Raw genomic sequence first — 72,089 nt, 5'->3', positions numbered from 1 at the left:
AGTAGAAGTCAAAGTCAAAAAGTTTATCTGGGATCCAGTTTTTGTAAGCTCTTAAAACATTATAAGATCATTTGCTTTAGTAAGTCATTTAGGAAGATGTTAACAAGTTTTGAGCATGCACTAATTGATGACATGCACTAAATTGTATCCTATCAGAATCATTATGGATTGTGAACTCTAATGTGGGTAAACTGTAAACCAATTAGAATATTGCTTTAAGAGATGGCGGTAACCCAAGTGAGATGATAGTGGCTTTTAGTATAGAGGTGATGAGAAATGATTGAATTCTTATCAGTTTTGAAAGATTTGCTAACAGATTTGATGTGGGATGTGAAAATAAGAGGTATCAAAGATGAATAAGAATTTTGGCCTGATCAACTAGAAGAATGATATTGCCGTTTGTGTAAGAGGGAAGGCTGTAAGAGCAGGTTGCATCTGCTAAAGGTTAGAAGTTCAGTTTTGAACATATTAAATTTAATTTGCCTATTAGTTAACTATAAAAATATGTAGGTATAAATGTTGGCATATATATATTTATATTTGTGTATATATATATTTATATATGTATATATACATACACCTATATTGTATATATATTTATATTTGTATATATATTTATATATGTATATATACATATATTGTATATATATATAAGTATATATATGTATACATATTTCTGGAATTCAGGGAAAAAGTCGGCTAGAGTTATAACTTTTGAAGTTATCTGCATAGAAATGCTATTTCCTGGAGCTGAATGAGATCACTCAAGGAGACAGTGTATATAGAAAAAAAGAGAGAGAGAGTGTGTGTGTGTATGTCTGTAAGAATTAAGTCTGAAACATTCCAATATTACACGGTAGGAAAGACTAGAGACCAAAAGGAGTGGTTGGTGATGTTGGAGGAAACTAAGGACAGTACCGTGATCAGAGATAACCAAAAACAGTTAAGTCAAGGAAGTGTTTAAAGGAAATGCAGTAGGGGCACCTGGGTGGCTCAGTCAGTTAAGCATCTGCCTTCAGCTCAGGTCATGATCCCAGGGTCCTGGGATCGAGCCCCACGCTGGGCTCCCTGCTCAGCGGGAGTCTGCTTCCCCCTCTCCCTCTGCCTCTCTCTCTCTCTCTCCCATAAATAAATAAATAAATAAATAAATAAATAAATAAATAAATAAAATCTTTAAAGAAAAATGGAGTAATCTCTGGGGTGAAATAATGTATACACACCAAGTAGGCTGGTGACAGAAAATAAACTATTGTTAGGCTTAGTAATATTGATAGTCTCTGATGATTCGTAAAAAAAGTTACACACACACACAAAAGAATTTTGGTGAAAATATGGCTGATTGAATCTATTAGAAAGAAAATGGGAGAAGAACAAGTCAACTAGAGATAGTATAAGTGATGCTTCATAGGAAGTTGACATAAAGGGAAAGGAGAGGGTTTTTTTTTTCCTAATCTATAAGAGAAATAATAAATAATAATGACATGTCTGAACATTCATGGGAATCACTATAGAGAGGTAAAAAAGAAACATGAATCACTGGGGCAATGTTCTTACATAGCAAGGTAGGATGAAATCTAGAGGACAGAAGAGTTGTAAGAGCACAGAGTTCATCCATATCCACAGGACAGTGATCAGAATTTTGTGGACACTACTTCTGGAAGATAGATATATAATGTGATGGGATTTCATGGCATTTTTTTCATCTGCTTTCATATTATCAATACATGAAAAAGTGTGTATTCCTATACATTAGGAATGCACAATGTATAAAATATGTATATATTGCATATATAATGAATATCTGGAAAGAGTTTAAACTCATTTAAAAATAAAGGCAATTAAAAATAAATACACCCGGTAAACAAGGAGCTCCTGCATCTGTGTTGCTGACCAAGATAGCTGGTATGGGGTAGACTCACAGTGAAGCTAATAAAGTTTGAACTTCAAGGCTGCTTTCTTGTTGTGAGCCTTATTGTGGGAGTGGCCCTATTAATGTTATATCCATGGTTTTATTTATTTATCTTAAAGAGGAGTTTACTTAGAAGAAGTTTTGTACTCCATCTGCCCATTCATCTTCCTTTAACTGACTTGGGAAGACAATGGTCTTTTTGTGCCTTATAAATCTTGAGAAAGCACCTCTTGACAGATTCCAACCTGAAACCTGGAACTTTACAGAAAAAGAGATTCTGGGAAATGTAGTTCCCTTGCCTTTGAAGAGGCTATGGATAATGTTGAGTTGACAAGAGACTATCTATCCAAGCCTATCACTCTAAGGAAGAAAATGCAATTAATTGACTAAGGAGATAAAGGAGACTTTAAGTCAGCCGTTCAAGGGACTAAAGCTTAACATAAGGAAGCATTTATGTATTAGCACATCTGAAAGTGAAAAACAGTGAAGTATTAATCAAAACCTGGTTGATGCTAAAACGATACAGAAGGGTAATGGTTAGTTTGGAATAAAAAAGTAGAGGGAAAAGAGAACAAAGGATTTTCAGGATGTCTCCAGGAATGTTCAGAGAAGAAGGTACCTGATTATAAGGTCTGTTTGGCATTCACTAATAATGCATTCAACACATTTATCAATCATTCATTTTAGGTACTAAGGATATTATTTAAAATAAGACAGGAATGGCCCCCCTTTTCACAGGGCTTATATCTAGACCATCACTGTCCAGTTGAAATAAAAGTCCAGCCCTAAATGTGAGCCACATATGTAATTTTAAATTTTCTAGCAGCCATAATTAAAAATTTAAAAAACCCATGAAATTAATTTTAATAATTTTAGTTAACCTAATATATCTAAAATATGTATTATCATTTCAATCAATGTAAAAATTTTTAATAATACATTTTACATTCTATTTCTTTTTTGGTACTGTCTTCAAATTCTGTCATGTATTTTACACCTGCAGCACATCCCAATTTGGATTTGCCATTTTGGAAGTGCTTGTGTGATTGGTGGCTACAGCATTGACCAGCACAAATCTAGACAGCTAGAAGTTTAGCCTAGATAATACTTCAGGAGCCCATTGTGAAAAAGTCCAGTACTTGTAATCTGGACCACATATCAATCTGTGGTTATCCATCAAGATAATGCTACCTGTTAGGCTGACTTGAGCTTCCTTTATGACATATAGTATCCAAAGAATTCACATGAACCTTGACTTCTTAATTCCAAAAACTATATGATAAATTGCGTATGTAAATAGGGTTAACTTACAATATCCATTCCATGCCACCATTGCCTCTGCAAACATATACTCTTCTTTAATTTTAATATATATTGGCATACCAAACTTTTGGGCCTTCTTCCTTTTCATTAAAACAAATACAAGTTGGGTGGGAGATTGACTATAACTTAGCCTTTCCTTACGGTAAGCTGGATCTGGGGTTCAAAAAATGCTGCACTTTTTAAAAAATTTTTTTAAATTTTTTTTTGACAGAGCGAGAGAGTGCAAGCAGGGGGAACAGTAGAGGGAGAAGCAGGCTCCTGGCTGAGCAGGGAGCTCAATGAAGGGCTTGATCCCAGGACCCCAGATCATGACCTAAGCCGAAGGCAGACCCTTAACTAACTGAGCCACCCAGGCGCCCCAGATGCTGCACTTATACACCTAAAATTATTAAGGGGAAGGGAAAAGCAATTACTGAGAAGTTTAAAAAACATACTTAAAAACCCTAAAATATTACAGCATATGTTAATTTAAAGGAAAGTTCTACCTTCTAAAAGAAAAAAGTTATAAATATACCATAAACTTGGTTATAATGAAACAATTAGAGATTTTAAAATGGCTAAATCTATCATATATTTATAAAATTAATTTCTAAAATTGCTAAAAATTGCTTTAAATCTCAAAATATGCAAAATATCTGTGCATTATTTCCTTTAATTCTCTAATTTATTGTGATAATTGTGGACAGGGTGCTTATCAAAATCTGTGGAATACTGGTATTTGTTGTTCTAACATCATCAGTTAAATATGCCCCAATTGGAAATAATGTGAAAGCTATTTTCAAAAAATATCTGTTATGTCAAACACAGAAGAAAATGGGGTGAATACATATAAAAAGAAGCTAAACCTAAATGTAATTCATTTTTATTTTACCTATCTAGTTGTCTGTCTACATATCCACCTATCATTTATCTATTTACTAATCCCTTCCCCACCCTCAACTCTTGCTCTTACTCTTGTTAGAAATTTAAAACCCTGGGAAATTTCAACTAGCATAATTTATGCACATATGACCGTGTACATAATTAGTCTTTTCCAAATCATATAGTTCCTGTAGTAAACTGGAGAAATTGTGTTTAAATTTCTTTGTGGGTTTGTATTCATAAAGATTGTAAGATTACAGCTACCTGACTCTTGCATTTCCTTAGTAATGCTCACGATTTAGGATAGAAACTCCATCTATTTTAGTATGTCAAAGACATAGAAAAATGCAAGTGTTTATAAATTAAAGAAAGAAATGAGAGCCAAAAGACTGGGAAATTGTAGAAAGATTAATAATATCATTGGAAATCCAATTTGCCTGAACAGAAAATCATATTTTCTGGGAGAAATATTAATACCAGAGATGTCTAAGTGGGTTATTTAAAGATTAGATTTCAAAGGATGGAGGAGTAAGAACAAAAACAAGGTCAAGCAAATAAGGACTAGTATTGTAGAAACTTGAAATCTTACTAAGGATTGATTGTCACCTATTTAAATACATTTTGATGGTGGCAAAATATAAAATTTTGAAAGTATTTGTGGAGATCATTAAGTATATTTTGTTCAAATTAGGCCAGAGATATTTAAGATACCCTATGGTGCCAGATAATGGGCAAGTATTAGAATAGAAAAGGATGTGAACTTCATATACAGGTTCTCAAATCCTGGCTGTACAAGAATGACAGTGGTGGAGTTCATTTCTAAAGAAAAGATTAATGAATACGACCATCTACCACTTCATGTGATATCATTCCTTTACAAATGTTAGCATATTTTCAGGAAAATGTATGCAGATACTAGATGAAATCTGTCTCAATGTTTCCAAGTATTGTAAATATGTAAATATGGTATCAACAGTCATGTTATGACAACTCTGCAGCAATTTTTAGGCAGTGGACAGATTATGTTTTTCTTTTTGCAATTTCTAAATTGTTAAAGAGACTCCGTCTCTCCCCAAATGTATTTTTAGGGACTTTGTTCATGATCAGCTTATTTTAAATGTCTGGTGGAATTTCATTTTATAAGTATTAGTGTGATCTTTCATTTTTCTAATCAGTTTCATTGAAGAATGCCAAGACAACTCATGAGACCTTATTTAAAGATTACCCAGAAGTTCCTCAGTTTCCAAATCTGCTCAAAAATAGAATGGTAAAGGTACTTTTCCATAGCTAAGCAGCATGCAGGGCTGCTTTTTCTACCATATCTGAGTTCACGTGGAATTCTTTTCCAGTAAAGTTTTTGATCTTCAGTTATACCTATGCAGCTTCTATCTATATTTTAAGGCCAACATCAAAGACTTTGCTAATTGCTTCAGATTTAATTAGCGTGAGCCTCCACTCAGTAGTTTCAATGAAGATTTTTCTTAGTTCACTCTTTTTCTGTTTTGTTTTGTTTTTAGAATTCTATTTGTAGTTTAATATATTTGTACTTTTTGTCTCTTTACCTCGAATTTAAACCCCTTGTATCCAAGAACTAAATTTTTACACTGTATTTTCCTTTATAGTTTCCAATAGCTAGAGTCAATTGACTAGATATCAGGTCTTTAATATTTGTTAATCAATTAAGGCATTATTTCAACTAGTATATGTGAGGGGATAATGGACTGTATGTGAGTAATTTTGTTAGTATAGAGAAAATGAGGAAATAAAATAAGACATTTCAAATAACAAATAACAATTTTTAGTATATTTGATGCACAGTGTTACATTGGTTTCAGATATACAACAAAATGATTCACCAACTCTATACTTAATCTGTCACCATACACCATTAAAATAATTAAAATATTAAAATAAAATAAAACAATTAACTATATTCCCTATGCTGTACTTTTTATTCCCATGACTTATTCATTCCACAACCAGAAGCCTGTATCTCCCACTCTTCTTACCCCATTGTGCCCACCCCCCCCACTCCTCTTCCCTCTGGCAACCGTAAGTTTGTTCTCTGTATTTTTACATCTGATTCCGGTTTTTGTTTGTTTATTCATTTGTTTTCTAGATTCCACATATAAGTGAAATCATATGGTATTTGTCCTTTGCCTGACTTATTTCACTTAGCATAATACCCTCTAGGTCCATCCATGTTGTTGCAAATGGCAAGATCTCATTCTTTTTCTTGACTGAGTAATGCTCCTGTGTGTGTGGTGTGTGTGTGTGTGTGTGTATGTGTGTGTGTGTGTATGTGTGTGTGTGTGTGTGTGTGTGTGTTTGTGTACTGTATCTTCTTTATCCACTTACCTATAGATGGACATTTGGGTAATATCTTGAGTATTCTAAAAGTGCAATAAACATAGGGGTGCATCTGTCTGTTAGAATTAGTGTTTTTGTTTTCTTTGGGTAAATACCCAGTAGTGGAATTACTTGATCATATGGTAGTTCTATTTTTAACTTTTTGAGGAATCTCCATACCATTTTCCACAATGACTGCACCAATTTACATTCCTACCAACAGTGCATGGCGGTTCCTTTTTCTCCACATCCTTGCCAACATTTGTTATATCTTGTCTTTTTGATTCTAGCCATTCTGAAAGGTGTAAGGTGATATCTCATTGTGGTTTTGATTTGAAAAAAATAAAAACAAAAGCACAATTTTATGAGGACTTTAATGTAATTAAGGAGAGTTACCAGTCAAATGATTTTCAGAGTGTTTCTAGGTCTGAAGCCTGGAAGAATAGTGATATTGCTAACTTAAATGATTTGGGATGAAAATTATTTTCTTTATTTTTGTCTTTTGAGTTTTTGGTGCATCAGACAGATCAGAATTAATTTTAAGTTTAGTACTTATCAGCAAGAAGGGCGTGTTAAGCTTCATACTAACTTATAGCAGGATGTGAAGAGAAATGAGGGGCAAAAACTACTGTAGAGCATTATGGGCCTTGCCTATGGTATGAGGCAATGTTCCAACCCCTTGTTTGAGATCTCAATCTTTTTATTAAAATACGTTTTAAAGTCATCTCCTGAGAATCAACAATAACATCATGGGAATAGGAAGGAATGAGAGATTGTGGCAATCATTTATATGACAAATACTAAGCTTAATTATAAATACTAGTTATAAGACACCACCATCACAGCATTATTAAAATGAACATTTATTGCCTCCCATTCTGCTAAGATTTTATTTTATTTCATTCTCACAGTGTAATCAAGTAAGTATTTTATTCTCCTCATTTTATTTATTTATTTTTTAAGATTTTATTTATTTTCTTGACAGAGAGAGACATAGCTAGAGCAGGAACACAAGCAGGGGGAGTGGGAGAGGGAGAAGCAGGCTTCCCGCAGAGCAGGGAGCCCGATGTGGGACTCGATCCCAGGACCCTGGGACCATGACCTGAGCCGAAGGCAGACGCTTAACGACTGAGCCACCCAGGCGCCCTATTCTCCTCATTTTATAGATGAGACTAGGAATCAGACTACTAGAAAAGTTGCCAAAGATCTTACAAAAAACAAGGGATAAGTTTTTTTATGTGAAATTTGGCTAAACCATGTCTTTACTTTTAATGTCCATAAAATATTGATATACCACAGTGTACAACTATTATCAGTTTTGTCCTCATTTTAACTGTTTTTTGCTCTGTACCCTAAATTGTGAATGTTGATTATTTCCTGTAACCAAAAATAAATAAATAATAATAAGTTAAATAAGTATAGACGTTCCACCTCCCTCTCCCTCTCTCTAAATCTTTCTCTCATATTTCGTAGAAGGTAAGGTGTTTCTGTGACATGTCTTCTTGACTAAGAAGTAAAGATGTAAGAAGTAAATGAATACCATTTTAATATTTATCTCTAGGCAGAGAAAAGTCTATATTTATCCATACAGTGTAATATAGCCATTCTGTCAGAGATGTTAGTGATGTAGAAAGCTTCTCAAATAAGGGGTTTTTTTTTGTGGGTTTTTTTGCTGTTTTTGTTTGTTTGTTTTGCTCTAGTCTCAACAAATGAACTTGGAAAAATACTTCCTTTGGATGATACAACTGGTTAATCCACTTCTTCCCTCTTGTAGCTTGTGGTACTGTATCTACTTGAAAGATTATCATTCCTAAGCGTTAAGAGTCCAGGTTGTGAAGACAGACTGAATGGGTTGGGATTCCAGCTGCATCATTAACTTAGACAACCTTAAGAAAATTTCTTAGTTTCTTCTGCTTTAGTTTCCTCTCTTTTAAAATGGAGTGATTAATAATACCACTTACACTGCAGGTTGTTACAAGGATTAAATGAGCTACTATATTTATTATTTGTAGTGTCTGGCACATACTAAGCTTTAAATAATCAAGGGAACATTTGGTCATAAATATTGAATGTGATCAAAATAGAAAATAATGCTAGAGTAAAGGTCATGAATAGCATTTGTCAATAAGACAGCCCTTTGTCCCAGCCCTGGGAAACCTCCTATGGACTGAGATTCATTCTTATTACTACATCGAAATGTTGTTTGCTTCCTCCTGGCATGCATGCCCAAGTGATAGATATGCTCTGCTTTGCAAGTCACACAAAGCGGTGTAACCTTCCTCATAAACCAGATTCCTAAAGAGGAGGGGTGATTCATCTTCATATATGTTAAAGAGACTAAGCAAAATGAAATTTAGGCCTTAAAGATGGGTCTCTATTTTTCTCAGGATTTTAGCTACACTTGAAAATGCTAATTTATATACAAGTCTTATTTTCTGATGCCATGAAATTTTATTTTAGTTAAGATGTGTGTTGAAAGATTAGATCATCTTTAAGTGTGGGAATCAGCATCCATGTTGCATTCTGTGAATTGTATGCAGGAATATAGTATTTATTTGTCTTTCCCATCTTAAAGCACTTCATAGGATAAAAAAAATGTATTTGTTGAATTGAATTAGCCTTTGTATACTGTATATAATATTAAAAAGAACAACAAAATATTATATATACTTTTAGAAACAATTAAGTTAGTGGAAACAATTTCAGACTAGGGACTCCTGAAATAATTATAGGAAGGGAAGATCTTTCTTAAATAGATTAAAAAATAATTAGGCATAAAAATATTTTTCTTCTTGAATCTTTTGGGCTTTTCTCGCATTCTTGTTATTTATTTTATACTATATGAGGATGAGGCAAGACCATGAGTGAAGAATTTGTCTGAGTTCATTAGAGAGCTGCAGTTCTGTCTACACACTGTTGAAGTGCTTGTTTTAGAAAAGTTGATGGGATGCAAGGATGCAGTGAGTGAAAAAGTGATGTGCAGAGACCTCTAGAGACTGGAAAGCTTAACTACACTTAATACTCTGCAGATATGGTTCAATGCTATACAGTAATTGAATTACTCGGGGAGCTATAACACAGCTATAAAGAGAACAAGGTACAATTCTATTCCTAGTGATGTGGTTAAAATCATTGTTCTCAAAAGCCTTATGCTTTTGGCTATTTTCCCCTTAATTAGTTAATTAAGGTAAAATATGCTTTACATTTGCTCTACCGCAAAAACAATGATTAAACAACAGATGTTCAAACCAAAAAAATATAAATTATCAATGTGTGCAGAATATTTATTTTTAGAAAAACATAGTAAGCATTTACCTGCTGCCATGACATAAGGATATTCTATTAACATTACCATTTATTTGTTTTTTAAAAAAAAAAAAGCTGGTGTTACATTTATTTTCCTTTTATGGTATATTGGACTCCACCTTTTGATATCTTTGTGCCTGGAAAACTTACTTAAATGCCTATTACTAGTCCTATAAGAATTTATTAAAATGAAAATGCCAGTTTACAATATTGTAAACACATTTTATAATCAGTTGTGTACTCATATTAACTGCTTTTCCTCTGTACAGTAAGTTGTGAATGGTGGCTATTTCCTGCTACAAAGAAGCAGATCAATTAAACAAGTATAGCTTCTCCATCATTCATTCCCATTCTCCCTCCATCTCTCCAGCACAGAAATCACAATGCTAGTCCCATGCTTTTGGAATAATGGCATGCCATTTGCAGTAGAGAATTATACATCTTTTGAAGACAATTTCTTTTTTTTATTATTATTATGTTATGTTAATCACCATACATTACATCATTAGTTTTTGATGTAGTGTTCCATGATTCATTGTTTGCGTATAACACCCAGTGCTCCATGCAGAACGTGCCCTCTTTAATACCCATCACCAGGCTAACCCACCCCCCACCCCCTTCCCTCTAGAACTCTCAGTTTGTTTTTCAGAGTCCATAGTCTCTCATGGTTCATCTCCCCCTCCGATTTCCCCCCCTTCATTCTTCCCCTCCTGCTATCTTCTTCTTCTTTTTTTTAACATATAATGTATTATTTGTTTCAGAGGTACAGATCTGTGATTCAACAGTCTTGCACAATTCACAGCGCTCACCATAGCACATACCCTCCCCAATGTCTATCACCCAGCCACCCCATCCCTCCCACCCCCCACCACTCCAGCAACCCTCAGTTTGTTCCCTGAGATCAAGAATTCCTCATATCAGTGAGGTCATATGATACATGTCTTTCTCTGATTGAAGACAACTTCTGCTTTTCTACTAGGTTTCTTGAAATTTAGAACACCTGATCATGGGATACAGATTTACCCTGATTCTGGGATTGTCCATCATCAGATGGGTTCTCTCAGCTCCATCAAGTTTTGGTAGGCCCAAGAATAATATATTGTAAAGTGGGAAATCTACATGCAAGACTGAGTATGAGCAAGACCAGAAGGCCCAGGCAAACTGCATGTATAGGAAGACCAGACCCTGTATGTAATCTATCACTATTTCCTCAGTTTACACCTACCTATGGTCAAATGAGAGGTATATCAGGAGGAAAATGGCCTATCTTGTTATACAGATGGGTCAGCTCAAATGTGGGAGCAAGGTAAAACTAATCAGCAACTGCACTACATTCAGGGCTGGCCTTGAAAGACAGAGACAAGGGAACTATCTCTCAATGGGTAGAGCTTTAGGCTGTACACCCAGTCATTCATTTAGTGTGGAAAAAGAAGTGCTTCAAGGTTAGAAAATATATATTGACTCACTCTTAGTGACGAATATTCTGGCAGGGACCTGAAAGGAGAACAATTAGATAAGGGACAGAGTTGTTTAAGGTAGAGTCATGTAGATGGACATATGGGGGTAGATAAGAAATGAGAAGATGCTTGTATATTATAGTCTCATCAGAGATCACCCATGGGAGAGGCACTGAATAACCAACCAAACAAAATGCCTTAAATGGAGCCAATTAGCTTTTGTTATCAGTGATACCAGGGCTGACATGGTAGACACATTTTTAAAAGGTGGTCACAATGACAGATAGGGAGCTGGTGCTCAAACTGAACAACATGGGTGTTCACTTACCAAGGCTGTTCTAGCTACTGCCATCCTAAATGTTCAACATGTCAGCAACAGAGAGCAATACTAAAATCCTATAATGGCGGGGCGCCTGGATGGCTTAGTCAATAAGCTTCTGCCTTCGGCTCAAGTCATGATCCCTGGGTCCTGGGATCGAGCCCCACGTCGAGCCCCACGTCGGGCCCTGCTTGGTAGGAAGCCTGCTTCTCCCTCTCTCTCTCCCCCTGCTTGTGTTCCCTCTCTCACTGTCTCTTTCTCTCTGTCAAATAAATAAATAAAATCTTTAAAAAAATAAAAAAAATACATAAAATCCTATAATGGCATCATCCTTTGAAGAGATCAACGTATTACTTTATGACAAATTGACATTTGGTATTCCTTCCAACCTGGAAGACCAGAAAATTTACTGTGATAGGAATAGATACAAATTCCAGGTATGATTTTGCCTTTTCTGTACTCAAGTTTCTCAACCATCCCCAGTATTTGAAGGCTCATGAAGTATTTGATTCATTGGCATGGGATCCCTCATACCACTGAGTTTGTCCAAAGAAGACACTTTATAGTGAAGAATATAGTGAATTAGACCATGACAATGGAATTCCATACCTCATCATATACCACACCAGCCAAAAGTTGCCACTTTGATAGAGCATTGGGGTAGCATGCAGAAGTTACAGTTGAATTGTCACCTCTGAAAGGATACTTTAAAAGGACAGAAAGTCATCCTCCAGGATGTAATATACTTTCTCAAAAAGACCTTTATGTGGCTCTTAGCCCCAGTAGGAAGATTACATAGACTTGCATATTAAGTAATGAAAACAGTAGTAATCTTAATTATAATCAGTATAACTAGTCCCAATAACTCCCTTGAGGAATTTGTCTTCCTGTCTTCACAGAATTAAAGGCCCTGATTTCTAAAAGAGGAACATTTCTGCCTGGAATATAGCAAAAATCCATTGAGCTGTGGTTACTACCTGGACACAGGCTCATTTCTGTTTATATCCATCAGGCACCAAGAAGAATGACCGTTTTCACAGGTGTAATTGATTGTGATAATCAGAAGAGGAAGAGGTGCTAAAAACAATGGAGTCAGGGAGAAGTATGTTTGTACCCAGACAATCCACTTCTGTACGGCTTAATATCCCTTCTCTAATTTTGATAGTAAATGTGCAACTGGCATGAAGATGGCATGGTGGCCAGAGTCCCAGACCCCTCAGGGATGAAGATCTGGTTCAGCCCATCAGCTAAGTCATCAGAGGTGCTGGTGGAAGGTAAAGGGATGGTAGAGTAGGGAGAAAATGAGTATCATCCTGGCCCTAAAATGAGCTGTCATCCTGTGGAATGTAGTTCAACCCCCTTACTTTCCTTGCCTAAGTCTTCTTCAAGAAGAGACTCAATAGAATCTCACAGAACTGCTTCCTGATTGTATATGTAAAATTGGATCTGAGTGGGGTAAATCATGGGGCACACACAGATACACTACCCAAATCCCCCTTTAAGGAAGGGCTTGTTGCCACAGCTGCAGGGTGCTGGCAGCAGAAAGCCCCTCAGCTCTAGTCCCTCCAGGAACTGCCTCAGTTGTAGAAGCCCCCGTGCCCAGTCATGATCTGAGGTGGTAACCCAGATCCATGAGTGGTCCAGGTGGAAGGACATAGTCTAGCTCAATAGGGACAACTCTCAGATGCTATTTCAACTTCATAACCCCTCCCTTGCCCCCATGGTATTGACTGAAGCTGTCAAATCTGAATCTAACTTGACCTCTTAGCCTATTTTTGGCTTCTTCTCCTTCCCTCCAAAGGCCTTCCTTAATAAATATTCTAAAGATTAAATTCTTTCAGAATCTGTTTCACATTGAACAAAACCTGCAACATATCCTATTCCTTGAGCCACATACTTTGTCTCATATATTTTGAGGTTACATTATTTGACCTGTACAATTTCATGAATAGTATACACTTAATGGGTATTGTACATTTTATCATTATTAAATGAGCATCTTTATTCTCTGTAGTGATTTTATCTTAAATTGCACTTTCCCTGAGATTAATTTTTCTACCTATGCTTTATTCTTGTTTATGCCTGTTTATCCTTTTGTTTTTAAATATACATCTCCATTCCTTTTGGTGTGTATTTTGTAGGCAGCATATATTTAAATCTTTTAAAAATCCAATTTAATAGTGCCCTTTTAATAGAGGAACTGAATTTTTTTGTTTACAGTCGTAATTTATATGCTTGGTATTATTGACTGTATAACTGTGTTTCTCTTATTTTTTCCTTTTTATGCTTGTATTTATTCTTTTTCTTTTCTTTCTTGCTATGTGGTTTATGTTTAGTTTTCCTCATATTCTGCAGTGATTTTAGTGGCATATGCCACTCTTATACTTGGCAGCGGTTAACATAAAGTTTAAGGTAGGCACCTCTGCTTTTCAAAGCCTTGCAGACAATATGTGGGGAAAATAGCTTCATAACCAAAAGAGCATAAGCAGTATATCTCTGGTGCATTTTAATTTACACTTGATCCTAAGAAACTCATTATAGGAAATGAGTTTTTAACAGTTCTTTCTTAGCAACATAAGGCAATGAGCAATTTAGATACACAAGAACATTTTACATTTTCGGATCCAAATTTTGTGATTTTAGAATTTTTTGTTTACATTTTTAAAATGACTAACACTAAACTAACTCAAATGTAGTTTGATGTTGAAAGGAATTTAGCTCAGTTTGTGAGTATTTATGCGGAATCCTTCTTGAAACCAAAATAATTTTACTGAAATCAACCATAGTTTACTTAACAACACATTTAGAAAATACTGTGTATGTTTTCCCAGCAAACAAACCATTCAGAACCCAGAAATTTGATGTTTCTGCTAACCTTTTCATCAAAAGCTGTTTCAAAGAAGATGTGAGAAGATTAGCAAATGATTAGTTTAAACTTTCTATTTTAGTGTAATCAAATAGTTCACATTTCTAGATTGCATTTTTTTAATAGACCAGTATTATTTTCTTACCCAGCCCAGCTGTTTTTGACAGACAGAATAGTGCAATTTGGGAAGAAGTGGCAAGGGAAATTTATGATCTAACTACAGAGATGGAAAATTACCTCAGTACCAAATATGTGGGGAATCTACAGAATAAAATGAAATATCACAATTCCCAGAAATGACAAAAAAGAACTGGACATGGGGAGCACTTGAGTGTTTGCTTCAAGTATATCATGCAGTACATTCTCACTCATTTTTGTATTAAGAAATTTGAAGTTCTCAGGTATATTATAGATATAACATGTATTTCTGGCTTTATCAGCTAAAAACTTGTGTTTACCTATCCATAATTCTAGTCAATATCATTTCAGTCTTTATGTACTACTCTGAACATTAGGAAAATTATTTGATATGCTCTAGTCTAAGTCATTAATAACAAAAAAAGGTTAGACATGAAAATAATTGAGGCAAAGCTGTCATCAGTTCTTATTGCTTTACATTTTTACCATGCTTTATTAAAATATATTTGATTATATAGTTTTTAATTTATTTTCATGTGGAAGTCATGCATCAAGTCATGCATAGAATTATAATATATTAAAATCTATTTTTCTATTCCATCAATAAGTAGAAATAATTGCTAATAATAATGCTCTTTTTGGAGTCATTATTGACAACTCTATCCAAATCTCATCTCCTGCTAAAATTTTTTTCAAAAGTTAGATATGGATTTCTATATTTACATAGAAATAAATATATAATTTTTCAATTATTTTATTGTGATAAAATACATTCACATAAAATTTATGATCTTACCATTTTTACCTCTGCAGCTATCACCACTGTCCATCTCCAGAACTATTTTTTCTTACAAACCTGACGCTATACCCATTGAACAACTCCCTGTTCCCCCATTGCCCCAGCTTATGGAGACCACCACCTACTTTCTATCTCTAATGATTTTGACTACTCTAAGTACATCAGGTAAGTATTTAAATCATGCCATATTTGTCTTTTTGTGACTGGCTTTTTTAACTTAGCATAATGTTGTCAAGGTCCGCCCGTATTGCAGTTGAACATGAGTGCACAAATATCTCTTTTGAGACCCAACTTTCAATTCTTTGGGGTATATAACTGGAAGTGGAATTGCTGGATCATATAGTAATTCTATTTTTAATTTTTTGAGGAACTGCCACACTGTTTCCTTGCAGAGGTTTTGCCATTTTACATTCCCACCAACAGTGCACAGGGATTCCAGTTTCTTCATATCCAATTTCTCCACATCATAACCAGCAGATTTAATTCTGGTTATGTTGAAAATACCGTCCAATACTCAATGAATGGTCTTGACACCCTTGTCAAAAATCATTCGACTGTATATGCAAGGGTTTATTTCTGGGCTTTCTATTCTATTCCATTAGTCTATATGTCTATCTTTATGACAGTGCATTGTTTTGATTATTGTAACTTTGTGCTTATTGGCAATTTGAATATCATCTTTACAGAAATGTCTTTTCAAGTCCTTTTCCTATTTTTGAATTAGGTTATTTTTTATTTTTTATTTTTTTTTGCTATGGCGTTTTAGGTGTTCTCCATTCTGAATATTAATCCATTATCATATATATGATTTGCAAATATTTTCTCCCATTCCATGGTTGCCTTTCCATGCTGTTGATAGTGTCCATTAATGCACAAAAGTTTTTAGTTGTTATGAAGCCCAGTTTGTCTATTTTTCCTTTTGTTTCCATTGCCTTTGATATTGTATCTAAGAAATTACTGCCAAATCCAATATTATGAGAATTTGTCTTATGTTTTCTTCTAAGATTTTAATAATATTATGTCCTACATTTAGGTCATGGACTAATTTTGAGTTAATTACTGTATATGGTGTTAGGTAAGGGTCCAACTTCATTCTTTTCCATGTGGATATCCAGATTTCTCAGGATAATTTATTGAAAAGACTTTCCTATCCCCAATGAATGGTCTTGGCATTCTTGTCAAAAATTATTTGACCATATATGTGAGAGTTTATTTCTGGGCCCCCTATACTATCCCATTGGTCTATATGTCTATCTTTATGATAGTACTACATTGTTTTGATTATTGCAGCTTTGCAGCAAGTTTTGAAATCAGAAAGTGTGAATCTTCTAGCTTTGTTCTTTTTCAGGATTATCCAGGCAATTCAAGGTCTCTTGAGATTCCATATGAAATATAGGATGAGTTTTTCTATCTCTGCAAAAGATGTCATCAGAATTTTGACAGGTATTGTACTGGACAATATCAATATTTTAATATTCAATTGTACAATGCATAAACATAACTTTTTTTCATTTATTTATGTCTTTAATTTCTTTCAGTAATGTATTTAGTTTTAATCATACATCTTTTACCTCCTTAGTTAAATCCTATTTTATTCTTTTTTTTTTTTTTAAGTGTTCAACGATTCATTAGTTGTATGTAACACCCAGGGCTCATCACAACATGTGCTCTCCTTAATACTCATCACCTGGCTTTTTAAAAAATTCTTTTTAATACTATTGTAAATGGAATTGTTTTCTTAAATTCATTTTCAGATTGTTTATTCTTAGTGAATAGCAATACAACTGATTTTTGTGCATTAATTTTGTATCATACTACTTTACTGAATTTTTAGTTCTAAATTCTGGATGTTTGTGTGTGTGTGTATGTGTGTTCATGTGTAAATTTTAGGATTTTGTATATATAAGATATCATCCACAAACAGAGATAATTTTACTATTTCCTTTTTAATTTGGGCGACTTTATTTCTTATCTTAGACCAATTGCTCTGGCTAGAACTCTCAGCGCTATGAACAGTGGAAAAAGCTAGCATCCTTCCCTTGTTCCTGATCTTAGAGGAAATGTTTTCAATTGCTTAGCATTGTATCATGTTTGCTGTGGGTTTTTCATATTTGACTTTTATTATGTTGAGGTAGAATCCTCTTATTCCTAGTTTGTTGAGTGTTTTTATCATGAAAGTGTGTTGAATTTTATCTACTTTTTTGCATCAGTTGAGATGATCACTTTTTTTGTCTTCATTCTGTTAATATGGTATAGTTAATTGATCAGTTGTATAATGAAACACCCTTGCCTTCCAGGAATAAATCCCACTTGGTCATGGTGTAACTCCTTTTAATATGCCACTAAATTTGGTTTGCTAGTATTTTGTTGAGGATTTTCAAATCAGTGTTTAAAAGGGATATTGTCTGTATTTTTCTTTTCTTATACTGTTTTTGTCTGGCTTTGATATCAGGCTTACACTGACCTCATAAAATGAGTCGAGAAGTGTTCCTTCCTCTTCAGTTATTTGGAAAAGTTTGGGAGGAGTTGGTGTTAGTTTTTTTTAAATGTTTGGTAGAATTCAATGAAACCATCAGGTCCAAGAATTTTAATTACTGATTCAATTACTTACCTACCTCTAGGTCTATTCAGATTTTCTATTTCTTCATGGTTTATACTTTATAAGTTTTTGTTACTAGGAATTTGTCCATTTAATCTAGGTTATTCCATTTGTTGGCATGCAATTGCTCATAATACTCTTTTATGATCTTTTTTTATTTCTGTATAATTGGTAGTAATTGCCCCATTTTAATCCATGTAGCTAAAGATTTGTCTATTTTGTGGATCTTTTCAAAGACCAACTTTTGGTTTCGTTGATTTTCTTAATTTTTTTTTCTATTCTCCATTTTATTTGTCTCTTCTCTAATCTTTATTATATCCTTCTTTTTGCTAGCTTTGGGTTTGATTTGGTCCTTTGCTGCTCCCATAAGTTGTGGTACGTTGTGTTTTTATTTTCATTTATCTTAAATATTTTTGTAATTTCCCTTGTAATTTATTCTTTGATTAAGAGCATGTTATTTATTTTCCACAAATTTGTGCATTTTTCAGTTTTTCTTCTGTTATTCATTTCTAACTTCATCCTGTTGTGATCAGAGACTTTACTTTGTATGACATCTTTTAAAAAAAAATTAGTTGAGACTCAATTTGTGACCTAACATGTGATCTGTCCTGGAAAGTATCCCATATGTACTGGAAAGGAATGTGTATTCTGTTGTTGAGTGTTCTGTAAATGCCTTTTAGACCTAATTGTCTTTTTGTGTTGTTCAAGTCCTTTATAACCTTACTTATCTTTGGCTGGTTGTTCTTTCCATTATTAAGAGTGGGGTCATTAAGTCTCCAGCTATTATTATATAACTGTCTATTTCTCTCTTTAATTCTGTCAATTTTTCCACCATATATTTTAATATTATGTTATTAAGTGTGCTGATGTTAAGCATTTTTGCTGTCTTGACAATTTATTAATATATAATGACCTTTTTTGTCTCTTGTACTCTTTTTTTATTTTAAGTCTATTTTGCCTGATAGTAATATAGTCATTCCTGCTCTCTTCTAGTTACTATTTGCATGGAATATCTTTTCCCATCCTTGTGCTTTCAATGTATTTAGTCTTTTTATAGAAAGTCTCTTGTAGAGAGCATATAGCTAGATCATGTTTTTTTATCCATTCTTCCAGTTTCTATCTTTTGATTAGAGAGTTTAATACACTTATATTTGAAGTAATTACTCATAAGGAGGAGTTGCTTATGTTATTTTGCTATTTGTTTTCTATATGCCCTTATAGGTTTTGTATCCCATGTTTCTCACATGACTGTCTTCTTTTGTGTTTAGCTAATTTTTTTGTAGTGAAAGACTTAAATTCCTCTCTCATTTCCTTTTATGTATATTCTATATTTATTTTCCTTATGGTTACCATATGGATTATGTTTAACATCCTACAGTTATAGCACTTTAACTTGAATTGCCACAAGTTTAACTTCAATAACATGCAAAGACTCTGCTCTTTACAGCTCTATCTGCATTTTTTCAGTCGTTGATGTCACAAATTAGATCTTTATATATGTTTTATGGTGTGTCCAAAAACCTATGAATAATTTTTAATATATTTGTAACTTAAATTATGTAGAAAGCAAAATGTGGGAGAAAGTTACAACAATACTAGCTTTTGGACTAACAACTGTTCTTTCAATGTATTAGTCTCTTAAATCATGTATAACATAAAAAGTGTAATTACACACCATTATTACAATAATAATAGCTCTTTAGATTGCTCAAATATTTACCTTTATTGACATCTTTATTTCTTTACACTCTCTAGTGTCCTTTCATTTTGACCTACAGTCCCTTCAGTATTTCTTGGATGGCAGTCAAGTGACACCAAATCCCCTCAGCTTTTGAAGGGTGGTTTTGCTGGACCAGATTCTTAGTTGACAATTTTTTTTTCTTTTAATACTTTGAACATATCAGCCCACTGCCTTGTCTCCTCCAAAGTTTCTGAAATCTGTTCTTATATGTGACAGGTTGCTTCTCCTTTGTTCCTTTCAAGATTCTCTCTTTGTCTTTGGCTTTCAAATGTGTTTTGTATGGGTCTCTTTGGCTCATTACACTTGGAGTTCATTCAGCTTCTTGGATGTTTATATACATGCCTTTCATCAAATTTGGGAAATTTGGCCACTAATTCTTCAAATATTCCCTCTGCTTCTTCACCCTCTCTTCTTCTGGGACTCCCACAATGCATATGGTCTCCACTTCATGATGTCCCAGATTACCTAGGTTCTCGTCATTTTCTTCAACCTTTTCTTTCTGTGCCTCAAACTTGATAATTTTCATTGCCCTACCTTCAAATTAACTGATTCTTTTTCATGCCTACTCACATCTGCCTTTGAATCCTCCTAGTGAAGATTTCATTTCAGGTATTGTATTTTTCAGTTTTAGAATTTTTTTATTTTTTTAGGTTTTCTGTCTCTACCAATATTTCCATTTTGTTCATCCATTGTTTTCTTGACTTTATCAATGTCTTCCTTTAGTTTTTTAAGCATTTTTAAGACAGTTTAAAGTATTTTCTAGTAGATCCACCATCAGTCCTTTCCATGAACATTTTCTGTTGGTATGTTTTTTTCTTTGAAATGGTCATATTTTACTGTTTCATTGTGTGTTTTCTGATTTTTTTTGTTGAAAACTGGACATTTCAATCTAATAATGTGGTAACTCTGGAAATCAAATTCTCCTTCTTTCCCAGGATTTGTTGTTGCTTGTTTTTTGTTTTGTTTTGTTGATTGTTATATGTACTATGCTGATTATTAGCCTAAGGTGTAAACTTCAGGTCTTCTCAGGTCCTTTTTGAGCCTACATCTTTCCCTGGGCGTTCATGGTCACTTTCAAATTTTTGCCATACATAAGATTGCTTTTGAGTGTCCTAGGTTTTTTAAGCTTTTATTTATTTATTTGAGAGAAACAGAGAGAGAGTGAGAGTGCAAGAGCAGGGGGAGGGAGAAACAGACTCCCCGCTGAGCAGGGAGCCCAAGGTGGGGCTTGATCCCTGGATGCTGGGATTATGACCTGAGTCAAAGGCAGACATTTAACTGACTGAGCTACCCAGGCACCCTTTGAGTGTCCTAGTTTTTAATGTTTATTTCCCAAATGAGGACTTTTAAATATCCTAGAAGTCATGTCCACCAGAGGGTGAGGGGCTTGTAACAATGAGAGGAAACACAAGAATAGCTGCTGCCCCTTTGTGTGTACCTCTGTAATCAGAAAGAGCAATCCGGAATCAGAGCACAGATCTTCATTTGGGGGGTAGGGTCTTTTTGTTCACACTGGTTCCCACAAACTGTGTGCAAGCTGCTCTTGAAATGCATGCACTACTGCCTGCCATGGGGCTGGTGGATGGGGAGGATGTGTAGCTGCTACTGTGCTATAAACTGCAATGGATTAAAATTAACTATAGTTTACCCTCGGAACCTTCCCCTGGAATTTGCAAGGTTCCAATTGATTCTAGGGTTCCAAAACATTTACATCAGACATATTCTGCCAATGCAATTATTATCTCAGTGGAAAAGCATATTCCTGTTGTTTCCTCCCTTGTCATCTTCCCAGAATCCTCTGCTGTATATAATTTTATATAAAAATGCAAAGTGTGTAATTAATATAATTAAGCTAAGCTTTTTTTTTTTTTTTAAAGATTTTTTATTTATTTATTTGAGAGAGAGAGAATGAGAGAGAGCAAGCACATGAGAGGGGGAGGGTCAGAGGGAGAAGCAGACTCCCTGCCGAGCAGGGAGCCCGATGCGGGACTCGATCCAGGGACTCCAGGATCATGACCTGAGCCGAAGGCAGTCGCTTAACCAACTGAGCCACCCAGGCGCCCTAAGCTAAGCTTTTTGTAAGTGTAGTAGACTAATCAATCAGCAGGAAGAACTTATATTAGCCTATTCTATGAAGACAGTAAAGAGAGAAAGAGGATATTGAGTATATGTAGTAAAAAAAATGATTCACTGTTGACAGAATAAGAATGAAAACAAGATAACAGGACACTTTTGGGGTCTTACAATTTTTAATAAGATTTGACCCTATAAAATGTTCTTCAAACTTTATTATTTTTCTTCTTTGTTCTCGCCAATAAGTGACATGCTAATTATAGTGCTTGTCTCTCCAACTAGAACAAGAGCTCTGCAAAGGCAAGATTTTTCTCTCATTCACTATTTCATCTCTATGGATTAGGTTCTGAGAAGATATTTTCAGTGAGTAAATCTAAAACAGGTAAACTTAGTTCAGTGTGCTTAAATATGTATGTATAAAATGTAATTTCTTAAACATTCTGGTACAGAGTTAATATTTTATTGGCAGTGGGAGAGAACCAAAATTTATAAATCATTTTTTCTACTCTAGATTTCCTTTTTTTACATTTTTATTATTATAACATGTTTATTGAATATATTTGGCTTACATTTATGAAAAAAGAAACACTGTTTTCATGAGCTAGGTTTAAATACGGGAAAGGTTGTACCAATAAGACGGGTGACACAGGTAGAGAACTTACCCTAGATTTTTCTTATCCCATAAAGACTGAATGTTTAACAGTCAATTTCTCATTCAATATGGAGGATTATCACAATTTGATAAATGTCATATTCTCAGAGGTTATACTAAGGATTTTTGATAGTTTGAAAATTAATTTTTAACTTAAACTATATTAAAGATTAAGAAAATTCAGTGTTTAATTTCACTTAGAGAAGTAAGAGATTGGTTTTTTAGATCTCTCAAATCATTCAGAATTGAAATCATGTTTATTCCTTCATTAGACACCACGTTCTATAATTTCTTCTTTAGAAAAATAAAAATTATTAGTGTTATATTCAAGGTCATATTAATAGAAGCATTATTTTCCAAGTATATTGTGATAATTAATATTATTATATAGCCTACTGGAGAAGATTGGGATAGATTGCACTTTGGTGAATGTCACTGAAAGATTCACATACAGAAAAACAATTAACATAATTACTCAATCCTAAATCAAAATGAAAACATGCACTGAGAAGGTCCTTTGAAAAGAAATATGCTAAAGAATTGTGTAAGACTTACTCATATATGGTTATTATACTAGTTTTCCACTAATTGCAGAAGAATCACTATTTTATTTCATTCTCCCCTGCTGAAGCTCTATTTAATGTCTTTCAATCAAAGAAATACATAAGAGTAGAGGAATAAAGAGACACGGTACTTTCAGATTTTACATTACCCCTTACTGAGTAACATCATATTTGAACATGTTTTTATATCTCTTCATTTGTGGGAAAATTAGCTCATGCATGTATAAGTGACAGAAAGGAAGTTGTCATACTGAGAACAAATAATTTTGTGTGAGACTCACAAAAGAAATAGTTTATTTAATGAGCAATTTAAAGGTCATCTGGAAGTTTGATAATTTTGGAAACTTAAGAGAAATTGCAGTATGTAGCATTTATAATATTTATTTGATTACTTGAATAAGTAGAAAGCCTTTATGTTGACTTTACGGTACAAAATTACATCTGCTACAAGTCAGACTCCGCTTTAGAAAAAATAATGCAAATGGTAAAAATGATTTGGAGGTTAGCAAAATAAAAAGACTATGGTTCAACTTACAGTTTTTGATTTTGTGATGGTGCAAAAATGATGCACATTCAATAGAAATTGTACTTCAAATTTTGAATTTTGATCTTTTTTCTGGGCTAGTGATATGTGGTATGATACTTTCTCGTGACACTGGGTAGTGGCAATGAGCCACATTTCCCAGCCAGCCACGCGATCATGAAGGTAAGCAACCAGTACACTTAAAACCATCCTGTACCCATTCTGATTTTCACTTTCAAGACAGTATTTAATAAATTACATGAGATATTCAGCACAATTAATAAAATAAGCCTTGTGTTAGATTATTTTGCCCAGCTGTAGGTGAATGTAAGTGTTCTGAGCATAGTTAAAGTAGACCAGGTTCAGTTATGATGCTCAGTAGGTTAGGTGGATTAAATGCATTTTTGACTTAGGATGATTTCACTTACTATGTATGGGTTTATTAGGATAAATCCCCAATGTGAGTAAGGAAAATCTGTATACAACTTTATTTTTGGTTGGAACTGAAAGAAACATTAAAGGTTACCTAATTCAAAATCCTAATTTTTCAAGTAAGAATCAGAAAATTTTATATTAATACTAGAAAATGTGTTCACTGACGGAAGCCACATCTGTAATAACTTAAATGCACACAAAATTTTTTGTAAATTTCTGTAGTTTGTAAATTATCTACTAATGTGTGGGTTTTTCTGCTATATGTAATTTTTTATTTTATCAGAGTTCACATCTAGTTCTTGTTTTTAAGCCTCATGTTGTCTGCTGTATGGACATTTTCCTCTTCAGTACCCAAGCAACCCCTATTTGTCATTGGAAGACCAACTCTTATGTGTCACTCATCCCCTAACATAGGTAGTGATTGCTTCCCTCTCTGGGCTGCCATAGCACTGTGCTTAAAACCCTAGAATAGTGAATGCTACTTTTTTTTTTTTAAAGGAGTGAATAAAATTTGATTTTTGTGTTTTAGATAATACTTAAATATTAAGAAAGCTAAAATTTTAAAATTTAAAATATGTTGGTCAGATTTATCTATACATTATATTCACGTAATGATTCTGATTTTACCTTTCCAAGAGCAGTTGCCCAGGAGGAAAGAAAGGTAACCTGTAGTGGTCTTTGGGGCTTGTAGCATCTTCTCAGGCCAGGTGTCCCACAGCAAAGCAAAGAATTGAAGTGAAGAAGCAAGAGTCCCTTCCCCTCCCCTCTCCCCTGCTCCCTTTTGTTTTTATTTGAGGCATTTCCAAAAACCAAATGCAAAATTAGGTTTGGATATAAAAAGCTAGATGACTACCTCAGTTCAGAACTGTGTTTCATTAGAGGAGACCTGGCACAGGCAGGACATGAATTGCCCCTCATCTACAGGGACATAGTGACAGAAGTCCAAGTCACACTTAAAAGTCATTTGCGATCTCTGAGCAAAGGCACAGCTAGCTTAACTCTGTAAAGTGAGGGGATTTGACCAGACTGGCTATCACGTGCATCCAGTCAGGAAGGCTAGCTTCAAGGCTCAGCTGGGAAGACTCGCCCTCTCTGCTAAGGCAGATGCAGGAAGGAAAGTCTATCATACTCTGGCACTAACCTTCTGATACAAAAAAGAACTGTATTGAGAGTAAAGTAGATCAATAAAGTGAAAATTTTTACCATACTTGTGGGATAAATTAATATTCAATAGTTTAAAATTTATGTATGCTATAAAACACTGTGGCCAACTATAGTCCTAAACAAATAAACCGAAGACAGTCCTGTGAGGATATTAAATTTGAGAGTAAGCCCAGTGAATTACTAAATCCTGAGAGCCCATAATCTGCCTGTCCATTATATAGTTTTTTCCAGGTCACCTAGACAAGGGTATTTCTTGTTTCAGGGAGGCTCTGAAACACTTTTTTTAAAAAAAGGCTTTAAGAAATTATGACTCAAAGATTTTAAACTCTAATGTTACAGGCAAAGCTTCATTTTTATGGAATATAAAACACTCTGCTCTTCCACTTCTAATAGCTCATTAAGGGAAGCCACTCCTAAACCATGTCCCTGCAGCATTTCCAGATAGCGGGACACAGTTCTCTCAATCCTTGTGAATGCCATACAGGAGGGATGAGCTTCATGTCTTGCACTTCTGGCATTCCACTTATTCTAGGAATCGGGGTGATCTGTAATTTGATACCAGGATGATTATCCTGTTCTGCCTTGGTTATTTGAGGGTGTTGCTATAACCTGTTCTCTCTCTTTAAAAGACAAAACTTTTCAAATTCCGTCTTATTGGCTTCTATGGATGTTATATTCATTTCAGCAACTACAGAGGCAGAGGTCCCTCCTTCTGTGAATCTGTCTGGGTATTGCAAATATTAACAACTTCTTCCAACTCTTGTTTCGGTGTTGCCCCATTTCTAACAGCCTCTTCCTACATCCCAATAACATCAAAGGTGCCTTAACTGCCAAAAACTTTGCTTTGTGGATCCAGAATTTAGCAAATTTTTCAGCCTCAGGAACACCAGACAATATGGTAAATATTTCATTAGAAAGTACACCACCTTCAATGATCTGCAGACATTCTGTTAGAGTGTTGTTAATTTTATAGGACGGTTCAAATTGTGCTTTCTTTCTTTCTTTTTTTTTTTCAAATTGTGCTTTCTTTTATTCATCTTCTTTTTCCATATTCTTCCAGAATGAAATATTAATTTCCCCTATTATTTTTCTTTTTAAGTTCCATAGGAGACTGTTTCTAGATTTTTCCCCTTAGGTTTCTACCATTCTTCTAGTTGTCTCCCTCAATCCTCTGCTGTGATCTTCTTAATATTTGGATTAGTTTGGGTCCCATTTGGGATTCTTCTTGCATTTACAGTTTGGTCACCAGATTGAATTTTGGGAGCTGTCTTATTGAGAAAATGGTTCCAGGGAAGAGACTTTTTCAACTTGGAGTCTAAATTCTGTGCTTTTTGTTAATAGCTCTTGGTGCATTTATCCCCATTGGTGCCATTTGCTGTTAATTTAGGGGTGCTTGGAATGACTGAATTAAAATTGCCAACTGTCAAATTAGGACTTTGGCTTAAGGCTTTTGATTTTTTGCAGGGCACATGATATCTGAGATCTAAAACAGGTTTAGGGCATTTCTGATCTTGCTTAATGTTTGGGTGTCTGTTGCTATAGCTTCCCTGAAGCACACTGGGACATGTTGAGGGTTTGGTTTGCTTTACTTTTTTGTTCAGTGACAGTGTGTGACTAACTTAATTTCACTTAGTCTTTCATATTTATCCTTATTAACCTGTATATCCTTTATGTCCTTGACTACTGGTTTCTTTGATGCTTGAGTCCTACTAAGGATCTGAACATAATGAGAGGGAGCTGTCTTTGGGAGTTTTTCTCCTGGTCTTACAAGATTTGGTCCTCTCGAGAGTTGTGACTTTACTGGTGGAATCCTAATTTGTGTTTATTTAGCAAATTGCTTAATTCTTTCAGAACAGCACTATTCCCTGAACTTTTGCCCAAGGCTTGTTTAGGAGCAAATCTGCTCTTGGTTTGATTATAAGGGTTAGTCTTTGGCTTATCTATTGTCCATAATTCAGGGATTTGGCTTCCTTTCAGAGTCTGAGAACTTTTGGGGCAAGTGTCTTTTTGTTTATCTCTTTTAGAAAGCCATCCAAGAATTCATTTTCAACATGGTTATTGTCCACAGAGTTTGCACATTTAACATTTCCTTGATCTGCTACCTGCTGTTTTGCAGTTTTTAATTCCTGTATATTAAGTGACCCCACAGTTTTTCTGGACAGTTCTCCAGTAATGAATGACCCAGCTTCATGCTGTTCTTGATTATTGCTGGAAGGTTTACAGTTTAAGTTAGAAGAAATACATCCTGAAGTCAGCCTTTTGCCCAGAAGTTTTGGTGGTTCCAACTTTGGCTTCTGGATCCTGTGATACTGGCAGACCCAATGCTGTTGGGTCTTAGAGTTCTGATAGGCAAAGCAACATGATTAGTAACATCTTTTTTGGGTATAATAATAGATTTAGAAGGTAGATGATTCAGACCATTACTCTTAGCTTTTAGATAAGGCTTGGTGTTTTGGCACTTCAGTTTTTCCTTGGCTGCTAGGTACTCCTGGAGCTTTCTCTGCCACTCTTTAGCAGCTGTAATGGCCCCGGTGGCACCATGACTCCTATGTGACCGTTTTTCTTCCGCTTTTTAAAAAAATTTAATTGTTTAGTGTATCTTCCACAGTACCATCAGAAGGATCTTCCTGAAAAACATTTGATCCTTAAAGAACCAAGTTCAATGATAGAACAGAATCAAAAGTTGTTAGTTTTGATGGATAGAACAAGTTTAAAAGGGACACCTGAAATGAACCTTGATAAAAACAATGGAATATTACTCAGCCATCAGAAAGGATGAATACCCACATTTGCATCGACATGGATGGAACTGGAGGGGATTATGCTAAGTGAAATAAGTCAAGCAGAGAAAGATAATTATCATGTGATTTCACTCATATATGGAACATAATGAATAGCGTGGAGGACCACAGGGGAAGGGAAGGGAAACTGAATGGGAGGAAATCATAGAAGGAGACAAACCATGAGAGACTCTGGACTCCGGGAACCAAACTGAGGGTTACAGAAGGGGGGGGGGGGGGGGGGAGGTGGGGGTAACCGGGTGATGGGTATTAAGGAGGGCACGTGTGGTGATGAGCACTGGGTGTTATATGCAACTAATGAATCGTTGAACACTACATCAAAAACCAATAATGTACTATATGCTGGCTAATTGAACATAATAATTAAAAAAATAAAATAAAATACCTGAAAAAACAAAACAAAAGCCCTGTGTCTGGTGCCCAGTAGCCTACAAAACAAACTTGTAAATCTTTGTATGACATCAAATGTTCAATATCTATTCCATCTTGGTCTTCTGATTTTTCTTATACAGAAACCCTGTCCCTCACATGCCATATCAGCATGCCTTGATAGCTTGAACATATCATTTCCTCTCTCCTCTGCCCACATTCCTTTTTCCAGAGGTCGTGTAAATGGGTTCTTACTAACACTTCCAGGCCCAGATGAAATGTGGCTTCCTTGTTGAGTGAACTCATACACTCATGTAAAGTCACTGTTTAGTGCCTCATATTTCCTGTTACACTTTTTGTGAAAGTCAAAATCTTTATAATGGGCTGTGGGACCCTACATTATTCTTTACAGTTTTCCTGTCTTCTCCACACCTTTGACCTCATGATCTTGTCTTAAAGCTTTTTCTCCGGTTATTCCCTCTGCCTTCAGTGACCTTAATGCAGATATCTACTTGGCTATCTTCTTCACATCCTTTGACAGTTGCTTAAATGACATCTTCTCAATGAGGCCTATCATGACCACTATATTTAAAATTGCAATTGTCCTACCAATCAGCTTTATGCTATATATTTTTTCATAGTATTTATCATCTTATAAAAAACTACATAGCTTATTTATTTGACTTATTTTTAAATTACTATACCTATCCAATAGAATATAAGTCCCATGATGGCAAAGGTTTTGTCTGTTTATTTTTCCATTGATATGTACCAAACATCTAGAATAGTGTCTGTATAATAAATATTTATTAACTAAGTGAAAAATAAATCTTGAGCAAGTTACTTAGCCTCTTTAACCTCTACTTCCTTGTATTTAAAACAGAGGTCATAAGAATTCCTAAGTGAGAAAGCTATTGTGATTAATAAATGAGATAATGCATGCAAAGCAGTTAGCATAGTGTCTGACTCATCATACCTAATTAATAATGTTAACTCCCATTATTAATGATTTTACTATTTTCTGGGTTTTTAAGATTCAAAACCTTAATTCATAACTATCAAGCTTACAGAAATGAAAAAAGAAAAGTTAAGGAGAGAAACCCAGGAAGAATATTTGTAGGTAGAATTCATTATATAGTTATATATTTTTTAATTCCAGAAAAATGATAAATTACATTTTATAATATAGAAGTAATATATGAAATATAAAACATTAAAAAAGTATTTCCTAGAAATCTCAATAATTCTCTTTATGAAAGCAATATAAAGGATGAAATTTATCAATTTTTCAATTATCAGAACTGTTAGTTCAACACCGTTTTTACCAAACATCACCTTATAATAAATAAAGTGCTGTTAAAATTTAGGACATTCTTAACTTCTAAAGAATAGATCAAATTGATACACATAGTTTTTTTAAAAATAAAAGCAAATGCTGTTGATGGAGGTAAAAAGAAATTCAGCAATTTCTTGCCCTAACCTTCTGCATGGCCAACTATACTCACTGAGGCTTTAATTATATATATTTAGAGCTGTTCTGGTGCTTGCCTTTTCGTATCTAACATATATGCTTATACTGCTATTTTTTAATTCATCAAATGAAGATTATTTTGTTGTCTTTGGTCTGTGATAGCTTTACTTTATTTCTCCACCTCCAACTCTTTCACCCCTTTCTTTCTTCTAATTTTTTTAAAAATTTTCAATTGATTATCCTTGTTAGTTGCTTTTAACTACTGAAATTTCTAATTTGTTTAATCAATGTAATTATTATCTTTTGAATTTCCCTCTTGTGAGATGAGCTTGTTATTGTCTCTATGCTTCTTTACCTTGACTTTCACTTTAAAGCTGATAATATGTAGGGCGCCTGGGTGGCTCAGTTGGTTAAGCGACTGCCTTCAGCTCAGGTCATGATCCTGGAGTCCCAGGATCGAGTCCCACATCGGGCTCCCTGCTCGGCGGGGAGTCTGCTTCTCCCTCTGACCCTCCTCCCTCTCATGCTCTCTGTCTCTCATTCTCTCTCTCTCAAATAAATAAATAAAATCTTAAAAAAAAAAAAAATAAATAAAAATAAAGCTGATAATATGTATATTCTATGTGTCAAACATAATTAAATGCCTTGTGTTTTCTCTGTAGCTTGATTGACAAAGTTGAAAATTGGTGAATATTGGTTAATTAATATGATTGTGTAACTGTTGTTTAATTCAGACCCTAGGGTGTAGGTTTTTTTTTTCCTCTTTAGGTTTTTTAATGTCATAGCAGCAGTGCCATTCCAAACTGAATATTCCTAGTGTCAACAGTAAATGTATTTTTAATTTTTACATTCTTCTAACTCTTAAAATCAAGCTGATGTTGTGTTCACTTCTTTTTGGGCAATGACTATATTTTGTAACATTATAATCAACAACCGATATTTTTGGATTGAATTTGGTTTTGCTTGTTGATAAAACTATATGTTCTAATATATTTTAGATGACAAGAGAGTCATTTCCTAAAAGTTAATTTGCCATATAGTTTTAATTGACAGAATTTCAACTTGTCTCCATAGCAATTATTTTTTTTTTAAAGTTAATGGCCACTGCCACGGTTCCCTACTGCTGCTGTTGGAGAACAACTGCTGAAGGGAAGTTGAGAATTAAGACCACAAGAAACTACAGTTCTTGGTTTTTATTCTCATTTTCTGAAGTCAATATGTAGATAATTTCCTTGAGAAGACATTTGTATGCAAGGAGATGTTCAGTGATTTTCAGTTAATGAAAATTGTTTAGTAATTTTATATAATATGGAAATCTAGATTTTATTCCATTTTCTCTCTCCTGCTTTGAGACTTTGCACCAGTGTTTCTCAATATCTCCACTCACTGGTGAAAAATATGATGCTATTCTGATACTTGTTTCTTGGGGGGATCCATTTGTCTGTTGTTGTTTTAGTGTTTTCTGTCTAAAAGTGTTTAAACATTTTTTTTTGTCTTTAATGTGTAACACTCTAAATTAATTTGCCTTTGTGTGGCTTTTTTAAATTTCATTTTTCTTGGATACTTAGTGCTTAGTGAGCTTCTTGCCCTTTTATAGAATTTCCCTTCTGCTGTGGACATTTTTGTGTCAGCAGTGGTGTTTTTGTTTTTCACCAAAAGCACTTTCTTATACTCTCTTCCTCTTTCCCAATTCTCAGCCCTCCTGTTAGCAAGTTAGAACTTCTGCAATCTTGAACATATTGAGACTCTCTGAAGATTCTCAATCACACACACACGCACGCGTGCGCACACACACATACACATACACCTTATGATAACATTATTTGCCTTTGAAGATAGATTTTCTCTTTGTTTATCTTGGCCTTTCTTTCTGGACCCTCATACTTCCTTAAATCTAATTTTTTTTAAGAATGAGGTAATAGGAATTTTGACTGGAAACTGTTACTAGACAGAACTTGGCAACAGATAGCTCCTTCTCTAGTGTCAGGTGTTACAGTGTTATAATAAATCTCATAAATAATATGAGATGGGTGTATTCACATTAACTGCTTTATTTGTATCCTGAGAATGTATTTACATTCTAAGCAATATTTTGTGTTAGGATGGAGGGCCTTATTTCCATTCTTTTAGTAGATTGTTCCTGTGTGTAAGTTATGTGGGTATGTACACATGGGTTTGTAGGAGAGAACTTAATTAATCCTAAATTTCAGAACCATATTTTACCCTTGTTTTCTTTATAGGATCATAATGAATATTTTAAATTGAAAATCTCTGTTCTCATTTTTCTTCTGTAGATGTCTAGAAGAAAGAGAATTTCATTTGTGTGTGTGTGTATGTGTGTGTGAAAGAGAAAGATCTGGAGAGAAGGGGATGTCTGTGTGTTATTAACACCTCCCTTCAACAGTACCATTAGTCTTCTTTTTCTGGAACTATTAAAATAAATTGTGAATATTTTATAACAAAATTAAACACAGTAGTTTCTCATTAGATGGTACAGAAAATCTACAGTGGCATAGGAAGATTTTTGAAAATTTACTTTCCAGACAGCTCATATAATTACATTTAATGCAAAGAAGAAATTATCTGTCATTTTTTTCCTCCGATTATGTTGAATTGCCAGGAGTGTTTCTAATTAAACAAAGATCATGGAAACAGCAACACCCCAATCTATTATTTATGCAAACATTTGTAGAGCAGAAAATTATAAATTAACATATAAAGTTTTACAAATATTGTCTAACTCATGTTTACATATGAGTATTAGATTTTGTGAAAATATTGTTAGCACATATAATTAAAGATCAGATTTACTACTTGGCATCAGAAGTGAAAATAGACAAGAGTGAGTTATTCTTTGTAATTATCTTTTTTTTTTCAATTTTTCATTAAAAAAATAGTTCAGGTAAGTGCATTTCAAGTGTTAAGCCATGATAGTTAATTTTAATGACTTCTGATAAAAAGTTATTTGAGTCTGACTACTCTGAATTGCTATATTTCTTTTTGAAATGTATGTTTCAGATTTTAGTTTAACTTCTAAATTATGGAATCATGAAATTGTTTTTATATTCATTGGAGGTGTTTTTGAGACATTTTTCTTAGAAATTGCTTAAGGAGCTAGACTGAAAATTGTAACTATAACACAAGTTTATAATTTTGACAGCTGAAATATTGCTTTATTGTTAATCAAAAGGAGTATCATGGGAAAATATTCCATAATACCTTAAATATAATCTGAGTAATACCTAATCATTATATAGAGGTCTAAAGAAATTTGAAAAGATACCTAATAAACTTTTTGATAATTGAGCTAATTTGGGTGGAGAATTTTTTTGGGGGGTGGGGCCAAATATTAAGTGATACTAATTTCTCCTTTCCATGTCTTAAATTAATTAAAATATTTGAAGTAATGACCCAAAGTTTCAGAATTTCAAGAGACTAAAATAATTCATAATATTATTAAAAATAAAATTCCATTTATTTTCTCCTCAAGACAAAAAATAAGACATTATCCAATATTACTTGCACTAGTTTCTTGTTTCTCCCCTAGTGATCTTTTCCTCTTTTTTTTCAACAATCTAAATAATGGAAACTACCCCTCTGCCGACCATCTTAGTGAGGCTCTGAACTAGAAAGTTCAGTCAGAGTCACCTTGTTGCCTTTCAAGATGGAGGTGATTTGGTCCCAATGCCGTTCATGAATATAGATGCAAAATTCTCAACAAAATTTTAGCAAATCAAACGTAACTTTTATATATTTCTATAAGTATATAATTTTTAAAACTTTTAACTTTGAATAACTTAAATATATTTATGTAAATAAATTTTGAATATAAAAATACACCATGATGAGTGACACTTATTTTGGGTATGAAAGTGTGGCTTAATATTTGAAAACCAATCAATATAACACACCATAAACAGACTAAAAAGAAAAAAGCATGATATCAATTGACATAGAAAAAGCATTTGACAAAATTCATTCATGGTTTAAAAACTCTTAGTACACTAAGAATAGAGAACCTCCTTAATATCATAAAAAATATCTACAGCTAACTTCATGTTTAATGATGAAAGACTGAATGATTCCTCTCTAAAATCAGGAACAGGTCAAGGATGTCTGCTTTTGGCACTCTTATTCACATAATTCCAGAATTTCTAGCCACTGCAATAAGAAAAAAAAAAAAGAAATACAAGGAAAATAGATTGGAAAAGAGAAGAGTAAAAACTGTTTGCAGATAACATGATTGTGTATGTAGAAAACTCCAAGGAATCTACAGAAAAGAAAAAAAAAAACCTCTTAGATTTAAGTCATTGGATTCAAGATCAATGCATGAAAGTCAATTGCATTTCTGTATATTGAAAATAAACAGTGGGGAAAAAAAATAAAAAATGCAATATTATTTCCAATTGTTCCAAAGAAAATAAAATAATTGTGTAGAAATCTAACAAAATATCTACCAGAGATTGTATGCTAAAAACTATCAAATGGTGATGAAAGAAATGAGAAACAATATTTGAAGATACTACCATGTTTGTGCTACAGTAATCAAGACTGTGTGGTATTGCCAGAAGGAAAGACATATAAATCAATGGAATCAAATAGAAAACTCAAAAACAGATCCAAATATGCCTACTTAACTTTTGACAAGGAACAAAGCAATTAAATGAAGGTAGTGTTTCTTGTCAAAAAAATGGTGCTGGAGAAATTGGACATCTACAGACAAAAAAATGAATCTCAATGTAAAACTGACATTTTATATAAAAATTAACTAAAAATAGATCATGGACTTAAAGTAAAATGTAAGCCTATAAAACTTTAAGAAAAAAATACAGAAAAATATCTTTAGGGCTTAAACCAAAGTGAAGAGTTTTAGATATGATGCCAAAAGGATAATCCAGGGGCACCTGGGTGGCTCAGTTGGTTAAGCGGCTGCCTTCGGCTCAGGTCATGATCCCAGGGTCCTGGGATCGAGCCCTACATTGGGCTCCCTGCTCAGCAGAGAGCCTGCTTCTCCCTTTCCCTCTGCCTGCCACTCTGCCTACTTGTGCTATCTCTCTGTCAAATAAATAAATTAAAAAAAAAAAAAGGATAATCCATAAAAGAAAAATTGATAATTCACCTCACTAAATTCAAAAACTTTTGGTCTGTGAAAAGCTCTAAGAGGATGAAAAGTCAAGCAGCAGACTTGGAGAATACATTTGTTAGTTTTATAGTCAACAAACACCTTTTATCTCTATCATGTAAAGAATTCTCAAAAATCAACATTGAAAAAACAATACAATTAGAAAATGGGCAAAAGATATGCATAGGCATTTTACCAAAGAAGACATACAGATGGTAAATTAGCACATGAAAAGATATTAAATTCATTACCAGTAGGAAAATGCAAATTAAAACCACAATAATATATTACTATATACTAATCAGAATGGCTAAAATGAAAAACAGTGATAAAACTAAATGCTGGTGAGAGTGTGGAAAAATTGGATCACTAATACTTGAGAATTTAGAGTGGCCCAGCTCCTCAGAAAAATAATTTAGCAGTTCCTTTTAAAACTAAAAATTGCCTTAACAAATGACCCAGCAATTTCACTTCTGGGCACTTATTCCAGAGAAATGAAAATGTATTTTCACCCAGAAACTTGCCATAAATATTCATAGCAGGCTTATTTTTAATAGTTTGAAACTTGAAATTCCCCAAATGTTCTTCAATGGGTCAATGGTTCAACAACTGTGGTGTATCCACACCATGGAATTCTATTTGGCAAAAAAAGAAACAAACTATTGACATATGCAACGACTTTAATGAGCCTCAAGAAAATTATGTGGGGTGAAAAAGCCAATATCGAAAGGATACATATTGCATGATTCCATTTATGTAACACTCATGAAATAACGTGAAGAACTGGTTAGTGGTTACCAGAGTTTAGGGAAAGAAGTAGGCTGGGGATGGCTATAAAAGTGTAGCCTGAAGGAAATCTGTGATGATACAGATGAGTATCTTGATTGTGGGGGTGGTTAGAGCAAGCTAACCTTGTCATAAAATTGCATAGAGCTAAATACACACACACACACACACACACTTGAGTCCATGTATAATTGGTGAGATCTGAATAAGATCTATGGATTGTACCAACATCAATTTCCTAGTTTTGTTGCTGTCCTCAGCTTAGCAAGATGTTAAAAGAAGGAGAGCCCTGGATAAAGGGGTGCACAGGATCTTCCTCTATATTTCTTTGCAACTTTCAATGAAATCTGTTTATTTTAAAATAAAAAAGACATTATTTGAGCCACTTGGAATTCATCTTCATGTAAGGTGTGAGATAGGGATCTGACTTAGTTTCCTATAGCTGCCATAACAAATTATTATAAACTGGGTGATTTATTTTTTATTATTATTTTTAATGTATTATTTATTTATCCATGAGAGTCAGAGAGAGAGAGAGAGGCAGAGGCAGAGGGAGAACTCGATCCCAGGACCCTGGGATCATGACCTGAGCCGAAGGCAGACGCTCAACCATCTGAGCCACCCAGACGCCCCAAACTGGGTGATTTAAAGCAACAGAAATTTGTTCTCTCACAGTTATGGAGGTTAGAAGTCTGAAATCAAGGCAGTTGCAGGGTTGATTCCTTCTGGAGGCTATCAGGGAGAATCTCTTCCTTGCTTCTTTCCCAGCTTCTGGTGGTTTTGGGCAATCCTTGGTGTTCCTTTACCGCTGCCTCACTCCAGTCTCTGCTTCCATTGTCACGTGGCGTTCTCCCTATGTCTGTGTGTCTCTGTGTTCAAATAACCCTTCTGTTACGAGGACAGCAGTTATTGGAATAGAGCCTACCCTAATCCAGTGTGACCTCATCTTAACTTGATTACACTTGCAAAGACTATTTCCAACTAAGGTTGCAGTTTCAGGTACTGGAGGTAAACTGTATTCTAAGAACTGGTAATCCAGCAGAAATGACATCAAATTAGTTTCTCAACTTTTAAAATCTCTTATCACCTAGCCAATATTTTCAGTTTTTCACCTCTATCAAATGGCTATCTTGGATATATTTTTTGCCATTTGATAGCATATTCATTTTAGCCACCATTGTAAGTTACATTTTTGCTCATAGTGATGTCCCACATGACTTCTAGCTTTTCTAATTTGATAGATCTTTTAATATACAGATTATGAAACATTCTCTGAAATTTGTAACCAAACTTTATTTTCTCCAAAACACTTTTGTAATTGTAATTAGTATTTTGGTTTTGTATTCTGTTGTTCTCAAAAATGCCTCACCCTGGGGCACCTGGGAGGCTCAGTCCTTAAGCGACTGCCTTCAGCTCAGGTCATGATCCCAGGGTCCTGGGATTGAGCCCCACGTCGGGCTCCCTGCTTGGCAGGAAGCCTGCTTCTCCCTCTCCCACTCCCCCTCCTTCTGTTCCCTCTCTCGCTGTGTCTCTCTCCATCAAATAAATAAATAAAATCTTAAAAAAAATGCCTCACCCAGTTTTGCTCCATGATTAGAATATAGGCTGATGAGGTCTGTGTTCATGTTGATATCTGCATCCATGTTTATGTATGTATTTTTCCCTCCAAGGGGAAACATGGCTATACAAATAAAACAGTATTAAATAATTAATTATGAAAATGTATCTTTAAAATAGATAAATGAGATAACTGACATGTGGGCGCTGTGATCCAATTGTGCCTCAAATGTAAACTCTGAATAGATGCTTATCTTCATAAAAAGCAACAGTAAATACAATCTGAATTATAATTGCATAGTATTACCTGTTTTATTAAGATAAAAATTTTTAAAAATGTAAGAATGGAGATAGAGGATATTACTTTATTTCTTATACTGTGGTTTCCAAGTTGCAGTTGTTTGCAGAGAAATGGTAATAAAAATAGCTTTTATATAACAAAGTGGAACTAGTCAACAAAAATGAGAGACTCTGGTGCTTCGATGTCTATTCCCTCTCTTTCTTTCCTCTATGGTCTTCATAGTCATTTCCTTGGCCTGAGAAAGTGCTGCATTTTCCCTTCGGTTTTCTCATTCCTTTTACTTGGGATCTTGAGTTACCTCACTTTCTGGTAAGTTTACCCAACAGAACCTGCAGAAATACTCTGTAAGGTATTATTTTTAGAATGTTGATTATATACAATTTAATTAATTGCAATTTTAGTTGACCATTTTTGATTCTTGTGACTTTGATATTTCCCTTAATGCCATTTTAATTTCATTATATTTGTTATATTTTGGCTGTCTTTATTGCTTGTTTTATATCCTATGTTAATTACTTTGTTTCTCTTCTAAACTAATTTTCTCCTTCACTACTCAAGGGAATTTTCTCTCTTACACAGTACAGGAAAAATCAACAACTTTTCCAAAATATAAACTCTGGCTTTAAGGAAGAATAATTCAATTCACTACAAAAATATATGTGTGGTAATCATTATATATTTACAAAGCAACATGCAAGGCACTCATTCAGTTTCAAAAAACAGATAAGGGATAGTTATTGACCTTCTTTCTGGAGCTTATAGACAAATCAAATGCACAAGAAGTATACATTTAGTTGTATTAGAGAGTAAAATGAAGAAATAAGAAAGTTTTAGAGGCATAATGTTCAGAAGTGGAAGGGAGGGACTCCTGGGTAGCACAGTCAGTTAAGCATCCAACTCTGGGTTTCAGCTCAGATCATGATCTCAGGATCGTAAGATTAAGCCCCACATGGGGCTCCACACTCAGCAACGTGTTCACTTAAGACTCTCTCCCTCTCCCTTGCTTCTCCCCACAGTGCTCTTGCTCTCTCTCTAAAATAAATAAATAAAATCTAAAAAAAAAAAAAAATAAAGATGGAAAGCAGACAGAGAAAGGATCAAAAAATATTTAGGCGCATATGAATATTAGGCACATAGCCATTTCAATAGGCCTAAAACAAAAGAAGGTTCTAACACATAACATAATTGAGTTTTTCCAAAGACTGCCTCTGTCATCAATCAATTTTGGTTCCTGAGAAAGTGATTCTACCTCCTTAAACTTTAGCTAAAAGTGAGTCATAAAGACCACCTACCTTATAAAGCTGTTATGAAATTTAAGTGAAAGCCATGTAAAGAACCTTGAAAATTTTATACACTGTGTGTTCCAAAATTTGTCTTTCTTTTTCCTTTTTCACATTTTTTGGCACAAAATTTGGTGTGGTCATCATAGGGTTAATGACAGTATGAACAAAGGTAACCATCCTACAAATTTTAGCAAAATAAACCCAGCAATATATTAAATACAGTATATTGTGATTAAGTAGGATTCATCTCAGGCATGCAAGGATGGATAGACTTATTAGATAATCTACCTATATAATTTTCCTTATTCAAAATTAAAGGAGAGAAATATGTATGATTAGAGATATGTTGTGGAAAAGGCCTTTATAGACATCAATACCCATTTATCATAAAAATGTTTAGCAAACTAAAGATAGTAGAACACTTCTCAGAGCTAATGAAGAACAACATAGTATTTAATGCTGAAACCTTAGAAGCATATCCTTTAAAAGCAAAGAATGGGAACAAATGTCTCTTCCTACCACATTCAACATTACATCTGAGGCCTTAGCCAATTCAGGGAGATGAAGATAAGAAATATAGTACAGGGACCGGAGGGAAGGAACAATGATAATATACTAGCACAATAATAGAGTAGATAAGATTTTAAGGAGTTTCTTGACTGCAAAATCATTTTGCCATTAATTACATCCCTATTCACTAGATAAAAAAGAGTAAGAAAATATGATTTTAAAAGTATAACATGTATAATATGATGTATATAGAAATGCATTTGACAATAGATGTCCAAGTTCTTTATGGAGAAGAACTTTTTAAACTTTATTAATAGTATAAAAGATGATATAAGCAAATGAATAGACACAAAAAAAGATTCATTACTACAAAAATGTCGATTCTCTCCAAACTAAAGGCTCAATTCATTGCAATTCTTTCAAAATCTCAATTTTTTTTGGTGGAACTTGACAAGCTGGTAGGAAAATATGTATGAACTAGTAAAGACCCAATGACAGGTGAGACAATTGTAAGGAAGAACAAAGAGGAAGTTGATGCAGGGGCTCATGTTAAGACATCCCATAAGGCAATGGTAATTTGAGACACTGGAATTTTGCTGTGGTGAAGACAAATAATCAGCACCACAGAAGAGCCCAGATATGGAACCACGTGTCTCTGAACACTATATATGACAGAGATAGATTACAAATCAGTGAAGAAAGAACAAGTTGGGGCACTGGGTGGCTCAGTTGGCTAAGCATCTGGCTCTTGGCTTCACCTCAGGTCCTAGGATCTCAGGGTCCTAGGATTGAGCCCTGCGTTGGGCTCTGTACTCCGAGGGGAGTCTGCTTGTGATTCTCTCCCTCTCCCTCTGCCCCTCCTCCTGCACTCTCTCTCTCTCTCTCTCAAATAAATAAATGAACCTTAAAAAAAAGAAAAAATCAACAAGTAATGCTAAAGATAGTTTTCCTTTTTAAAAAGTGAATCTTTACTTCACATAATATACAAAAGTTCTGGGTATTAAATAGTTCTATGTAAGAAAACAAAAAAAATTAGTAGAGAATATGAATATTCTTCATGACTGAAGGGTATGGAATATTTATAATGTATCTGAAAACAGAAAACATATAGAAAAAAGTATGATAATTTGATTATATTAATATTGATTGTTTTGTTTGAAAAGATAGCATTAAAAAGAGTGAAAGTCAAGTTCTAGGCTGGAAGAATACATTTGAAATGCATATAACTGACAGAGAATTAGTACCTAGACTTCAAAATACCCTCCTATCAATCAAAAATAAGATGGAAAAATACTAAATTTTAAGAGTGGCAAAATGTATAAACTGATTTTATTGAGGAGGTTGTAGAACCTATAAATATATGAAAAGAATTTCAACTTCATCAGAAGTTATGTATATGTAAAATTTAACTATAATTAAATATCCATCATGTCCCTAAACTAGACAGTAATTTAAATGTTTGCCAATAATGGTGTGGTAAGGATGTAGAGAAATAGGAAATCCCATATATTGCTGCTGGTGGATGTGGAAGTTTTTACAGCCATTTTGGGGAGCAATTTGGAAATGCTTATGGAGTTAAATATGTGCATACCTTATGACCTCCATACCCTATGGCTCAATATATAACATAAAGAAACTCTTCCACAAGTGTAGAAGAAAAAAATATATAGAAATAACTTTTGTATCAGAATTTTTTGCTAGTGCAAAACAACATTAACAATAATAAAATCCCAAACCAATGCATTTGGTAAAGTCATCCAGTGGAAATCTGAAAATGGTGGACTTGATTTGCATTTATTAAGTTCGATAAACCTGAAGCATAGGAAGTTGAAATAAGGAAATTTTCAGGAAGGCATATACTGTAGGGTACTATTTATATGAAAAATTATGCACATTATTTAGAGACATGTACATAGGTAGCAAATTTATAATATACATGGGAATAATAAAAATTGGATTAAGGATTATGGTTATCTCTGGCAGGAGTGGGCAATAGTGGGGGTGAATGTGAACTAGGATTTCAGCTGTGCTTATAGAGGTTTATTTCTTAGTCTGAGTAGTGGTGACCCATTGTTTATATTGTTTTATAATACTATATCATATATCATAATATGTATAACATATATATGATAACACATGTCATATATAATGATTATTTATATAATTCCCTTCCTCATGCCTGAAATGTTTCAAAATAAATAATACGTAACATTTAATGAAGGTAGGAGGCAGTGAAGGAGAGTATTGCCAAAGAGTAAACCACAGATTATGGTAATTTGAAATGGTGTAGCAGACAATGGATTTGAAATGCACACTAAAATGATAACTGGCCAATTCTGTACACTTAAATGGTGTGTTTGAGCCATAGCTCAAATCTTTTACATTCTACTTCCTATGCTATATCCTTTATCAAATATAAATATTTACATGCCCTTTTAGTAGCTTGACCATTCCATATATATATATGTGTATATATATATATACATATATATATATATATATATATATATATATATTTTTTTTTTTTTTTTTACCAGGCAAAGCCCAGGGAATTTTGGAGATTCCAGGTATAATTGGGTCTGACTTTGCTTTCCAGGCAGTCACACAGTAGTTGTAATAAAACTGTTTTGCCTCCCAAATGATCAGTTAAATCTTCTTTAAATATCCAGCATTTGAACACATGAAAATGTGCCATATCACTTTATATCCAGGTAAGGCTATGTCACTTTATCTCCAGGTAAGACTCCTATCATGCAACCATTGCTAATCATTTCAAACTCTAGAAGAGAAGCACTTGGTTTTTCAGCCCTGCAATATTCCAAGGTTGACTCTGTCAACTTTGCCTCCCTTAACAATATAAAGGAATCCCTTAAGAGTGTTGTAATTTCCTTTACTTTACAGAATGACTAGCTGTACTCTGACTTCTCTGTTTTATAGGATTTTGCTAAACACAGAACAAAACAGCCAATAAGCATCAATACTCTTAATCTATTCTTACATTCATCTTAGTGCTATAGCCTGATGATTCAGTCTGCTATTCAAAATAAGGAAGGTGCCTCTTCTCAGGACAATGTCGATAGGCATTCAGAATGGTCCAGCATTTGACAACCATCATAGGTTGTCCTACAATACAGCCTCTAACAAAAATAGGTTGTCCTGAACCCCTGGTAATAGAATCATTTATCTTTATACCAAGAAGGTTGGGAAAGCACCAAAATTCTTATGTGGCACGTGCCCAGGCTGATTTTGAGGAGTTTGTGCTGTGAGACCTACAGTTCTTAAGAGGTTGTCTAAAATGAAACAAACAAACAAACAAACAAAAAAAACATGTCAGCAGGGTCTATGATGGTTCCATGTGTGTTAAATGTGTTCATGATGGAATCAAGCATGCTTTCCTCATTGAGGAGCAGAAAATCATTGTGAAAGTGTTGAAGCATAAGCACAGAATCAGCTAAATAAAAATATGAAATGTTTTTTGAGTAACAACAACAACAACAACAAAAAAAAATAGTAAAAGAAAAAAAAAAGGAAGGTGAAAGTTTGACCAAATAGTCTGCCAATGCATTCCAAGGGTCACCAGGTTTCCAAATGAAATTTCCAATTAATATTTGTTAGTCTTTATTATTTACCTCCCAGCCTTTCCATTCAGTCAATTCCACATTTATGCAGCATCATAGAAATAGGTACCAAATTCTGTATCACTTAGGAAACAGAAAACAGAAATAATATGGGCTTAAATTATTTTTTCTCTCACATAGCACTATTTGAAAAACCAGCAGTTCAGAGCTACTTCTGGGGAAAAGCAGATCCCAACTGGCATGGGACCTCCATAGTACTTCAGGAACCCAGACATCTTCTCTCTTTCTCCTCCTCCATGATTAGCATGAGGTCCTAACTTTAGAGTCACAAGAAGTCACCTGTAATTCCATCTATAATGCCCACATGCCATGCAGCAGAAAGGAGGACAGTCAACAGGCTAATTGTCCTCTATTTAAGAAATCCCCAAAAGTCTTAGTTAGCAACTTTTACCTACATCTATATGACTACGTTCCGCTGAAAGGGAAGCAGAGATCTGTAATAATTTAGCTGGGCTGCCTAGAATAAAGTTGCATTTCTGCCATTCTGATATTTATTAAAGTTTTAACTCCTTATCAGGGCTATTTCTCTTTTATCAATTGATTCCCCAAGATATTTTCTGTTCTTGCAGAATAACTTAAGTGTCATCATGGTGGGTTGAAGAGGAGCAGTTCATTGTTTTGCTAACCTTGAGGCTTTCACTCACCTCTCTCTACATCCCTCATACACCTGGTCACAGGGCATCCCATAGATGTTGGCTATACAAGTGTTTTATGCTCTGGGTGCTGTCAAAGTTCTGGGGTTTGCCTTCAAGTGACTTAGCATCATCTTGGTTGTTTCTGAAGCTTGACTGCTTTCTCATTCAGTTCCTGGTAAATCAATTCAACCTGCCACCATCTGCAGGACCACATGGCAGGCCCTCTGGCTCACAGTGGGAATATGCAGGAACGTTTGTATCCTTTCAAAATGATGGAAAAGCTGAGCAATAGAAACTCTAGCCTCTTCTTATCTAAAAATGTGTTGCTGTATTTTTTAATGTGCTGCAGTTAAGCCATTGTTTTTGACTTAAGAACAATCTCCTGTCAAAGACCAAAGTGCATAGCAATATACTAAACATCCATTATTTATGAGTTCCCTCTTGCATCCTATAGGGGCTTTTTTTTCACTGAATACTCACCTTCTTTGGATTCATCCTTAAGGACAACAGCAAAATAATTTGTTATATGTTTCTCTTCCCTCTCTCCTGCACTTTTCCTACCTTCCTTCTGGAAACAAAAGAATTATCTACTTTTCCTTCCTGTTAATTGGTAACTTGTTGACAACATATTCTAATTCTTTTTCACTGTATTTGTAATTGCTTTCTCTTCTCCAGTGTAATAAATCAAATGGCTTAAACTTAGTGAAAGAAGGATAGCAAATGAATTCATTTTATGGAGAAAAAAAATTGTTTAACATTTTTTAATATCTAATAGTACTGGCCCTGGGCCTTTGGAGACGCCTGTATATGCAGACATTCATTTATCCTCAACTCATCATTCTCTCAAATCTCATAAGAAGAAATAATATAAGTCCTGTCTGCTCAGGTCTTCATTACGGCTTAAAATTTTTGCTGACTCAGTAGTCCATAGAATGCCAGTGTATTTTCTTCAGCCTGGTTATGTTGCCTGCAGAAGGTAGAAGTCAACTTTGGTTTCAATGTCTACTGCTTCTTCAAGGGACTATAAATGAGTGAACTTTTACACAATGGATTGAAGGAAGCAATAGAAAGGTGATTCTTTTCCGAGTAGTGACTGGTTCTTTCATACAGCACCTGAAAAGACATATCTCTTGCTATTACAAATCATATGAACCTTTCAGTCTATTTCCTGTCCACTAATGACAATTTCTTCTTATCTTAAAAGAAAATTCTTTCATCATCTCCTGGCTTTCAGTTCAGTCATTCCTTATATTGACTAACAGTGAATGATGTTTTGTCTAAATTGCCTCTCTAGTGTTTTCTCATTTTGGTCTCAGTCATCAAAGCATTATGTCAGTGTGTAAGGTATATCAAACTAACACACATCACTCTTTTATTAGCTTTTCAGCTTGAAATCCTATCCTTACATATTAGTTAACACTCATAAAGCATTTGTAACAAGAAGAAACTGTTCTTTGTGCTTTATCTGTATTTATCCCATGTAATACTTATAACAACCCTACTAATATCCTTATCTTACAGAGTGCAAGGCTGAGGAAGAGAGAAGTTTAAGTAACTTTTTAAAAGTCTCATGGTTAGAAAGTGGTGACTAACCATCTAACCAGAATTCAATCCAAGCAACCTGGCCCAGAATCTGTGTTTTAACAGTAACTATATTGCCATTCTCAGGTCGATCATTGAATCTGATAAGTTATATTGCCTAATCAAATAAAGTTGTTGAACTTGAAAATTAGTGTATAAGACCCTGGAAGGATGCATTTGCCAAATAAGTTCTATTCGGAAATGGAAAGAATCATTTTGAATGGTTTACTTCAAACAACAAACCTCTGTATTTCCATGTACCACTGGATTTTCCTTAAAAATATATGACAGAGATAGGTTCAGAAAACTTAAAGATAGAAATGTATTTATCAGTCTTGAAAACATCACAATGATTGTTGACCTGTGAGCAGATTCTAGGAAGTGATATAGCTAAAATCTGCTTAAGTTATAAATGATAGGAGAGTATGTACCAAAAACTTGATGAGAGGGGAAAACCAGAAAGAAATGGTTATATCAGTAATTAAAGAGACAAGAATATTTTATAAACAACTGTAAGGAGAAATTATAGACTTCTCAGAGAATAAGGGGAATTAATGCCACTAAGGAAGAAATTAGATATAGGACAGAATGTATATAAGTGATGGAGACAAATCTGCAAAGAGAGAATCTATTGGTATTCTGAGCTACAGCAAAATGTCAGTGTCTACTGATTAGCAATTCTTTCAAGATAATTAAAAGTGGAAAGATTACAGAGTTTTCTTAATGGCATGATGGGAGATAATTCAAGTGAGAAACAATTTTGGAGTGTGCAATGGAAGAGTGAAAGTTGAATCGAAGGCACCGAAAGCAGGGAGCATTAGGGTATTTACTTTTCTGAATGGTATGATAGGAGATACAATAGTCTTCCCTTATGCATAGAGGTTTATGCTCTAAGGCCCTCAGTGGTGGCCTGAAACCACAGAGAGTATGGGATCCTATATTACTGTTTTTTTTTTTCCTATACATATATACTTATGATAAAGTTTAGTTATAAATTAGGCACAGCAAGGAATTAGCAACAATAACTAACAAGATAGAACAATTATAACAACATTCTATAATAAAAGTTATGTGAATGTAGTGGCTTTCTCTCTCAAAGTATCTTACTGTACTGTTACTTACCTTCGTCTTCTTGTGAGGATGTGTGAGATGATATAATGAATGCCTGCATGAGGAGCTGAAGTGAGATGAATGACAGAGACACTGTGATGTAGTGTTAGGCTACTGTGGACCTTCTGATGACACATCAGAAGGAGGATCATATGCTTCCAGACTGTGGTTGACTTCGGGTACCTGAAACCGTTGAAAGGGAAACCACAGATAAGGGGTAGAGGGCCTGCAGTTATTCGAATGAGAAACATCTTGGGAGGATGGCAGGGAAAGACTGAAAGTCACAAACGTCCTGAAATGGGAAAGCATTTAGTTTTCTCTTTGGGAAATTGGAGGGACAAATACAGCAAGTGACAGAGCTACAAAGATGAATTTCACCTAATATCACATTTTTATTATAAACATTTCAGTTAGAATTGATTGCAATTTTAGTGTCCAAAAAGCAATTAGAGACAAATGTCAAATTGAAAGTAATGCAACTAATGCGAAAGGATGTGATTTTTCAGTGCTATAGAAAACTACAGTTGACCCTTGAATAACATGGGTTTGAACTGCATGGGTTCACTTACATGTGGATTTATTTTCTTTAATGTTAAAAAGTGTATTTTTCTAAAAGATCACACAAAAGCTGAGAAAAGAAAGAAGGATGTCAACTAGCGCACATCAAAATCTGGGCTGAGGAAGGACAGAAAGCTGCTGAAAGATCCTGGTAGCTGGAGCGAACTGCAGAGATGAAGACGGCCGCTGGCCAAACCGAGCCAGCAGCCACGTTCATAAACCCCACAGAGGTGCCGCAGTGACAGCGAACTGCTGGCCCCAATCTTCTCTCCTTCTCAGAAAGGGAAAAGCAGGAGCTCACTCTTTAGATGTGTTCTTGGGGTTTCCTCCTCCTTCATGGCCTTCTCCCAATCTCTGTCACTGAATTCCTCAATGACCACAGTCGACACTCATGCAGGCAATGTAGGCCGATTCCAAGTCTCTATGGTTTGAGCGGGGAGTGTAAGAACTCTGCATGCCACAGTGTATGTTGTGTTTTGTGTGTGTTGAATGTGTATGTGGATATTCTTTTGAATCCCTTCTGGAGCTTGAAGGGAGAAGCTGTGAGTGTCTATTCTGCGTCTTCCTACAAATGCTACAGTTGCCGTCAAAGACGTGCAAGTTGGCCGAGGGACAAATTTCAAAGCCGACTGCTGCACATAACCGCGTCAGCCTCCTGTTTCCCCAGGTCCTGGTGTTGCAAGGTGTCCAACAGCAGCGTGGCGGCGCCCTCGAAAATGAGCTACTGACATTTCTGGAAGTCTCTAAGTGCTCCTGGTACTCACCCAAGTCCAGCCTCGCTGTGGGGGTCACGAGGGTTGGGGGAGAAGCAGTGGTGGTGGAGGCTGGAGCTACACCTGCTTTATGGCTGCCTCACCTCATCAATGGGGCCCCGAGGGGCTGCGGCTGGGGTTCCAGTGGGCCTTGGAGGTCCCAGGCCGCTCCTGCCCTACTGGATTGTCAGCTGTGCTGCTCCTCACCGGCCACATGGTTCTTTCAGTAGTTAGGTTTTGGGGGACTCCCAGTTACACTGTGATTTTTGACTGTATCGCCTGGCGCCCCTAACCCCACGCTGTTCAAAGGTCAGCCATACTCAGTAGGTGGTGCGCTGCAGTTCTAGTCTATGCACATACAACGGAAGAATCGTCATGACAATTTATTTCTTTGTCATTCAGTATCATTAAGTTAGCTTTCTTTCCTGTACTTTTGTGTAATGGTACTTTTTCACCAATATGAATCTTCATCTAAAAACCACAATTAGACTTTTGTTGAATTCCTAAATAAGTGATGACTTTGATAAAGTTGGGAAATTCTTTTAAAGACTTTCGAGGAAGACATGCCTTCTCAGAATGATTTGGCTTGGGCTTTGTGTAATTGTTTTTTTAATTCTTTATTTTAAAAAAGTGGGAGGGTCATGGGACAAACAGTATTCTCATTCTTAAATTCCCTAATTTCATAGAAAAAAATTCTCAGGTATTTAACCAATAGTCTTGTGGCTGATCCTCTATTGACTTGGTACAAATTAGCAAGATAGCTACTATTTTCCTCTTTTGTTTCCACAGGCTCTGGATAAACCACTACAAGTCTCTTCTTAGCAATTGGGAAGCCAGTTCCCAACTCACTAGTGTGAATGGCTATCTGAGTTTTAGATGGACCTGGAATGTCCTTTGATCACCAGTCTTATTGTTGTCCTCTACACTATTATTGCTTAGCAAAATCTTTGTTATAGTTTGTAAATGTCCTTCACTATTCCTTTTTTGGAGGGCAGGGAGAGGTGTTACCCTGCCAAAAGGGGTCATCCTGACATAAAAAGGGAGTATGTGTTTAGTAATCACTGAGAAATTTTCATTTAGCAGAAAACAGTGCTATAATACTTTGACAAATAGAAATCTAATATTTAAACAAAATTATAGAAAATGGTGCTAAAAACTTACCTATAGGTTAAGGTTTAGCATGTTCTCGTGATTCCATCAGGTGCCAAGGTCTTAACGAACAAACTCTGCTAAGAGTAAGTAAACCAACTGAGGGATCTAGAGGGGAGGGGGGCGGGGGGATGGGTTAGCCTGGTGATGGGTATTAAAGAGGGCACGTACTGAACGGAGCACTGGATGTTATACGCAAACAATGAATCATGGAACATTACATCAAAAACTAATGATGTAACGTATGGTGATTAACATAACATAATTAAAAAAAAAAAAAAAAGAAGAGTAAGTAAACCAGATTAGTCTCACTATGTTTGTTACTTTCCAAATCCCCAAAGATCACAGTTGACAACAAGGAAGGAAATTGGGACTGGCAGTAGAGAATGTTAGCATTTTATTTAGAGCTTATGATCTTCCAGATGTTGTCAAGGTTGAAGTTTTCTTCTTTATTTCTTACTGTAAATCTAGGAAGTCAGCATTATTATTACCAATATTATCCTATTTTACAAACACCTACAGATTATATAAATCATGTGAGGTGAGATAAGTCCTTTGATTCTAGCCTCACTGCTGAGGTATACAACCAACAAAATCTTGTTGGTTTTGTTCATATCTTGACCAAAATACAAGTATTAAAGTGTATAATACTTATAGTTTAGAATATCTTTATATCTAGAGTATCCATATGTCTACTATGTAATAGAAAAGATAAATAAAAAATGTGGTATAATCATACAATGGAATTCTATACAGCAAAGACAGTTACAAGAGTGTGGATGCATCTTACAAAAAATATGTTGAGTGAAATAAACTAGATATTATATATATTCTATTCCACTTAAGTGAAGGAAATGAGTATCACTTGTGATGTTAGAAGTCAGGGTAGTGTAACTCTTAAGGGAAAAAGGGCTTGATAATGACTAGAATGGATATGAATAATGTTTCTCGAGATACTAACAATGTTCTCTGTTTCTTGATTTTGTTACATACATGGGTTCATATATATATAGAGAGAGAGAGAGAGAGAGGAATATCATTTATTGCTTTAGGAGGTATCTGTTCTCTCTCATAACAGTATTTTGATAAACAAAAGTTTCTAATTTATCAAATTTACCAAACTTTTTTTTTTTTATTATTATGGTAAGCATCTTTGTATTCTGTTTAAAGAAATTTTGCTTATTCCATGGTCAGGAAGATATCCTCATATACTTTCCCCTAAAGCATTTTTAAGATACCTTCTACTTTGCAATCTATAATCCTTCTGAGCTGCACTCATATATGCATACATATATGTGTATAGTATGTTATAGATGTCAATATATATTTTTAGTAAGTGTCACTTTTGTCCTGAGTCGGGGTGGATCTGCTTCTATGCATATTTTGTTGTAATTTGTGCCAATACCATACTATCTTTTTAACACAAGGTTAAATAGGTGTGACTATTTGGTATTACAAATTCCTTCAGCTATACTCTTCTCTAAGTTTAACGTGTCTTTTTTGGTTCTTTTCACTTTTAAAATAATTTTAAAATCTTTAAAATTCAGTTGTAAATTTCCAGTTGCAGAGCTTGAATAAATTTTGATTGCTATTGAACTGCATCTATAGACTGTATTTGGAAAGTCAACATCTATAAAATATTGAAACTTCCAATTATGTATTTAGTTCTTCTTTAATTTGTCCTAGCAATGTTCTATACTTATCAGTGTCAAGATCTTATACAATTTTAGATTTATTCCTAGGAATTTATCATATGTAATGCTATATTGTTTTAAAGATTTATTTAGTAGAGAAAGAGAGAGAAAGAAAGAGCAGGGCGAGGAGCAGAGGGGGAAGAGCAGAGGGAAAGGGAGAAGGAGAGGGACAAGCCGACTCCACGCTGAGCTCAGAGCATAATACAAGGCTTCATCCCACGACCCTGAGATCACAACCTGAGCTGAAACCAAGAGCCAGACACTTAACCAACTGACTTACCCAGGCGTCCCCATATGTAATCATATTTTAAATAATATTTAAACTCTGATTTTCATATTATTTGTTCCTGGTGTACAGAAATTCTATTGATTTTGTATACTGACTTTGTATCCAATAATTATGTCTTTTACTTATATTTCTTACCTGAATATAGTGATGAGGATCTCTACCACAATATCGACAAATGTGGGCATTTTTGTTTCATTCCCAAACTCAAAGAAATCATTTACTATTTCATCATTGCACATGATGTTTGCCATTTTTGGTATAAAATAATAGCTTAAAGAAATTATCTTCTATGTTTGGTTCACTAAATAAATTTTTAAAAAATAGAGGTTGAATTTTATCAAAAGTTTGATTTGCAGCTATGAAGAAAATCATATCAATTTTCTGCTTTTTTTTTTGAGTGATAAGCTGCCCTTGCATTTCTGAAACAACCCTAGTTTGATTATGATGTGTTATCTTTCATATGTATATCTTGATTTTGCTTGCTTATATCTTGTTATGGTTTGTTTCTTTGGTTGGTGTGTGTGTGTGTGTGTGTGTGCTTGTGTGCATGTACTTTATCTTTTTGACATCCATGAGATCTGTAGTGGTTTCCCTCTTTCATTTCTCCTTTTCTTAGTTAACCTGGCTAGAGGCTTACTGATTTTTTTTTTTTTTTTTTTTACCTCATACCCCCAGTTTATTATTAACGTGTTACATGAGTATGGTACATTTGTTTCTATTAATGAACCAATATTGATGCATTATTATGAACTAAAGTGCATAGTTTACTCAGATTTCCTTAGCTTTTATCTATCTTAGTTTTTCCTAGTTTTTTTTTATTGTTATGTTAATCCCCATACATTACATCATTAGTTTTAGATATAGTGTTCCATGATTCATTGTTTGTGGAGGCTTACTGATTTTATTGGCCTTTCCAATGAACCAAATTTTGGTTTCATTGATTTTCTCTAATTGATTTCTTGCATTCAATTGCAATGATTTCTACTTTAATTCTTATTATTTCTTTTCTTCTGCTTACTTTGATTTTAATTTGTTCTTCTTTTTTAGTTTTCTAGGTTGGAAGCTTAGATTATTAACATTAGATCTTTCTTCTTTTCTAATATATGTATTCAGTTCAATAAATTTCCCTGTAAGCATTCCTGTTGCTTCCATAAATTTTTAGTTGTATTTCATTTTCATTTAGATCAAAATATTTTAAATTTTTTTTGAAATTTCTTTTTTGACTCATGTTTTTCAGAAGCATATTGTTTGATTTCCAAGTACCTGGGGATTTTCCAGCTATTTCTCTGTGATTGATTTCTAGTTTAATTCTATTGTGGTCTAAGAATAGACAATGTGTCATTTCTATTCTTTTGAATTTGTTAAGGTGTGTTTTTATACCTTATGAGTTCTTCTTTTATGTCCTTTTTAGGATTTAGTATTAAGGTTACTAGGCATTATAAAATTTGCTGAGAGATTTTTTTTTTTCTAATCTGTGGAAGATTAGCATTATTATTATTATTTTTTGTCCCTGTAAATGATTGGGAAAAATTAACTGATGAAATATCTGGGCCTCTGTTTTCTTTGTGACAGTGATTTATAATAAGATATTTAACATCATTAGTGTTCAGATTTTTCTGTATTTTCTTCTGCCAACTCTGTTTAGTTGTAGGATTTTTTTTAGGTATTTGTCCTTTTTTTATTTTATGAAATGTATTCATTTTAAGTTTTTATTTTCTTTTGGTGCCTGTAAAATCTGTATTGATGTCCCCATTTTTATTTCTGATAATAATAATTATTCTTTCTCTCTCCCTCTCTCATTCACTCTCTTTCGACCTAGCCTTTTTAGAGGTTCATCATGTTTTACTAATCTTTTAAAGAATCAGCTTTTAATTTGTAGGTATTCTTTTTCTATTCTTTAAAGATTTTTATTTATTTTATTTATTTGAGAGAGAGAGATAGAGAGTGAGGGAGAGAGAGAGCATGAGCAGGGGACAGAGGAAGAGGGAGAAGCAGACTCCCTGCTGCGCAAGGAGCCTGATGCAGGACTCCATCCCAGGACCCTGGGATCATGACTTGAGCCGAAGGCAAACGCTTAACCAACTGAGCCACCGAGGCACCCCTTGTAGGTATTCTTTATTGTACATTTGTTTTTTCATTTGTATATGTTCTTATTTTTACTATTTCCTTCCTTGTAGTTGCGCTTACTTTTTTTCTTTTAGAGAATGTTTCATGTGTCCTTTATACTTTAATCATTTTCCCTTTTGTTCTATTTCTGTGCTTTAATTTTGATATTTTTACTGATCTGTTGTTCATTTCACTTCTAGTTGTTACTGCTGCATCTAACATGTCAATAGTCCATTTATTAAGTTAATTTCAAATATGGTTATTTTCACTTCTATAATGTTTATTTAACTTTTTTAGCACATTCAAATCTTTTATAATATTCCTTTTTTTGTCTATTCTTTCCATTCTGTCCCCTATTATTTTAGACATATAGATTATATTATTTTGAAGTCCTTGTTTGAATAGCTCTAATTCCTAAATCACCTCAAAATCTACCTCTATGACATGGTTTTATCTTGAACATTATCTTAAATATTGGCCACATTTTGTTGCCTTGTAATATGTCTACTGCTCATTATTATACATTGGACATTTTGTATAAATTAGCTATAGAATATGATGTTATCCTTCCTCAAAAACGATTCTTTATTTTCTGTAATAGAAATTTGAGGCTGATCACCTCAGTCTTGCCAGAAATGAACCTGGACCTGAGTAGAATTACCATTTAGCAAGATTACATCTGGTTCATCTTTAGGATGTGACCCTCTAAGAATTTCAATTGAAACCCTATCAAGTCTCCCTTTCCTTAGCCCTGAAAAGCCATAGGCAACTCATTTCAACTCTTCATAACGTTTTCAGCAAAGCTCTTTAGCTTTCTTTCCCTTGCAGATTCAAAATTTAGTACAAATTTTGAGAGGGAACAGCTGTGTTTTGAGACTGCTCCATTCCCTAATTCAGTCACTTCAACCCAGAGTGGAGTTCTAAAATCTCTACTCATTTCAATGTAACCCAACATAAGCATCTGCAAGAGGGCCAGTCTGTTTTCTCAGGCTTTTGTTGGATCTGTAATCATTATATAGCCACATTCCATCAGTATTACTTCACTCTTCCCTCTCTAGAGCATTCATTTCTTGCATATTTGACTTTCATGGACAGTATTATGTTATTTTACAGTTGACATTTTCAAGGAGATTTTAGTATATAAAATAACTCATGTCTTATAGGAATATTTTCCTGTGGATTACAGGTATGCATCTTCTGTTTTATGTCTTTGATATTCAATTAGAACATATTTTGTGAAATGATCCATTTGTAGTAGCATTGCAAGATAAAATAATTTGATAAAACTATATCTATCTATGAAAAAACTTATTGGGACTATATATATCTGGAACAAATATATAATTCCTTGTTTGGAAAAACAAAGCATTATAAAGATGTCATTTTATTAAAATATTAATTTTAATTTGCATATAAATTACAGATTATTAGAATGGTGCCTTAAATTCCTAGTTCTAAACATATACACATTGTAGTTACCAAGGACTTATTCTAACAGCCTATGGACTTATTCTAACAGCCTATAATCCTACTCTTGAATAATGTGTGATCTGCAAAACTGACCACTAAGTTATATCATTGAATGACTGAGTAAAGTCTTTTTTTTTTAAGATTTTATTTTTTATTTATTTTTTTTATTTTTAAAGATTTTGTTCATTTATTTGACAGAGAGAGACACAGCTAGAGCAGAAACACAAGCAGGGGGAGTGGGAGAGGGAGAAGCAGGCTTCCTGCGGAGCAGGGAGCCTGGTGCGGGGCTTGATCCCAGGACCCTGGGATCACGACCCGAGCCGAAGGCAGATGCTTAATGACTGAGCCACCCAGGCGCCCCTGAGTAAAGTCTTAAGAAGTCCTGAGTGACTGGCACATTTCAGATATATGGAGCAAAATGTGGGTGTTCTATTAGCTTTTTAAGTGAATACTCAACTGCTATAATTTTGTTCTTGAGTAGATAAATGAGGATAGAATTTAGACAGCAAGTAGAAGAGCTATATTTTATAGTAATAAAGAAAGTTTGTCAAGTATTAGGAAAAAAGGAAGTAAATAAAGAATAGCTCAAGTTACATGGATATACGTAGAGAGGAGAGCTTATTGTATTTCTTCTTCAATCTTCTTGGGGAAATATCAATCAATCAAAATCATCAGCTGAGTGTGAGGATGGATTAATTGGTAGTGGTGAGAGAAGAAATCACGAATTCCTCATCTATAAGAGTTCAGTAGGGAGTGGACTGCAAATATACAGTATGAATGATGGACAAAAATGAAGACCTTAAGATTAATTATCATGAATTTAAAGTGAGACCTGTCAAAAGTGTGCTTTTGTTCAACCATGTTTAACTGCATGGGTGCAGACAAGAAATAGATAGAATGCTGGATATAAGGTTTTATTTTACCTACACAAGCATAATGAATTAAAGTATAATGAAGCAAAAGCACGCAAAGAAGTTGAAGATATATTTATGTACATAGTTATAATTACTAACTAAAATTTAAGCTCGTTAAAGAATGAAATGAGACTGTAGTTGGTGAAAGATAGATAAAGGAGAGAGAATCAATAGAAAGTAAGTCCAAATGTGAATCACATTTTGGTGGAGTAAGCTACTATAAGGAATGAGATAGAAACTAAGTTTTGTTAGAGAGTTAAATGACTGAATCAAGATTATGAAGGAAATATAGTTTGTTATTGATCAAATGACTATATTATTTTTCATATAATCTGGTACATCTTTAGTCACTGGATACATTCAGTTTATATTCATCCAAGAAATTGATCTGAGGTAGGTGACCACTGGAGTAAATGGGTGAATTGGGCAGTAGAAGGCAAGAGGGAAAATATTTATGACTGAAAGATTAGTCATGGAATAACCCACCAGTGATTAACATAGAATTATCTTGGAGATAGAGAATGAGCCTAAAACAAAAATCTCTAAAGAGAGTGGGAGAAAGCATGGATTATCAGATGACTGCAACAAAGGCAAAAAGTGAATTGTGTAAAACAAGAGCTGGAAGTGTCAGTGTTTTTTGTTTGTTTAACAACTATGTATTCAGCATTTGTATTCTCTGCTATACTTTAATTAAATGAATAAAAAATATTTTGATATTCATTGTAGCAATGATGCCAAATATTATGTGCTTAATTAATATCGCTGAATAAATGAATCAATTAAATGAAACACGGCATATGAATGTGTATTTTCCATGTGATGCCATAAATATATTTGGATCAAACTTTGTAATGATGAAAATTATTTCCAAAAAGAGGATATTATTACTACATGATGTGGATTCATTTTTTTTTTTTTTTAAGTAGGCTCCACACCCAGCATGGAACCCAATGCAGGGCTTGAACTCATGACCCCGAGATCAAGACCTGATGTGAGATCAAGAGTCAGACAGACACTCAATGGAGCCACCCAAGTGCCCTGTTGTGGATTCATTTTAAACTGCAGACATATCTATTTATTTTTATCTCATAACTCTGCTACAAAAATCATAGATTGAAATCACCTAATTAAATCAAATCAACTTCAGGCATTACAATTGTTTTACATGGAATTGTATTCATCTCAATGGAGTTAAGGGAAAGCATGGGCAAAATGCAGTCACTAAGAGGGCCCTGCTACAGATTTTGGTATAATACTGACGTCTAATAATTTTCAGGTTTAACAGTAGGCAGCATCACTGTACAATCAATTGTGGTAGGAATTAATCCTACCACATTAATAATGGAAAGTAGCCTTCTCTTTCTTGAATTAGATAACCACTCATAAGCAAATAAGAATGTATTCTTAACACTGCCCAGATTCACCTCTTCACTGGTTACATTTACTGAAAGAATTAGGATGATGTTTAACTTGTAATATTTTCTCTTGTCAATGATTATGGAATTGGAGCATGTGGGTATCTGACATTGCACTTAGGTCAACAGTTGATCTCTTCTTTGAGAATCCAAATCCACCTCAAAAGGAAACAATTATTTTTCTTTTGATAGGTCAAGGAACACTACATTCATCAAACCAGTTTAAAAAAAAAAGGTTCTTGTATAAAACTTCATATTTAACTGTTTCAAACTATATTCCTTAGAAAGTAAAGTCTCTCCTTGGAGGAGCCTGGGTTGCCACAAGAGAAGTGAAGGGGAAATTCATGAATGTCCCCTTGTGCCCTTCAGCCTTCATTTAACAAGAGAAACTCTACTTAAATCTATCTCATGTGGAAGTTTTACATATTTTTGTTAAAATATTATATTGTTTGATATCCTTTAGTGCATTTGTTTTCATTTCCTTTACTCCTAGTGCTGTATGTTTAGTGATAGATATGAGTGCCAAACTCTTGGATTTATCATAAATGAAGGACCAGTTTGGGCTGTTTATTTATTCTAATGTTGTTGGTTTATTGCCTATGAATTCTAAGAACTTGGTATATTTGATTTAAAATGGATGTAATTCATAAGATAAATGATATTTTTTCATAAATGCAAAGAGTTATATTGTTGAAGTTGAAGCAGATTTACTCTGACTCTGAAGAGATTAGAATTACATTTAGCAAGTAGAAGTTTCAGGAGCCTGATTTTAGCTCTATATAACAAGTACTGTGTGTGTGTTTTTTAATATGATACTGAATAAAAAAGAAATGGGATACTTTCTTTGATAGAGAGTTCTATGTCACTATATCTATTCTGCAGGGATGTATGGGGACTTTAATGAATTCATGGTTAGAGCAGAGAATTTCAAGCATTTCATCTGAGTCTAAAACTGTGTGAGTTGTCTTCATCTAAATTAGACTAATTACTTGTACAAATAACTTAATACATTTAATTTGATTTTACAGATTATATGAATAAGGTCCATCTGCTTATCTGATAAAAAATCTAAACCCTTATATTGGTTACCAAGATTGTTAATTTTGTTACATATGCCTTAATTTGTTTGCCCACATTCTATTGCTGAAATGGAAGTAGACTTTTAAAAAAATTAAGTTTTCAATAGACGTTAGCATTTGCTCACCTTAAAGGAATAAACCCCTACTTGTATGCAAATGAAACATTATTTTTAATATTTGTATTTTGCTTCAAATACTCAATTTAAATAAAAAGTATCTTTTAAAAATTGGTTCAATTACCAAAATAGGTCTTAAGAAACAGTAAAATAAGTTCAGAATAAGGAAAACTCTTTTGCTCCTGTTTTGCTACTTCCTTGATATTTAAGTTACTTTCTTGTAAGGGTGTTTAACTTCTTGCATGTCCGCTGGGATGCTACGAAGCCATAAACCAAAGAACTATTACTGCTTCCAAGATGGAAATGTATAGACTTAATCATATTGTTTAAGTTGACACACCTCACAATAGTCAAGCGTTCTGTGAATCAGTGCTACCAAATCCCTATGCTTTAAATCGCTATGTTTAAGTAATCAACATGTTTTTTTCTAAGATCTAAGGCTTGACAGAAATCCTAGGTATAAAATCATTTACCTCCAAGAGACCGCTTAATCATCAGTCAAGGATTTGATGACTCTGAACACAGTCCATTAATATCTTATAAAATGATGAGAAAGTTGAGATCTCACCAGGGCTGTATTTTTGCAAGTCTTTATGGTTGACATATCTTACAGAGGATAAAAGTACTAAAATACACTGTTCGGGATTAAAATCACGTGTTTTAATCTCTGCGAGGATTATTTCTTTTTAAAAGCATATTATTTGAATTTCCAGCTTCCAGTACACCAAAAGATAGTACAGATGCCTAAACATTCAAAAAGATAAGTTTTCAAGTGTCAGAAAAGTATGCAATATTTGGATATTATCAGACTCAGCAGACAGCCAGACAGAAAGAAATACTTAAATGCTTCACAGAAGCAAAAATAGTAAATTGATTAGAGAAGCTGCATTTTGGAATGATAGCAATACAATTTATTCTGTCAGTGAATGTTAAAGAATATCTTCTCTAAATGCACACACTCTGTTTTTAATTCTTTTTCATATGAAAATAATACAAATTTGACTTTAAAACTGTATTATAATTTGTTTTAGGCTAGACCTCTTTATAGTGGAATGGTTAAAATATCATAATTCCCTTAGCCATTATTGAGTTGTTTTGATACATCTGAGTGCTCCTACAGGCATTTTCATATTAGTGTATGTATAGTCCATTATTTATTAATTCATGTATTAATTATTTTAAAATCACATTTTAATTAATTTGTTTATGTATTTACTTATCATTTACTCAATAGATTTATTTAACAATCCAGGAAATATCAGGCATGAGCTTAGACTACAAGATACATGTATTTGAGGTTTTGGCTAAAGGAAAATAAGTCATTAACATATAAATCAGGAAAGTCATAAAATAATTTTAACTTTTTTTCAGTTAGATCAAATGATTTATTTTATCTCTACAGTAAATACTACTGAAAGGTTATATATTTGAACTGAGTTACTTTATCCAAATTTGTAATTTAGTGTGAGATTGACAATCTAAGGCAGTAATTAGACCTTTCTCTAACTTTATTTCAGACTTGCCATGTTTAGCATGGATATTTCAAACATATGAGAATAACCAAAATAGATAATATAAAAGTGACATGAAACTTCTGAAAAAAGGTAATTTTATTTAATTGGATTAATAATTCTAGGTACTGAAAAACATTTTCCTACTATTTTTATTTCCATTGTTGGTCCTACTTGTGTCAAAAAGCATTTTAATCATCTGTTTAAAGTCAGTCATTCTACCTAGATAGATTGATAAATAAATACTCACTCTGGTCCCCAGAATGGGAAGTAATGTAAAGTCAAGTGGCAAAGAGTATGGAGTGCTAAGGAGGAGGAAAAAAAGAGTTGGGGACAGTAATTCTATCTACCACACACCTAAGAAATCCTGTTAGTGATTGTTTTACATTTCAGGGAAAAACATTTCCAGGGTTAAATGAACATGGTTTATTGCTCTGAATAAAAACATACATCTTTACAGCACAAAAAGAAATTAGTCAAAATCTCCATCAGAATTTTTTTTTTTTTTTTTTTTTTTAAAAGATTTTATTTATTTATTTGAGAGACACACAGCAAGAGAGGGAACACAAGCAGGGGAAGTGGGAGAGGGAGAAGCAGGCTTTCCACTGAGCAGGGAGCCTGATGTGGGGCTCGATCCCAGGACCCTGAGATCATGACCTGAGCCGAAGGCAGACGCCCAAGGACTGAGCCACCCAGGCGCCCCAAAATCTCCATCAGAATTTTAATTGAACATGATCTTGCCCAACTAGCTTCAGTGCATATAGAAAAAGTTCCAGATATTCTAGGCAATGAGTATGGCCAAACAGTTTATTAATTTTTTTCAAGTTTTTATCTAAATTCCAGTTAGGTTTATTATTTTTTTTATAGTCAAGGTATGAAACCTAGCAATGATTAAACAAGAGTTATATGGTTCTCCTTGATTCCAAGGAAGTATACTACTTAATTTTACTACAGGAAACTAGATTTTAATAAGTATTCTTCAATAATAGAAGAAGTCCCAATTTATTTTTTAAATGAGCATCTAACATATATAAGGCCCTTTGCATTCATTGTAACAATTCATCAGTATAAAATCCCATTGGATTATATTGTTGTTGTTGTTGTTACTCTATTTTCCAGACAAGGGTAAAGGAAACACAGCAGAGATAAATCATTTGCCTCAGTTCAAAGTCCTGCTAATGTATTGATATAAAAATCTAGATAGCAAAATATAATTAAAACTATAGTACAACTTGAGATCTATGTAGTAACAATTATATATCATAGTTGAGATTTTGATAATAATAGAATATGGGGAAATGGGCATTATCATTTTGGCAACCTGGCATTATTTATTAAATTGAACATGCACATATTATTTCATGCAACAATTCATCCAGTAGGAGTATTTTTTCACATATTTACTATCAACTGTACCTAAGATGCGTATTAAGGTTCTTTAGAATATTATTTGTAATAACACACACAAAATGTAAATAACACAAACATTTAGTAGAAGGCTAATTAATTTCTTGATAACCAATCCATACTTTAAATGACTTTACTCTAAAAAATAAAAAATTAATAAATGACTCTGCTGTTGTAATAGAAGTTCTTTAGGATATAAATTTTTTTTAAAGATTTATTTAATTATTTTAGATAGAGAGCAGGTGGTGGGTTAGAGGGTGGGCAGGGGGCAAACTCCCATCCGAGTGTGGAACCCACGCAAGGCTCTATCTCAAGAGCCTGAGATCATGACCTGAGCTGAAATCATAGTCAAACAGTTAACCGACTGAGCCACCCAGGTAACCATTTAGGATATATTATTAACTAAATTAAAAAGCAGTATATTGAAAATGTGGATAATACATTCCCACCTTATAAAAATGAAACATATGATTATAGGCAAATGTTATGTATTAATACATATGACATTTTTTATGCTGTTTATGTTTTGAGAATGGAATTATGGGCCTAGGTTGGGAAGATGGCTCACATATTTAAATACATTTTTATCATTTAGTTTTTAATAGGTGCAAATTTTTATTTCATGATAAAAAAGGAGAAAATAGTAATAATTTTAATAAAAGCAATTTAGTGTTATCATATGCTAAACACTGTACTAGCACTTTATATTCAACGCAATTTAATCCTCAAACCATTCTGAGGAAGACAACATTATTACCCTGGTTGTAAAGAGGAGATGAAATAGAAGGGCAAAGAAGTTAAATAACTAAACACCAATTAAATAGCCACAAGTGCTAGGTTGAGAAGGCCAGGTTTATCTCATTCCCAAGTTTGTGCTTTTAAATATTTCACTCAAACTTCACAAATCAAAATAATATCTAGTGTGGAAGAATAGAGTTCATATAACAAGCTCCTGACCTACTTTTCATTTGACCTTACTTGCCTTACACTTAAACATAGAAGGAACAAGCGATTTTGTATAAATTAGAGATAAGTTAGCATCCAGGGAAATTTTTTTTTTTTTGTCTGTATGTGTAATCTGAATATTTAGTTCTTTTTTTTTTTTTTTAAAGATTTTATTTATTTATTTGACAGAGAGAGACAGCGAGAGCAGGGACACAAGCAGGGGGAGTGGGAGAGGGAGAAGCAGGCTTCCCGCTGAGCAGGGAGCCCGAAATGGGACTCGATCCCAGGACCCTGGGATCATGACCTGAGCCGAAGGCAGACACTTAACGACTGAGCCACCCAGGCGCCCCTGAATATTTAGTTCTTTTAAGAGAGATGGGAAAGGACCAATATTGGCGTACAAATATAAGGCTCTCTCATTTCTGGCATGACCTGTGAAATGTCTTAATTTGTATCCTCGTGTCTTTCCAATCTTAGTGCAAAGAGCTCAATACATGTTGATCCTAAAACAAGTAATCATTTTAAATATAAATTATTTTTATTTTCTCTATAAAAGACAAACATTTTGACATATTCATCTGTTCTTTAAAGCTTATCTTAGTAGTGGAAGCATCTGTGAAAAAACCAACCAGCTGTGAATCTAAATATAGAAACAGATTCAGTGTTTGCAACATGAAGGTTGGAAATATGCTGCTGCTTCACACGTGAAACAATAAATGACAGTGCTGTATGTTAGAGAGTTTGCCATTCTAGAAATTCAACTTAATGCTAGTTTATCTCACCGGGAGATGTTTGTTATTCATAGTCACATATTTCACACTATATTTTTCTAGTGTGAATATATCCATGTGTGACTTATACCTCAAAAGAAAAGCTGATTAAAGATATATTTAGTTTTTCTTTCTTTCTTTTTTCTTTCTTTCTTTCTTTCTTTCTTTCTTTCTTTCTTTCTTTCTTTCTTCTTTCTTTCTTTCTTCTTTTTCTAATAGATACAATCTCACAGGGCACAAAAATACTACTTTATAAATGGTAAAAGAAGAGCAAAGTTTAAGGAAATTTCAGCTAAAACAATCCAATTAATGTGAACCTAAATTAGGCATTGTATTTTAAAGAATTAAAAGATAGGAAAACAAATTTCCTGAAGAAAAATATTTTCAGTTTGTTTTCTGAAAATAGGGTTGTATCCATTTCTCACTTTCTTTTATAGTCAATATAATCCCATACGAATTAAATTCAGAGTTAGAATTATGTGAAAAAAAGAATTTGCTTACAAAAAGGCCATTATATTTATTGTGTTATATTTGCTAAGACAGAAAAATTTACTCATATATTTCAACAATGGAGATTGAAATAACTTAAAACTGTATTAATCAACTAAAAAAGTCATTAATCAAACACCCTGTTTTTCTAATCATTCAGATTTTTTGACATTTCTCTACAGAAGCGACAATGAACATCTGGTTTTATATGGTTAATGAGTGTGAAATGATATTGAATTTCTTTTTCCCTAGGGCTCCTATGTCATTTTCCTATCCCCATTAGAGAATAAGTGCATCAAAGTATAGCTATTTGTAATGCAGACATTAATGTGAAATAGTCACAGTACAACTTCTTAGTGTTGTCATTACTGGTGTATTTTTCAGAGTGTGTAATAATTCTTACAGATTTAATCCATGTGACTACCAAAAAAAGATGTTAAAATGAAATCCAGGGACTTAAACAGTAGAATACCAAAGTATTTACCCACTTTTAATATAGAAATTGTGCTAGTGGAGAGAATCCTATAATAAAGCTATGAAAAAAAATTGGAATTTTAATTCAAAATATTCGATTATGCCTTTTTCATGGAAGAGGAAGACTATTACAAATGTATCTATTGGGCAATAAGTTTATTAAGGAGGATGAAGAAAAGAATATAGAAGAAAGAAATTAAATTTAATTGAACACCATGTGCTTTATATGCCTGAAAATATGGCATTTGTTTTATCTTTTATAATTTAAAAATAAAGAAATTTAGGTAACAAGAAGTTAAGTATCTTGCCCATGAACACATAAGTAATAAGAAGATTGACCCAACTCTAGTCAACTTCAAAACCCTTTTTATTTTTTCATTTCTCTTGATAGCTCATATTAAAATAGCATGGATTCTGGGAAGAGAGATTAACAGTAGAAAACAAACACAAAAAAAAGGCTTAGAAACAGTGCCACGAGTCTGTCACTATTTAAAATATAGTAAAAGTATTGTTGTACATTGGACAATAATTCCATAAATGTTCTGGTAAATTTAGTCAGCCCAGTATTTCCTTAAAATATGATTGAGGCCCATATACAGAAGGACCGCCAAGGGTGTTTTCTTAGAATCACTTTCTGGGCCCTACACAGATCTATTAATCAAAATCTTTGATATTGAAATGTGGTCATTTAGAGATGATAAAAGTAATTCTCTAATTCACTGTTTAAACACAAACACACACAGATAAATAAGAACTGGTTGCCCATCAATACTAATGAATTACTGCAAGTTATCAACTTTGTAATTTTGGATAAAATATAACAATCTATGAAATGTTTTTTGAGTGAAAGAAATAATGGCACTAAATTTATAGTAAAGACATACTTAAGTAAAAATGTACATGCATGCTTGATTATAAAAATTTTATATTTTATGTATGAATGTATGTTGAGCAAGCATGATTCATGAACATAGTAAATACATACTATATTCTTGTATTCTAGTAGTTATTCTGGTTGAGGTGATCTTTATCTTGCCCTGGATAAAAACTTAATAGACAATCTTATGGTCACTTAAAAATTTCAAAACAGGGACGCCTGGGTGGCTCAGTCGGTTAAGCGTCTGCCTTCAGCTCAGGTCGTGATCCCAGGGTCCTGGGATCGAGTCCCGCATCGGGCTCCCTGCTCCGCGGGGAGCCTGCTTCTCCCTCTGCCTCTGTCTCTCTCTCTCTGTGTCTCTCATGAATAAATAAATAAAATCTTTAAAAAAAAAAAAATTTCAAAACAGTCTCAATCAGAAACCCAGTCCGAGATATGAAGCAACACTTCAATCTGCAAATAAAGCCAAATCTACAAAGTAAAGCCAAAGTTGAAGAGAATCCGTAACTATGTAAGAAGAATGTGGTGGGCTTTTTCTTTTTTCCTCTGATGTGATTCATCCAGATCTAACTGAAGTGTCAGTGTCTTTGGAGCTTTTTTGTGGGAATGGAGAAACAAAAGAAGTAACAGGGATTTTCTTATTTGCTGATGGATTTCTGCTCTTTGGGTCTGGCAATGTTTAAAGTTGATTTCTCTAGTAACAAGTTAAAGACAAGGAGTGGGAAAGTCTTAAGTGGAAGGGAGAGTTGAAATATGAACTTTTCACCTTGGCCTGGAAAGAATCATGTTGGTCAAAGTTTAGCTTTTCCTTCATAGGAAATTAGTTAATGCCTGCCTGCCATGTGAGAAGTGACACCTGCCCAGGTGAACAACCATCCTGGTTTGCCAGGGACTGAAGCATTTCCCAGGACTTGAAACTTTTAGTGCTCAAACCAGAAGAGTCCCAGACAAGCTGGAACAGGTTGGCCACCCTACTTTTAAGTCTAGAGCATTTAATTATTTTAAGAATAAAATCTCTTGTTTGGAAATTTAAAAATAAATAAATAAAGTTGATTTCTTGGGGCTCCTGGGTGGCTCAGTTGGTTGAGTGTCTCGTGATCCCAGAGTCCTGGGATCAGCCCTGCATGGGGCTCCTTGCTCAGCGGAAAGCCTGCTTCTCCCTCTCCCTCTGCTTGCTGCTCCCCTTGCTTGTGATCTCTCTCTCGCTCTCTCTCCATCAAATAAATAAATAAAATCTTTAATAAAAAAAAAAGTTGATTTGTCTCCCTGTGCTTTTTGGGCTTATTAAATGCTTTTCTGCTCCACTCCTTTGGTCCCATCTCAGCCCTGGTTGTCCATTTCACCAATATTCCAGTTGTTAGTCTTCTGGCTCCAGTTCTGTTGGACAGTGTTTTTTACCCTGACAAAGTTTCTTATCCAACCTTTTCACTGACAGGTTTTAGAAATGTAGGGTGTTCAGCTTTCTCAGGCATGAGAAAAACAATTGTCTTATATGCTTTCAATTAAGCTTTCTGAGTGATGTCAAGGAAGCATCCCTTAATAAGCTTTGGAATTACAAGGAGGTGAGAAAGGGGAATGAGAAGGAGGTGGTAAGAAAGGGAAATGAGATGGTAAGAAAAGGAATCATATCCTGGTATCAGCTCTCTCTCAAAAAAAAAAAAAAAAATCCCCAAAAGTCCTAATTTGTTTTCCAAATATTGATTCTTTAAAAATTTTGAAATTGGAAAATGGCCAAGTAATATAAAATCAGTTTACTTTTATTACTATTTATTTATTCATTTATTCACTCAGTCATTTACTTATTTATTTATTTGTAATTCAGCATATGGAAAGCTGTCTTACAAATGCTTTGGGATATAATGTCTATAGTACTGATACATAAGAGAGAAATGATAGGGGTGCCTGGGTGGCTCAGTAGGTTAAGCGTCTGCCTTAGGCTCAGATCATGATTCCGGGGTCCTGTGGTGGAGCCTCATGTCAGGCTCCCCACTCAGCGGGGAGTCTGATTCTCCTTCTCCCCCTCCCTCTCCCCTCTCTCATGCTTTCTCTATCTGTATCTCAAATAAATAAATAAAATCTTTAAAAAAAGAAGAGAAATGATAGCCCCATTTTTGCAGCCTGATATATATGTGTGTCATTACATGTGCATTTAATGGGTACATTCGGACAGAAAGGGAAAAGAGGAAAAAAAAGGAGGGATAATTGTTTAATAATCCTCTAGTGATATTTAATATCATAATGCATTTTTAAGTGTTAAAAAGATCTTCTAATGGTCAGTTAAAAATAATAATGATTATTTTAATTGAAACTGTGCTAATGGTTTCATAGGAATGAAATACAGGCATATATCGTTCATATATTGTTTTATTTTCCTTCCTTAGAAGACATTTACCATATAAGTACAATACTCTTGTTTTTTATTTTATTACTCTTAATTTTGCTCCCCCTTCACTGTTCCTTCATTTTTTTTCTTTGCAAAATCATCTTCCTCTATCTGTATATATTTTTTTAATTTAAATTCTATCTATCTATGTTTGTAATATTGGCATTCCTTAGAGCTTGTTTCTTGTCCCTCTCCTCCTCTTTCCATATACTCATTCCCTAGGAGATGTCAATGTTTCATTGAAATTTATCTCCATTTAATTGCTGATGACTTCCTAGCATATATTCTTTGACTAGATTGCTCATTGGATAGTATCACTATTGTCATATCCACCTTTCTATATGACTTCACTATTGAATGCATTAAATAAAGCCTAAAATGGAATTCTCTTTAGTTCTCCCTTTCTGAGATGTGTGTTCTATCCTTATTTTACCCCTTAATAAATGACATCTATTAATTAGTATTAATAAAGGACTCTATTCAATATAATCTCTGATTTCTTTCCTCCCTACCATCCCCCAGATCCAGTCTGTGTGAAGGCAAGTCGTGTTGATTTAATTTCAAAATATATCTCAAATGTGAATATATCCTTAGGGAAATCTTTTCTGCCATCATTATATCCATGCTATTCTATTTTTTTTTTTAACCAGACTACTACAACAACCTCCTAAATATCTTCATATGATCACTCTTGTTTTTCTCCAACTTAGTCTGTGTCTAGCAGTTAGAAAACTCTTCCATATGCATAAACATTCAATTTTTTTCCATAGCACTTGGAATAAATTCCAATAAATTTTCCCTGAATTTTAGGCCCTAAATAATCCAACTCCTACCTGTCTCTTCTGCCTCATCTAACGGACATTTCCCTTAGGTAAGCTACAGCCCTCCTGGTAGTCGACCAGTTTCTCATACCCCCAAGATGTTTCTCAGATTGGGATTTGGTTATATATTATTTCCTCTTTGGTGAAAGCTCCATCCTCCACTTTTATTCTAGGTATCTATTACTGCATAACAAAATACCCCAACACTTAGTGGCTTAAAACAGTAATCATTTATTAACTCTCACAATTGTGTAGCTCGGGAATTTAGCTGGACAGTCCTTCTGCTTTCCTTTGCATGGAATGCGGTTGCTCAATGGCATATGGTTGGTGGCTGATCTAGTGTAGAGGCTTCAAGACATTTCATTTACAAACCTGGTACCTTACTGAGGAAAGGACCAGTCTCAGCTAGCCCATATTTCCTCTTCATATAATTTCAGGGCTTCTCCACCAGCCACCAGCCAGCTATTTGGACATAGCTAGTCAGGGCTCCAAGAGCATTCAAAGAGATCAGAAGTGAAAAGTAGTCTTGTAAAGCTAGTGTCTCAAAACTGGCAGATTCAATTCCAACACATTTTATTGGTCAAGGCAGTCAGAGTCTCCCAGATTCAAGACAAAGAAACATAAGCTTCACTTCCTGATATGAAAAGTGTCAATGAATTTGTGGACATCTTCATTCTGCCACAACCTCAAAGGTCTTGTTTATATTCTAAGCAAAATATTGCCTCCTCCTAAGTCTTCCCTAAGCAGCGTTGTCAAATGGAGTATCTACTACTGATATTTCTCTCAGAGCATTGTTTCCTTGTTTATCAACATTTGTGATTTATTATTATTATTTTTTTTTTTTTAGAGAGGGAGGGAGAGGAGGGGGAGAGGGAGACAGAGAGAGAGAGAATCTTAAGCAGGCACCACACCCTGCAGAGAGCCTGATGTTGGGCTCGATCTCAAGATCAAGATCCTGAGATCATGACCTGAGCTGAAATCAAGAATCAGAGGCTTAACCAACTGAGCCACACAGGCGCCCCTACTTTTTTAAAGATTTTTTTTTTTTTTTTTTTTATTCATTCGAGACACAGAGATACAGAGAGAGAGAGCATGAGCAGGGGGAGAAGCACAGGGAGGGGGAGAAGCAGACTCCCTGCTGAGCAGGGACCCCCGATGCAGGGCTCAATCCCAGGACCCTGGGATCATGACCCGAGCCGAAGGCAGACGCTTAACCATCTGAGCCACCCAGATGCCCCGCCCCTATTTTTTTAATTAAAAATTTTTTCTATGCTTCGTGCTCGCTTCGGCAGCACATATACTAAAAATTTTTTCTATGCTTCATCTGCTAAGAAATAATTAGTAATAAGACAAGAATGTTCACCTGTTTATTTCTGCCTTTCTAGTGCCTAACATAGTACTGATAATATAGCAAGTATTGAGTGGATATTTAATAAATAACTTTTTAAGTAATAAATGCAAATTGATATTTTTTATCCAAACATTTTGCACAAATGCAGAGTACTGCCATTTTGAGAACAATTCCTATGAAAAAATGTGTGCAAACCAGTTGCTCATGAATTCAGGGTAAGTTACTATGGCTATTAAGGGATTGGAGAGGGACTATGGAAAAAACAAATGAACAAGAGAATGCATTAAAAGAAACACGGTGAAAAAGTCCTCAACATCGCTTGGCATCAGGGAAATCCAAATCAAAACCTCAATGAGATACCACCTCACACCTGTCAGAATGGCTAAAATTAACAAGTCAGGAAACGACGGATGTTGGCGGGGATGTGGAGAAAGGGGAACCCTCCTACACTGTTGGTGGGAATGCAAGCTGGTGCAGCCACTCTGGAAAACAGTATGGAGGTTCCTCAAAAAGTTGAAAATAGAGCTACCAGGGCGTCTGGGTGGCTCAGTTGGTTAAGCGACTGCCTTCGGCTCAGGTCATGATCCTGGAGTCCCTGGATCGAGTCCCGCATCGGGCTCCCTGCTCGGCGGAGAGCCTGCTTCTCCCTCTGACCCTCCCCCCTCTCATGTGCTCTCTCTCTCTCTCTCATTCTCTCTGTCTCAAATAAATAAATAAAATCTTTAAAAAAAAAAAAAAAGAAAAGAAAATAGAGCTACCATATGACCCAGCAATTGCACTACTGGGTATTTACCCCAAAGATACAAATGTAGGGATCCGAAGGGGTACATACACCCCGATGATTATAGCAGCAATGTCCACAATAGCTAACTATGGTAAGAGCCAAGATGTCCATCGACAGATGAATGGATAAAGAAGATTTAGTATATATACACAATGGAATATTATGCAGCCATCAAAAGGAATGAAATCTTGCCATTTGTGATGATGTGGATGGAACTGGAGGGTATTATGCTGAGCAAAATAAGTCAATCAGAGAAAGACATATCATATGATCTCACTGATATGAGGAATTCTTAATCTCAGGAAACAAACTGAGGGTTGCTGTAGTGGTTGGGGGTGTGATGACGTGGATGGAACTGAAGGGTATTATGCTGAGTGAAATAAGTCAATCAGAGAAAGACATGTGTCTTATGATCTCACTGATATGGGGAATTCTGAATCTCAGGAAACAAACTGAGGGTTGCTAGAGTGGTGGGGGGTGGGAGGGATGGGGAGACTGGGTGATAGACATTGGGGAGGGTATGTGCTATGGTGAGCACTGTGAATTGTGTAAGACTGTTGAATCACAGACCTGTACCTCTGAAACAATACATTATATGTTAAAAAAAAAAAAGAAAGAAAAGAAGATAGCAGGAAGGGAAAAATGAAGGGGGGTGGAAATCGGAGGGGGAGACGAACCATGAGAGACTATGGACTCTGAGAAACAGACTGAGGGTTCTAGAGGGGTGGGGGTGGGGGGATGGGTTAGCCTGGTGATGGGTATTAAAGAGGGCACGTACTGCATGGAGCACTGGGTCTTATACGCAAACATTGAATCATGGAACACTACATCAAAAACTAACGATGTAATGTATGGTGATTAACATAACATAATAAAATTAAAAAAAAAAAAACAGAAAGAAACACAGTGAAATAGAGTCATGGTGTTCCAAACATGCTGGTCAGTCACATTTGAAATGATATATCCAGGTCTGAGAGTCACATATTTAGAAAGATAGAGAATAACAAGTATATGGAGTCAAGTGAAAATGTAACATGAAATACTTCAGGGGACTTGGAATGTTTAGCTTATAAAATCCTGTGGGACAAATATAATTGATATCTTCAAATGTTGAGCAGCTATCACATGTAAGATTTTTTCTATTTTCCTCAGAACTCTGATTAATAACCTGCCAAAGATGAATTTTACAATTAAAATACTTAAGCAACCCAGAATGATTACTCTAAGGAAAAAAAGAAAGATTTAACATGTTTCTGCCAGTAGTTCTTTAGGCTGCTATAGTTGCTTCATCTCCTCACCCCTGGGATTAGATTTGAAGCTTTCTTGTCACCTTTGGTGTAGTAATTACATTGATTTTCAGTCATAAAAAGTGGGTCAATTAAATACTTTTTCTTTGTCATATTAATCATTTACTTATATTAAGGTATTAACTGTTTTAAGTACCCATACTGTGTAAAATCTCAGAAGCGTGGCCGTGAGGAAATCATAGCAGACCCTGCTGCAGGGGTTTCTCTTTGTCAGAGAATACACCTGGGCTCTGGCTCAAGTGAATGAAAATAAAATTCAGCAAATTAATTAAATTAACGACACTACCCTGTTCTATTTTCCTTTCAATTTTGTTGTGAACCTAAAACTACTCTAGGAAAAGGAATCTTAAAAAATCAGTATAAAAAATTATAAGTTCCCTAAATGGCCTATTTTCCAAATTTACTGAATTTACACACTTACCAAAAATTTATCTGTATAAACTGTCTTTCAAATTTGTTACAACACATATTTGATATTGCAGAGTTTTGAGAGATTTTGAATATTATCACAAAGTTTGGCCTGGGCAATTTATTATTATTTTAAGCATCTGTTATTTACAGCAATGTCTAAAGATCTTTAAAAATTTTCAGATTGATTTCTTCAAGTTATTTTTCTGGTTTTCCATACTTTTGATTTCTTAAAATTGTGTCTACAAATTGCCAGGAAGAAAATCAGTATCAGTAGCAAACAATGTATCCTATGGCTTTCTTGATGTACCTATTTTATACCTATTTATTCCTATACCTTGATGTACCTATTTTTTTTTTCAAAGGCAAAATTTAGCACAAACAAAAAAAATAATAAAATCCTTCCTTTTTCTCTCCCCGATACTCGAACTCTTTCCAGAGTCTATTCCTAAACTTAGTGTGGGGAACCCCTTTTTAACTTTGAAATTACCTCTCCTAAAGTCTCTGTGTTTGCGAGTGCCAGGGGGTGGGGAAACAAAGTGAAGACTTTGATCTTTTGGTCATTACTCTGTTTATAAATTGTGACAATACTTTGGAATTAATTGTATTTTCAAGATCGAGGTCTGCTTCAACATGAACCTCTAACAGCGTTAGATTTTGTTCAAAAAATAAACTCAACCCTTAAACATTTTTCTGCTTTTTAAGTATATGCTTTTGAAAGAATCTGAGTACTTCATGACTAAAGTATAGCAAATCTGTTGGCTAGCACTGTACTGTGA

At 34.4% G+C, this 72,089-nt stretch overlaps 1 pseudogene; it reads right to left on the bottom strand.

Moving 5' to 3' along the window:
• Positions 1-25,381: 25,381 nt before the first annotated feature.
• On the bottom strand, positions 25,382-50,934 carry LOC116637311 (annotated as a pseudogene).
• Between the last annotated feature and the right edge of the window lie 21,155 nt (positions 50,935-72,089).

Source organism: Phoca vitulina, unplaced genomic scaffold (assembly GCF_004348235.1).
Source record: "Phoca vitulina isolate PV1807 unplaced genomic scaffold, GSC_HSeal_1.0 scaffold14, whole genome shotgun sequence".
NCBI classification, from domain to species: domain Eukaryota; kingdom Metazoa; phylum Chordata; class Mammalia; order Carnivora; family Phocidae; genus Phoca; species Phoca vitulina.
This window is presented reverse-complemented; position numbering and strand designations above follow the sequence as displayed.